Here is a 63,787-nt window from a genome sequence, read left to right as displayed (position 1 = left end):
GATAGAGAGAGACTGTGCCTGTGGGAGAGAGAGAGAGAGAGTCTGTGCCTGAGGGAGAGAGAGAGAGAGAGACTGTGCCTTTGGGAGAGAGAGAGAGAGAGACTGTGCCTGTGGGAGAGAGAGAGAGAGAGACTGTGCCTGTGGGAGAGAGAGAGAGAGAGACTGTGCCTGTGGGAGAGAGAGAGAGAGAGACTGTGCCTGTGGAGAGAGAGAGAGAGAGACTGTGCCTGTGGGAGAGAGAGAGAGAGAGACTGTGCCTGTGGGAGAGAGAGAGAGAGAGACTGTGCCTGTGGGAGAGAGAGAGAGAGAGACTGTGCCTGTGGGAGAGAGAGAGAGAGAGACTGTGCCTGTGGGAGAGAGAGAGAGAGAGACTGTGCCTGTGGGAGAGAGAGAGAGAGAGACTGTGCCTGTGGGAGAGAGAGAGAGAGAGACTGTGCCTGTGGGAGAGAGAGAGAGGCTGGGAGAGAGAGAGAGACTGTGCCTGTGGGAGAGAGAGAGAGGGAGAGAGAGAGACTGTGCCTGTGGGAGAGAGAGAGAGAGAGAGACTGTGCCTGTGGGAGAGAGAGAGAGAGAGAGACTATGCCTGTGGGAGAGAGAGAGAGAGAGACTGTGCCTGTGGGAGAGAGAGAGAGAGAGACTGTGCCTGTGGGAGAGAGAGAGAGAGAGACTGTGCCTGTGGTAGAGAGAGAGAGAGTCCGTGCCTGTGGAGAGAGAGAGAGAGAGACTGTGCCTGTGGGAGAGAGAGAGAGAGAGACTGTGCCTGTGGAAGAGAGAGGGAGAGAGACTGTGCCTGTCGGAGAGAGAGAGAGAGAGAGAGACTGTGCCTGTGGGAGAGAGAGAGGGAGAGACTGTGCCTGTGGACGAGAGAGAGAGAGAGAGAGAGGGACTGTGCCTGTGGGCGAGAGAGAGAGAGAGAGAGAGACTGTGCCTGTGGGAGAGAGAGAGAGAGAGACTGTGCCTGTGGGAGAGAGAGAGAGAGAGAGACTGTGCCTGTGGGAGAGAGAGAGAGAGAGAGAGACTGTGCCTGTGGGAGAGAGAGAGAGAGAGACCGTGCCTGTGGGAGAGGGAGAGAGCGACCGTGCCTGTGGGAGAGAGAGAGAGACCGTGCCTGTGGGTGAGAGAGAGAGAGAGAGAGACCGTGCCTGTGGGAGAGAGAGAGAGAGGACCGTGCCTGTGGGAGAGAGAGAGAGAGACTGTGCCTGTGGGAGAGAGAGAGAGAGAGAGACCGTGCCTGTGGGAGAAAGAGAGAAAGAGAGACCGTGCCTGTGGGAGAGAGAGAGAGAGAGACTGTGCCTGTGGGGGAGAGAGAGAGAGAGACTGTGTCTGTGGGAGAGAGAGAGAGAGAGAGAGACTGTGTCTGTGGGATAGAGAGAGAGAGAGAGAAAGAGACTGTGTCTGTGGGAGAGAGAGAGAGAGAGACTGTGTCTGTGGGAGAGAGAGAGAGAGAGAGAGACTGTCTGTGGAGAGAGAGAGAGACTGTGTCTGTGGGAGAGAGAGAGAGAGAGAGAGACTGTGTCTGTGGGAGAGAGAGAGAGACTGTGTCTGTGGGAGAGAGAGAGAGACTGTGTCTGTGGGAGAGAGAGAGAGACTGTGTCTGTGGGAGAGAGAGAGAGACTGTGTCTGTGGGAGAGAGAGAGAGACTGTGTCTGTGGGAGAGAGAGACTGTGAGACTGTGTCTGTGGGAGAGAGAGAGAGAGAGAGAGAGAGACTGTGTCTGTGGGAGAGAGAGAGAGAGAGAGAGAGAGACTGTGTCTGTGGGAGAGAGAGAGAGAGAGAGAGAGAGACTGTGTCTGTGGGAGAGAGAGAGAGATAGAGAGAGAGACTGTGTCTGTGGGAGAGAGATAGAGAGAGAGACTGTGTCTGTGGGGGAGAGAGAGACTGTGTCTGTGGGGGAGAGTGAGACTGTGCCTGTGGGGGAGAGAGAGACTGTGCCTGTGGGGGAGAGAGAGACTGTGCCTGTGGAGAGAGAGAGAGAGAGACTGTGCCTTTGGGAGAGAGAGAGAGACTATGCCTGTGGGAGAGAGAGAGAGAGAGACTGTGCCTGTGGGAGAGAGAGAGAGAGAGACTGTGCCTGTGGGAGAGAGAGAGAGAGAGACTGTGCCTGTGGGAGAGAGAGATAGAGAGACTGTGCCTGTGGGAGAGAGAGAGAAAGAGACTGTGCCTGGGGGAGAGAGAGAGAAAGAGACTTTGCCTGTGGGAGAGAGAGAGATAGAGAGAGAGACTGTGCCTGTGGGAGAGAGAGAGAGAGAGAGTCTGTGCCTGTGGGTGAGAGAGAGCGAGTGACTGTGCCTGTGGGAGAGAGAGCGAGAGACTGTGCCTGTGGGAGAGAGAGAGAGCGCGAGACTGTGCCTGTGGGAGAGAGAGAGAGAGAGACTGTGCCTGTGGGTGAGAGAGAGAGAGAGACTGTGCCTGTGGGGGAGAGAGAGACTGTGCCTGCGGGAGAGAGAGAGAGAGACTGTGTCTGTGCGGGAGAGAGACTGTGCCTGTGGGAGAGAGAGAGAGAGTCTGTGTCTGTGGGGGAGACAGAGAGAGATTGTGTCTGTGGGGGAGAGAGAGAGAGACTGTGTCTGTGGTGGAGAGAGAGAGACTGTGTTTGTGGGGGAGAGAGAGATAGACTGTGTCTGTGGGGGAGAGAGAGACTGTGTCTGTGGGAGAGAGAGAGATACTGTGTCTGTGGGGGAGAGAGCGACTGTGTCTGTGGGGGAGAGAGCGACTGTGCCTGTGGGGGAGAGAGAGACTGTGCCTGTGGGGGAGAGAGAGACTGTGCCTGTGGGGGAGAGAGAGACTGTGCCTGTGACGTAGAGAGAGACTGTCCTGTGGGGGAGAGAGAGACTGTGCCTGTGGGGGAGAGAGAGAGAGAGAGAGACTGTGTCTGTGGGAGAGAGAGATAGAGAGAGAGAGACTGTGCCTGTGGGAGAGAGAGAGACTGTGCCTGTGGGAGAGAGAGAGACTGTGCCTGTGGGAGAGAGAGAGACTGTGCCTGTGGGAGAGAGAGAGACTGTGCCTGTGGGAGAGAGAGAGACTGTGTCTGTGGGGGAGAGAGAGACTGTGTCTGTGGGGGAGAGAGAGACTTTGTCTGTGGGCGAGAGAGAGACTGACTGTGTCTGTGGGGGAGAGAGAGAGAGACTGTGTCTGTGGGGGAGAGAGAGAGAGACTGTGTCTGTGGGGGAGAGAGAGAGAGACTGTGTCTGTGGGGGAGAGAGAGAGAGACTGTGTCTGTGGGGGAGAGAGAGAGAGACTGTGTCTGTGGGGGAGAGAGAGAGAGACTGTGTCTGTGGGGGAGAGAGAGAGAGACTGTGTCTGTGGGGGAGAGGGAGAGAGACTGTTTCTGTGGGGGAGAGAGAGAGAGACTGTGTCTGTGGGGGAGAGAGAGGGAGACTGTGTCTGTGGGGGAGAGAGAGAGAGACTGTGTCTGTGGGGGAGAGAGAGAGAGACTGTGTCTGTGGGGGAGAGAGAGAGAGACTGTGTCTGTGGGGGAGAGAGAGAGAGACTGTGTCTGTGGGGAGAGAGGGAGAGACTGTGTCTGTGGGGGAGAGAGAGAGAGACTGTGTCTGTGGGGGAGAGAGAGAGGGAGAGAGAGAGAGACTGTGCCTGTGGGAGAGAGAGAGAGAGGGAGAGAGAGAGAGACTGTGCCTGTGGGAGAGAGATAGAGAGAGACTGTGCCTGTGGGAGAGAGAGAGAGAGAGTCTGTGCCTGAGGGAGAGAGAGAGAGAGAGACTGTGCCTTTGGGAGAGAGAGAGAGAGAGACTGTGCCTGTGGGAGAGAGAGAGAGAGAGACTGTGCCTGTGGGAGAGAGAGAGAGAGAGACTGTGCCTGTGGGAGAGAGAGAGAGAGAGACTGTGCCTGTGGGAGAGAGAGAGAGAGAGACTGTGCCTGTGGGAGAGAGAGAGAGAGAGACTGTGCCTGTGGGAGAGAGAGAGAGAGAGACTGTGCCTATGGGAGAGAGAGAGAGAGAGACTGTGCCTGTGGAGAGAGAGAGAGAGAGACTGTGCCTGTGGGAGAGAGAGAGAGAGAGACTGTGCCTGTGGGAGAGAGAGAGAGAGAGAGACTGTGCCTGTGGGAGAGAGAGAGAGAGAGACTGTGCCTGTGGGAGAGAGAGAGAGGGAGAGAGAGAGAGACTGTGCCTGTGGGAGAGAGAGAGAGGGAGAGAGAGAGACTGTGCCTGTGGGAGAGAGAGAGAGAGAGAGACTGTGCCTGTGGGAGAGAGAGAGAGAGAGACTATGCCTGTGGGAGAGAGAGAGAGAGAGACTGTGCCTGTGGGAGAGAGAGAGAGAGAGACTGTGCCTGTGGGAGAGAGAGAGAGAGAGACTGTGCCTGTGGTAGAGAGAGAGAGAGTCCGTGCCTGTGGGAGAGAGAGAGAGAGAGACTGTGCCTGTGGGAGAGAGAGAGAGAGAGACTGTGCCTGTGGAAGAGAGAGGGAGAGAGACTGTGCCTGTCGGAGAGAGAGAGAGAGAGAGAGACTGTGCCTGTGGGAGAGAGAGAGGGAGAGACTGTGCCTGTGGACGAGAGAGAGAGAGAGAGAGAGAGGGACTGTGCCTGTGGGCGAGAGAGAGAGAGAGAGAGAGACTGTGCCTGTGGGAGAGAGAGAGAGAGAGAGAGAGAGACTGTGCCTGTGGGAGAGAGAGAGAGAGAGACCGTGCCTGTGGGAGAGGGAGAGAGCGACCGTGCCTGTGGGAGAGAGAGAGAGACCGTGCCTGTGGGTGAGAGAGAGAGAGAGAGAGACCGTGCCTGTGGGAGAGAGAGAGAGAGACCGTGCCTGTGGGAGAGAGAGAGAGAGACTGTGCCTGTGGGAGAGAGAGAGAGAGAGAGACCGTGCCTGTGGGAGAAAGAGAGAAAGAGAGACCGTGCCTGTGGGAGAGAGAGAGAGAGAGACTGTGCCTGTGGGGGAGAGAGAGAGAGAGACTGTGTCTGTGGAGAGAGAGAGAGAGAGAGAGAGAGAGAGACTGTGTCTGTGGGATAGAGAGAGAGAGAGAGAAAGAGACTGTGTCTGTGGGAGAGAGAGAGAGAGAGACTGTGTCTGTGGGAGAGAGAGAGAGAGAGAGAGACTGTGTCTGTGGGAGAGAGAGAGAGACTGTGTCTGTGGGAGAGAGAGAGAGAGAGAGAGACTGTGTCTGTGGGAGAGAGAGAGAGACTGTGTCTGTGGGAGAGAGAGAGAGACTGTGTCTGTGGGAGAGAGAGAGAGACTGTGTCTGTGGGAGAGAGAGAGAGACTGTGTCTGTGGGAGAGAGAGAGAGACTGTGTCTGTGGGAGAGAGAGAGAGACTGTGTCTGTGGGAGAGAGAGAGAGACTGTGTCTGTGGGAGAGAGAGACTGTGAGACTGTGTCTGTGGGAGAGAGAGAGAGAGAGAGAGAGAGACTGTGTCTGTGGGGAGAGAGAGAGAGAGAGAGAGAGACTGTGTCTGTGGGAGAGAGAGAGAGATAGAGAGAGAGACTGTGTCTGTGGGAGAGAGATAGAGAGAGAGACTGTGTCTGTGGGGGAGAGAGAGACTGTGTCTGTGGGGGAGAGTGAGACTGTGCCTGTGGGGGAGAGAGAGACTGTGCCTGTGGGGGAGAGAGAGACTGTGCCTGTGGGAGAGAGAGAGAGAGAGACTGTGCCTTTGGGAGAGAGAGAGAGACTATGCCTGTGGGAGAGAGAGAGAGAGAGACTGTGCCTGTGGGAGAGAGAGAGAGAGAGACTGTGCCTGTGGGAGAGAGAGAGAGAGAGACTGTGCCTGTGGGAGAGAGAGATAGAGAGACTGTGCCTGTGGGAGAGAGAGAGAAAGAGACTGTGCCTGGGGGAGAGAGAGAGAAAGAGACTTTGCCTGTGGGAGAGAGAGAGATAGAGAGAGAGACTGTGCCTGTGGGAGAGAGAGAGAGAGAGAGTCTGTGCCTGTGGGTGAGAGAGAGCGAGTGACTGTGCCTGTGGGAGAGAGAGCGAGAGACTGTGCCTGTGGGAGAGAGAGAGAGCGCGAGACTGTGCCTGTGGGAGAGAGAGAGAGAGAGACTGTGCCTGTGGGTGAGAGAGAGAGAGAGACTGTGCCTGTGGGGGAGAGAGAGACTGTGCCTGCGGGAGAGAGAGAGAGAGACTGTGTCTGTGCGGGAGAGAGACTGTGCCTGTGGGAGAGAGAGAGAGAGTCTGTGTCTGTGGGGGAGACAGAGAGAGATTGTGTCTGTGGGGGAGAGAGAGAGAGACTGTGTCTGTGGTGGAGAGAGAGAGACTGTGTTTGTGGGGGAGAGAGAGATAGACTGTGTCTGTGGGGGAGAGAGAGACTGTGTCTGTGGGAGAGAGAGAGATACTGTGTCTGTGGGGGAGAGAGCGACTGTGTCTGTGGGGGAGAGAGCGACTGTGCCTGTGGGGGAGAGAGAGACTGTGCCTGTGGGGGAGAGAGAGACTGTGCCTGTGGGGGAGAGAGAGACTGTGCCTGTGACGTAGAGAGAGACTGTCCTGTGGGGGAGAGAGAGACTGTGCCTGTGGGGGAGAGAGAGAGAGAGAGAGACTGTGTCTGTGGGAGAGAGAGATAGAGAGAGAGAGACTGTGCCTGTGGGAGAGAGAGAGACTGTGCCTGTGGGAGAGAGAGAGACTGTGCCTGTGGGAGAGAGAGAGACTGTGCCTGTGGGAGAGAGAGAGACTGTGCCTGTGGGAGAGAGAGAGACTGTGTCTGTGGGGGAGAGAGAGACTGTGTCTGTGGGGGAGAGAGAGACTTTGTCTGTGGGCGAGAGAGAGACTGACTGTGTCTGTGGGGGAGAGAGAGAGAGACTGTGTCTGTGGGGGAGAGAGAGAGAGACTGTGTCTGTGGGGGAGAGAGAGAGAGACTGTGTCTGTGGGGGAGAGAGAGAGAGACTGTGTCTGTGGGGGAGAGAGAGAGAGACTGTGTCTGTGGGGGAGAGAGAGAGAGACTGTGTCTGTGGGGGAGAGAGAGAGAGACTGTGTCTGTGGGGGAGAGAGAGAGAGACTGTGTCTGTGGGGGAGAGAGAGGGAGACTGTGTCTGTGGGGGAGAGAGAGAGAGACTGTGTCTGTGGGGGAGAGAGAGAGAGACTGTGTCTGTGGGGGAGAGAGAGAGAGACTGTGTCTGTGGGGGAGAGAGAGAGAGACTGTGTCTGTGGGGGAGAGAGGGAGAGACTGTGTCTGTGGGGGAGAGAGAGAGAGACTGTGTCTGTGGGGGAGAGAGAGAGAGACTGTGTTTGTGGGGGACAGAGACTGTGCCTGTGGGAGAGAGAGTGAGAGAGAGACTGCGTCTGTGGGGGGAAAGAGACTGTGCCTGTGGGAGAGAGAGAGAGAGAGACTGTGTCTGTTGGGGGAGTGAGAGACTGTGCTTGTGGGAGAGAGAGAGAGAGGGAGACTGTGCCTGTGGGAGAGAGACACAGAGACTGTGTCTGCGGGAGAGTGACACAGAGACTGTGTCTGCGGGAGAGAGACACAGAGACTGTTTCTGCGGGAGAGAGACACAGAGACTGTTTCTGCGGGAGAGAGACACAGAGACTGTGTCTGCGGGAGAGAGACACAGAGACTGTTTCTGCGGGAGAGCGACACAGAGACTGTGTCTGCGGGAGAGAGACACAGAGACTGTGTCTGCGGGAGAGAGTCACAGAGACTGTGTCTGCGGGAGAGAGACACAGAGACTGTGTCTGCGGGAGAGAGACACAGAGACTGTGTCTGCGGGAGAGAGACACAGAGACTGTGTCTGCGGGAGAGAGACACAGAGACTGTCTGCTCGAGAGAGACACAGAGACTGTGTCTGCGGGAGAGAGAGACAGAGACTGTGTCTGCGGGAGAGAGGCACAGAGACTGTGTCTGCGGGAGAGAGACACAGAGACTGTGTCTGCGGGAGAGAGACACAGAGACTGTGTCTGCGGGAGAGAGACACAGAGACTGTGTCTGCGGGAGAGAGACACAGAGACTGTGTCTGCGGGAGAGAGAAACAGAGACTGTGTCTGCGGGAGAGAGAGACTGTGCCCGCGGGAGAGAGAGACTGTGCCCGCGAGAGAGAGAGACTGTGCCCGCGAGAGAGAGAGACTGTGCCCGCGAGAGAGAGAGACTGTGCCTGCTAGAGGGAGAGACTGTGTCTGTGGGAGAGAGAGTCTGTGTCTGCGGGAGAGTGATACAGAGACTGTGTCTGCGGGAGAGAAGGAGTGTGTCTGCGGGAGAGAGAGAGAAAGTGACTTTGTCCGCGGGAGATTGAGACACATTGTCTGCGGGAGAGAGAGACACAGAGACTGTATCTGCGGGAGAGAGAGAGAGACTGTGTCTGCGAGAGAGAGAGACTGTGTCTGCGAGAGAGAGAGACTGTGTCTGCGAGAGAGAGAGAGAGACTGTGTCTGCGAGAGAGAGAGACTGTGTCTGCGAGAGAGAGAGACTGTGTCTGCGAGAGAGAGAGACTGTGTCTGCGAGAGAGAGAGACTGTGTCTGCGAGAGAGAGAGACTGTGTCTGCGAGAGAGAGAGACTGTGTCTGCGAGAGAGAGAGACTGTGTCTGCGAGAGAGAGAGACTGTGTCTGCGAGAGAGAGAGACTGTGTCTGCGAGAGAGAGAGACTGTGTCTGCGAGAGAGAGAGACTGTGTCTGCGAGAGAGAGAGACTGTGTCTGCGAGAGAGAGAGACTGTGTCTGCGAGAGAGAGAGACTGTGTCTGCGAGAGAGAGAGACTGTGCCTGCGAGAGAGAGAGACTGTGCCTGCGAGAGAGAGAGACTGTGCCTGCGAGAGAGAGAGACTGTGCCTGCGAGAGAGAGAGACTGTGCCTGCGAGAGAGAGAGACTGTGCCTGCGAGAGAGAGAGACTGTGCCTGCGAGAGAGAGAGACTGTGCCTGCGAGAGAGAGAGACTGTGCCTGCGAGAGAGAGAGACTGTGCCTGCGAGAGAGAGAGACTGTGCCTGCGAGAGAGAGAGACTGTGCCTGCGAGAGAGAGAGACTGTGCCTGCGGGAGAGAGAGAGACTGTGCCTGCGGGAGAGAGAGAGACTGTGCGTGCGGGAGAGAGTGAGACTGTGCCTGCGGGAGAGAGTGAGACTGTGCCTGCGGGAGAGAGTGAGACTGTGCCTGCGGGAGAGAGTGAGACTGTGCCTGCGGGAGAGAGTGAGACTGTGCCTGCGGGAGAGAGAGAGACTGTGCCTGCGGGAGAGAGAGAGACTGTGTCTGCGAGAGAGAGACTGTGTCTGCGGGAGAGAGAGAGACTGTGTCTGCGGGAGAGAGAGAGATGGTTCTGCGGGAGAGAGAGACGCTGTCTGCGGGAGAGAGACACAGAGACCGTGTCTGCGGGAGAGAGAGAGCCTGTCTGCTGGAGAGAGAGAGCGTGTCTGCGGGAGAGTCAGAGATAGAGCGTGTCTGCGGGAGAGTCAGAGATAGAGCGTGTCTGCGGGAGAGTCAGAGATAGAGCGTGTCTGCTGGAGAGTCAGAGATAGAGCGTGTCTGCTGGAGAGTCAGAGATAGAGCGTGTCTGCTGGAGAGTCAGAGATAGAGCGTGTCTGCTGGAGAGTCAGAGATAGAGCGTGTCTGCTGGAGAGTCAGAGATAGAGCGTGTCTGCTGGAGAGTCAGAGATAGAGCGTGTCTGCTGGAGAGTCAGAGATAGAGCGTGTCTGCTGGAGAGTCAGAGATAGAGCGTGTCTGCTGGAGAGTCAGAGATAGAGCGTGTCTGCTGGAGAGTCAGAGATAGAGCGTGTCTGCTGGAGAGTCAGAGATAGAGCGTGTCTGCTGGAGAGTCAGAGATAGAGCGTGTCTGCTGGAGAGTCAGAGATAGAGCGTGTCTGCTGGAGAGTCAGAGATAGAGCGTGTCTGCTGGAGAGTCAGAGATAGAGCGTGTCTGCTGGAGAGTCAGAGATAGAGCGTGTCTGCTGGAGAGTCAGAGATAGAGCGTGTCTGCTGGAGAGTCAGAGATAGAGCGTGTCTGCTGGAGAGTCAGAGATAGAGCGTGTCTGCTGGAGAGTCAGAGATAGAGCGTGTCTGCTGGAGAGTCAGAGATAGAGCGTGTCTGCTGGAGAGTCAGAGATAGAGCGTGTCTGCTGGAGAGTCAGAGATAGAGCGTGTCTGCTGGAGAGTCAGAGACTGTATCTGCGGGAGAGAGAGAAAGTGACTGTGTCCGCGGGAGAGAGAGAGAAAGTGACTGTGTCCGCGGGAGAGAGAGAGAAAGTGACTGTCCGCGGGAGAGAGAGAGAGAAAGCGACTGTGTCCGCGGGAGAGAGAGAGAAAGCGACTGTGTCCGCGGGAGAGAGACACAGAGAGACTGTGTCCGCGGGGGAGAGACACAGAGAGACTGTGTCCGCGGGGGAGAGACACAGAGAGACTGTGTCCGCGGGGGAGAGACACAGAGAGACTGTGTCCGCGGGGGAGAGACACAGAGAGACTGTGTCCGCGGGGGAGAGGCACAGAGAGACTGTGTCCGCGGGGGAGAGGCACAGAGAGACTGTGTCCGCGGGGGAGAGGCACAGAGAGACTGTGTCCGCGGGGGAGAGGCACAGAGAGACTGTGTCCGCGGGGGAGAGGCACAGAGAGACTGTGTCCGCGGGGGAGAGGCACAGAGAGACTGTGTCCGCGGGGGAGAGGCACAGAGAGACTGTGTCCGCGGGGGAGAGGCACAGAGAGACTGTGTCCGCGGGGGAGAGGCACAGAGAGACTGTGTCCGCGGGGGAGAGGCACAGAGAGACTGTGTCCGCGGGGGAGAGGCACATTGTCTGCGGGAGGGAGGCAGAGAGTCTGCGTATTCAGGAGGCAGAGAGAGGGACTGCATCTGCGGGGAGAGTGAGGGAGTTAGAGAGTGGTACTGCGAGAGAGAGAGAGAGAGAGAGTGGTACTGCGAGAGAGAGAGAGAGAGAGAGAGAGTGGTACTGCGAGAGAGAGAGAGAGAGTGGTACTGCGAGAGAGAGAGAGAGAGTGGTACTGCGAGAGAGAGAGAGAGAGTGGTACTGCGAGAGAGAGAGAGAGAGTGGTACTGCGAGAGAGAGAGTGGTACTGCGAGAGAGAGAGAGAGAGAGAGTGGTACTGCGAGAGAGAGAGAGAGAGAGAGAGAGAGTGGTACTGCGAGAGAGAGAGAGAGAGAGAGAGAGAGTGGTACTGCGAGAGAGAAAGAGTGGTACTGCGAGAGAGAGAGAGAGAGAGAGTGTGTCTGCGAAAGAGAGAGAGAGATTGGGCCTGCGTGAGGGAGAGAGTGGGTCTGCGGGAGAGAGGGTGCGTCTGCGGGAAAGAGAGAGAGAAAAACTGCGTGTCTGCGGGAGGTGGGACTGCGTGCTTGCGGGCGGAGGGACTGTGGGAGGAGGGACTTTGTGCCTGCAGGGTTGGGGGTGGATAGGGACTGCGTGCCTGTGGGGGGGGGGGGTGGGGGGGGGTGGAGGGAATGCGTGCCTGCGGGGGTGGGGGGGAGAGGGACTATTTGCCTGCGGGAGGGTGTGGGACTGCGTCCCTACCGGGGGGAGAGGGACTGCGTGCCTGTGGGGAGAGAAACTGCTTGTCTGTGGGGGAGTAAGAGAGAGATGGAAACTGCTTGTTTGCGGGTGGGGTGAGAGACTATGTGTGGTGGGCGGGCTGTTGTGTCGGCTGGGGGACGGGTCTGCATGCCCAAGGGGTGTTAGGTGGAGGGGCTCCATACTGGGGTCGGTAACCGAGGGTGGGAGGGGTGTGTACCTGCGGGGTGTGGTGCTGGGGAGGGAGATGGTGTGTACCCATGGAGGGTGGGAGGGAGGCGCTGCAGGGGTGGGGAGGAGAGAGCGAGATGCTGTGCACATCTTTTGAAGGATATGAATAGATCAGGAATAGAAGCAGGATAAGTCCATTTGATCTTTCGAGTCTGCTCCACCATACAATACGGTTGTGGTTGATCTGACTGTAGCCTTAACTCCACTTTTCTGCCTGTTTCCCATTATCCTTGGCACATTTTTAAAACTAATGGGACTATGAGGAAAACTAATGGAACTTGCGCCTCAAATGTCTAAACCTGATGGCCTATATCCTATGGGGTTAGAAGAAATTACAGCAGAGATAGTGGATGCACTGATTGTAAACTTCCAAAATTCCCTACATTCTGGAAAGGATTGGGAAACTGCCCATATAACACCACTATTAAAAAAAGAAGGGAGACAGAAAGCAGGAAACTGCAGGCTGGTTAGCCTAACGTCCGTCATTGGGAAAATACCAGAACCCATTACAGTATTAAGGAGGTCGTAACAGGGCATTTAGAAAATCATTTTAAAATGAGACAATCAACATGATTTTGTGAAAGGGAAATCATGTTTGACGAATTGATTGCGTTCTTTTAGGATGCAACAGGCAGCATGGATAAAGGGGAACCAGTAGATGTATTGTGTTTAGATTTCCAAAGGACTTGCTATATAAAGGATTATTTAACAAGATAAGAGTTCATGGTGTTGCGTGTAACGTATTAGCATGGATAGAGGATTTGCTGATAGGAAACGGCCGGGATAAATTGATCATTTTCAGACTGGCAAACTGTAACTAGTAGAGTGCCACAGGCATCAACAAGGGGTCTCAGCTACATACAGTCTATATTAATGCCTATTAATGACTCGGATCAAGGGGCTGAGATACGAAGGTAGGAAAGCAAGTTGTGTGGAGGATTTAGAGAGCCTGCAAAGGTTTATAGAGAGGTTAAGTGAATGGGCTAAAATTTGGCAGATGGAGTATAATGTGGGGAAACATGAACTTTGGCAGGAAGATTAGAAAATCTGTTTAACATATCCTTGAATGTGTTCAGTGATCCAGCCTCCACTGCTGTCTGGGTTAGAGAATTCCAAAGATTAAGGACCTTCTCAGAGAAGAAATTCCTCCTCATTTCCACCTTAAAAGGGAGACGACTTATTTTTAAACTGTGCCCCCTAGTTCTAGAATCTCCCCCAAGAGGAAACCTCTCACTACCTACCCTATCAAGCTCCCTCAGAATCTCGTATGTTTCAATAAGATCACCCCTCATTCTTCTAAACTCCAATGAGTAAAGATCCAACCTACTCAACCTTTCCTCATAAAATAACTCCTTCATCCCAGGAATCAACCTAATGAACCTTCTCTGAACTGTATGTAAATGCAAGTATATCCCTCCTTGAACAAGAACAGCAAAACTGTATGCAGTACTCTAGGTGCACTCTTCCCAACGCCCTGTAGATTTGTAGCAACTTACTACAGTAAGGGTCCATGTGCAAGATTAATTCACTACCTTTAGGATTATAGCTAGATTAATTCACTACCTTTAGGATTATAGAATGGGATAGATTTCGAACAGATCTAGCAACTCAAGACTGGGCATCCATGAGGCACTGTGGACCATCAGCAGCAGCAGAACTGTACTCGAACACAATCTGTAACCTCATTGCCTGGTAAATCCCCTACACTACCATTACTGCCAAGCCAGGGGATCAACCCTGGTTCAATGAAGAGTGCAGGAGGGCATGCCAGGAGCAGCACCAGGCATACCTAAAAGTGAGGTGTCAACCTGGTGAAGCTGTAACACACAACTACTTGCGTGTCAAACGGCATAAGCAGCAAGTGATAGAGCTAAGCGATCCCACAACCAACGGATCAGATCTAATCTCTGCAGTCCTGCCACATCCAGTTGTGAATGATGGTGGACAATTAAACAACTCACTGGAGGAGGAGGCTTCACAAATATCCCCCATCCTCAATGATGGAGGAGCCCAGCACATCAGTGCAAAAGATAAAGCTGAAGCACTTGCTACAATCTTCAACCGAGTGGATGATCCATCTCGGCCTCCTCTGGAGGTTCCCAGCATCACAGATGTCAGTCTTCAGCCAACTCGATTCACACCACGTGATATCAAGAAACAGCTGAAGGCACTGGATAGTGCAAAGACTATGGGCCCTGACAATAGTACAGAAGACTTGTGCTCCAGAACTTGCTGCCTCCCTAGCCAAGCTGTTCTAGTACAGCTACAACACTGGCATCTACACGGCTATGTGGAAAATTGCCCAGGTATGTCCTGTACACAAAAAGCAGGACAAATCCAACCGGACCAATTACCGCCCCATCAGCCTACTCTCGGTCATCAGTAAAGTAATGGAAGGGGTCATCAACAGTGCTATCAAGCGGCACATGCTTAGCAACAACCTGCTCACTGACGCCCAGTTTGGGTTCCACTAGGGCCACTTAGCTCCTGACCTCATTACAGCCTTGGTTCAAACATGGACAAAAAAGCTGAACTCCAGAGGTGAGGTGAGAGTGACTGCCCTTGACAGCATTTGACCGAGTGTGGCATCGAGCCCTAGCAAAAATGCAGTCAATGGGAATCAGGGGGAAAACTCTCCGCTGGTTTGAGTCATACCTAGCACAAAAGAAGATGGCTGTGGTTGTTGGAGGTCAGTCCTCTCAGCTCCAGGACTTCACTGCAGGAGTTTCGCAGGGTAGTGTCCTCAGCTCAACCATCTTTAGCTGCGTTATCAATGACCTTCCTTCCATCATAAGGTCAGAAGTGGGGATGTTCGCTGATGATTACGCAATGTTCACCATTTGCAACTCCTCAGATTCTGAAGCTACTGAAGCAGTCCGTGTCCAAAAACAGCGAGACCTGGACAATATCCAGGCTTGGGCTTACAAGTGGCAAGTAACATTCACGCCACACAAGTGTCAGGCAATGATCATCTCCGACAAGAGAGAATCCAACTATTGCCCCTTGATGTTCAATGCCATTACCATCACTGAATTCCCCACTATCAACATCCTAGGGGGTTGCCATTGACCAGAAACTGAACTGGACTAGCCATATAAATACTGTGGCTACAAGAGCAGGTCAGAGGCTTGGAATCCTGCGACGAGTAACTCAACTTCCTGACTCCCCAGAGCCTGTGCACCATCTACAAGGCACAAGTCAGGAGTGTGATGGAATACTCCCCACTTGCCTGGATGATTGCAGCTCCCACAACACTCTTAAGTTTGACACCGTCCAGGACAAAGTAGCCCTCTTGATTGACACCCCATCCCGAAACATTCACTCCCCCCACCACCGACACACAATAGCAACAGCGTGTACCATCTACAAGATGCACTGCAGGAATTCACCAAGGCTCCTTCAACAGCACCTTCCAAATCCACAACCACTACCATCTAGAAGGACAAGGGCAGCAGATAGATGGGAACACCACCATCTGGAAGTTCCCCTCCAAGTCACTTACCATCCTGACTTGGAAATATATCACCATTCCTTCACTGTCACTGGGTCAAAATCCTGGATCTCCCTTCCTAACAGCACTGTGGGTGTATCTACACCACATGGACTGCAGCAGTTCAAGAAGGCAGCTCACCACCACCTTCTCAAGGGCAATTAGGCATGGGTAATAAATGCTGATCTAGCCAGCAAAGCCCACATCCTGTGAATGAATGAAAAGAAATAGTCAGAAAATAAGCTTAAGGTGTGGCAGGACAGCTCAGTAGTGTGGAATGTGCATCCTGTGGCAAGTGGGGCGTCGTGGGCACTTCACATGGCCTGAACAAGCTCTGGATTTTGGAACTCGAGTGATGGCTGTAGTCATGCTCCTAACCTGCAGTATGACTACCTCCTTAAACATGCTACCCATGTAGTTCTCAGCTTCGTGAATGCACCCCAGTGAGGTTATCCACTTTGGTAGGAGGAGCGGAGTTGTAGAGTATTTTTTCGATAGGGACCTCGGTGTTCTTGTTCATAAGTCATTGAAAGCTGCCAGCGCAATAAGCAATTAAGAAGGCAAATGGGAAGTGGATTTGAGTACAGGAGTAAAGATGTCTTGCTTCATTTGTATCGAATCTTGGTTAGACTACACATGGAGTATTGTGTGCAGTTTTAGAATAGAATTGTTAAAGCACAAACAGCCGTTCGACCCAGCATGTCCATGGAGGCGCTCCTAAGGAACAATTCACCTACTGCTGCTCCCCCACATTTCTGCACATTCTTCCCGCTTTTAGATTTTTAAAATGATATTTTATTGTATTATATTGTAGATAATTAAAATGTATATTATACAGTATGTTTATTATATATTCAGTTTTGGTCCCCTTAACTTAGGAAGGATATACTTGCCATATACGATGTATAGTGGAGGTTCAACAAACTCCTCCATCCTGGGATGGCGAGATTGTCCTATGAGGAGAGAATAAGGAGACTGGGCTGTATTCTCTAGAGTTTGGAAGAATGCGAGGTGATCTCATTAAAACTTACAAAATTCTTTAGAGGCTAGACAGTGTAGATTCAGAAAGGATGTTTCCACTAGCTGGGGTTCTAGAACCAGGGGACAAAGTCTCCGATAAGGGACAGGCCATTTAGGACTGAGATGAGGAGGAATTTCTTCTCTGAAGAATCTTTGAATTCTCTATCCCAGAGGGCTGTGGAGGCTCAAACATTGATCATGTTCAAGAGAGAAATCAATAGATTTCTAGGTACTAATGACATCGAGGAAAATGGGGATAGTGCAGGAAAATGGCATTGAGGCAGGCAATCAACCATGATCTAGTTGAGTGGCAGAGTAGGTTCGAGGGGCTGAATTCCCTACTCCTATTTTCTTGTAATGAAGAGTCCCAAGGCGCTTCAGAGTATTACAAAACGAAGCATGACACTGAGCAACATAAGGGGATATTAGGTCAGATGACCAAAAGCTTGGTCAAATGGAATGTCTTAAAGGAGGCAAAAAAAGTGGAGAGATGTAAGGAGGGAATTCTAAATCTTGGAGGCCCTGGAAACTGAAAGCACAGCCCCCAGCGAAAGAGCAATTATTATTGGGAATGCACAAAAGACCAGAATTAGAGGAGCACAGATATCTTGGAGGAGATTATAGAGATAGCGAGGGACAAGGCCGTGGAGGGATTTGAAAACAAGCAAGAGGATTTTAAAATCAATACATGGCTTGACCAGTAGCCAGTGTAAGTGTAGCTCAGTGAGCATGGGGGTGATAGGTGGGTAGAATGTGGGAGCAGCAGATGAGCTGAGATGGACAAAGTTGGGGGATGTTATCGAGGTGGAAAAAGGTGATCTTAGTGATGGCACGAATATGAGGTTGGAAGCTCATCTCAGGATCAACTGTGGCACCAAGGCTGGGAACAGACTGGCTTAATCCCAGGGAGAGGGATGGAGTCGACAGTTAAGGAGCAGAGTTTGGAGTGGGAACCGAAAACAATGGCTTCAATCTTCTAAATATTTACTTGGGAAGTCCTGGGTGTCGGATAAGCAGATTGATCATTTAGCAGCAGTGGAGGAGTTGAGAGAAGTGGTGGTAAGGTCTAACTGGGTGTTGTCAGCATACGTATGAAGACTCTCACCTTGCCTGTGGATGATGTGGCCAAGGGGCAACATGCAAAGGAGGAATAGGAGGGGGTTGGCAGTAGTGGAGGCGGGGGGCAAGGATTGATACTTTGGGAATGCCAGAGGTGTGGGAGCAGGAAGAGAAGCCATTGCAAATGATACTTTGGCTACAATTAGATAAGAATGGAACCAGTTGAGAGCAGTCCCACCCAACTGGACAACAGTGGAGAGGTGGTGGACGAGAATGGTGTGATCAACCATGTCAAAGGCTGTAAACAAGGACGAGGAGGCAGCGTTTACCTTTGCCACACTTACATGCCAATGTTATTTGTGACTTTGGAAAGAGCTGTTTCAGTACTGTCGCAAAGGCAAAAACCTGATTGGAGGGATTCAAAAATGGAGTTCTGGGAAAGATGGGAATGGATTTAGGAGGTAACACCACATTCCAGGACTTTGGAGAAGAAAGGGAGGTTGGGGATTGGATGGTAGTTTGCAAGGACAGAAGGGTGAAGGGTTGCTTTCATGAGGAGATGATAGATTTAAAGGAGAGAGAATGATTTACAATATCAGCTAACATGGGAACCAGGAGGGGAAGTTGGGTGATCAGTTTAGTAGAAATAGGATCGAGGGAAAAGAAGGTAGGTCAGAGAGGGCATGAGAGGAGATAGGAGAGAAACTAGAGAAATATGCAAGTTCAGGGGTAGGGGAAGGAGGAGCATTAAAGGAAGTTTGTCTTGGTGGGATGTGACAGCAGCTGGTCGGATTGTCTCTATCTTAGTCACAAGGAAGTCCATGAACTCCTTGCACTTGTTGTTGGAGGGTGAGGGTGGAGGAGACAGCGGAGAGTTTGCAGTAGAAAAAGAAGCCGGGGGTTATCTTTGTATTCCATGATTATCCTGGAATAGTAAGCTGTTTTAACAGATGCATGCAGGACCTAGTAGTGTTTTAAGGGAGGTAACACCTGAACGGAGAGAATGGTTCACAATATCTGCTAACATGGGAGCCCCTCTCAACCATGTAGAAGGACAGGAGCCACCAGATACATGGGAACACCACCTGCTCCAAGTTCCCCTCCAAGCCACTCACCATTCTGACTTGGGGCTATATCATTGTTCCTTCACTGTCGCTGGGTCAAAATCCTGTAACTTCCTCCTCAACAGCACTGTGGGTATATCTACACCACATGGACTGCAGCGGTTCGCAAAGATGGCTCACCGCCACCTCACAAGGGAAATTGGGGATGTGCAAAAAATGCTGGCCCAACCAGCAATGCTCATATCCCATGAATGAATAAATAAAAAGTAATCCAGCCAGATCTGGCGGTGGGGATGGCTAAGCCAGTTGTCCCTTGGACTGAAGGGAGTGGAGATAAGAGTGGTGCTGGGGGAATGGCCAGCGTGTGAAAGAGTAATAGTTTTATTGGGGGCTAGGACATCAAAGGTGAGGGTGCAGTGGTTGAGTATACGGTAGAAATGTTGTGATAAATAGAGGGCCAGAAGCTAGATAGTTGGGATTTTGAATGTGAATTGGGGGATAGATTTTTTTTCCAGGGACGAACACGTATAAGTTAGGGTTGGGGCATGGAATGGGGGATGTGAGTGGTGAAGGATACAAGGAAGTGATCAGAGATAGCCTTACCTATGATTGAAACTATGGGACTAGCGAGACTTTGTGAGGTAGCAGGGACAAGGAGGGATGGCTTTGATAATGGGTTGGGGAGTTTACATAGAGGGAGTGATTTAGGGAGGATAAGAAGGCTGTGAACTCAGAGGAGAGAGAACATGAGTTGTGAAAGAGGTTGAAATCACCGTCGTTCAGTGCAGAGGCTGAGGGATGAAAATAGTGAACAAACCTTGGTCATAAAAGTTTATTATATCTGGGAAGACGATACAGAATGACTGAAAGAGAGGTGAGAGGAGATGCTCAAAGGAGAGAAAATGCCAGAGGAGTAGGAAGTTAGGCCAAGGTGAGATCTTGTGATTCGTGCCACACCACCACCGCAATAGTCTTGATGGGGCAAATGGTGGAAGATGTTGTCTTCTCAGGCAGTCCTTTGGAATTGAGGATGACTCTTGTCCAGTGGGTTCTGAGATAGCTGATAAGTCCAATGTGCAATCTGCAGACTCTGCCACAAGTGGGGCAGGCGTTACTGAAGGGTTGGGTAGATGAGTTATTTAGAAGTTTGTGTGCCGTTTCTGACACCTTGACTTTGCCTCTGCATGCTCCTGACGAAGTCTTTCTGTGTTTGATGCTTTCCTGAATGAACATTCTCCATTTTGGTCAGTCACAAGCCAGGAACTCCTATGAGTCGACAGGGATGTTTGACCTCTTCAGGGATGCTTTGAGGACATCCCTAAAGTGTTTCTGTTGTGGGAGTCTCCAGTCATGACTGAGTTCCAAGTAGAGCCGTCTGGTGTCAGGCATTTGAATGATATGTCCTGCTCAGTGGAGCTGCTTTTGAGTGGTTACTGTCTTGATGCTAGGCATGTTGGTATGGGAGAGGACACTGTTGTTGGACTGCCTTTCGTGCCATTGGATTTGGATGATCTTGTGAAGGCACAGCTGGTGGAAGATGTAACCAGGCGGGAAGGTTTTCATTAAGTGGGGAGGTGCCATCACCAGGTTTTTGTCAAGACCATAATGTCTATGCAATTAACCACAATAAGTTCATAGGTGGCAAGGGCCTTGGTCACAAGTGAAGGGTCATTCTGGAGGGAGCTGGGGAGAAATGAACTGCTGGCAGAGTCAAAAGGATCAGCAGTGGGAGGGTGAGTTTGAACAGAGAGAATATTGACAAGGTTAGCCCCCAGCATGCATGATGGGCTAGAAAGTCAACAAGGAAGTGGAATGGGGCAATTGGCATTGCAGCTCGTTATGAGCCAGTGTCAAATGCCTTGATGAACCCTCGATGGATGTCACGAAAGACACAGAGGGAAGCTATAAGCTCATCTAACAGGAGTTTGAGCCTGGTGCAGTGGCAAGAATGCAGGAAGATCGTGGAGTACTGAAGGATTGGGGCAGGAAATTAGGAGGGGAGAGTAAGAGAGAAGTGAAAGGAGGCATGGTGAAAGGAGGCATGGCAATAGGAGAGAGTATATAAGAAGTGGGTAAAAAGTAGTTAAAATAAAAATCAAAGGTGACATAGATTGATGGACTTGGGTCTGGAGTGACAGCCAAAATGCGCGAGTGATTGGAGTCCAGGAGAACACAAGTTACCTAGGTCTGGTTACATAGAAATTAGGATACATAAAAACATGATCGTAAACAGGCAATAGGTGGTGACAATAGAGTTAGAGTCCAGAGTTCAAGTATGTCTCTGATTGATGTGATTCATCAAGTGTGTTAGTGTAGTGGGTGGTACAAAGTGCTTAGTCTGCTTGTCATCTCTTGCTTTCAGCTCTCACCTCTGGCTAGCAGTACAAGTATTACAAATAGAGAACAGTGTGCGTCCAGCCAGCAGCCTTTTCACCAGCAAGCCATTTGTAGTGCCTCCTTGTGATGATATATGTAAACTGGCTACCTCGTGGACCCAGGCTAAACAATAGGGAACTCAGAGGAGGTTTGGCCCCCAGACGTATGGCATACAGGGCTACCAGTGTGTAGTTACACCCTGGTGCCCGCGAGCCAAACCCTCAGCTATAGGTAAATAGCCCCACTGCCTTGTGGGTGTGTCGGAAGAGAAGGCGGTGAAGGAGTAAACCCTGACGTGAGTCCTGTATCAGGCAGCTTTCCGACAAACAGCTGAACTTGTTCTCTCATTGAACAATTTCTCCTTTAACTTGTCTCACGTCCTCCATATAAAAGGCACCAAACAATGGTGCTTAGTTTCATCCTTTGGACAGTACTAGCATTGCTGAGAGGGACGGGGGTCCTAATAGTTGGGCAACTCGGTCTCCCCAGGCTTATGGCCTGTGGTTTATGTTGGCACAACATGGGAAGCAACGGTTACTGGTTATACGTTCTCACTCGATTGATGGAGAGCACAAGTGCCAGGGGTCACTTCTGACGATGGGAGAGATCATCGTGTCTCTTGGATAGCTACCGCCCGCCCCTAGCAGGGCAACCCCCAGTCAGTTAGGTGCTGTCCTGCCATGGCCTGTTTGCTTTATTGGGTGCTTGAAGAATCATCCCTCGACAGGTGGATCATTAAATTATGCACCAGGCAAGAGAAACTCAACAGATAAGACACCAGTTTTTCGCATCACAAGCTGAAACGTAAGGACTATGCATCCTGGCCTTACTGACGACCTTCTGCAGGTTCATGACACACACGCACGTTTGTGATCGACAAACAACTTACAAGGCTCAACGTGGACATTGCTGCGCTGCAAGAAACTAAGCTCGCTCAAAGTGGATCCCTAAAGAGAAATACTGCACATTTCTCTGGCAGGGAAAACCCAAGAAGCAACACATGGGCATGGAGTGGGTTTTGGAGTAAAAGAACATTCTACTTGTGAGGATTGAATCCCCCCCCACAGAAGGCTCGGAGACTTCTTACTCTTTGCTTGTCAGCAAGCGCAGGCCCAGCTAACCTCATGTGCAGTTACGCCCTGAGACTCACCTCCATCCCAGATGTGAAGGTTCAATTCTATGAGGCACATGATACTTTTGCCATCAGCAGAATTCCCAGCACCAGCGGACTGTACCTTCTAGGGGACGTCAATGCAAGGGTGGGTACCGACCACACAGCTTGGCCAATGTGCAGAGGGCACCAGGGAATCGGCAAGATGAACGAAAATGGAGCTCTTTTGTTACCATGGATTCCCTGTGACGAACAGCTACTTTCTGATAAACATGATGTCCTGGAGACATCTGAGATCACATCACGCCACTGGCACCAGTTAGATCTCATCGTCACCAGACATACCACCCTCAAGAGTCCTGATCACTTGTAACTATCACAGCACAGACTGTGATACTGACCACTCCTTGGTGTGTTACAAGGTCATGCTTCAGCCAACGAAACTATACTCCAAGAAGCAGATTGCTCGGCACTGCGCCAATCAGTGCTGGTTGAAACTCTGCAACAGCATGCTACCTGCTGCTGGATCTGGTGATGCTGGAGGGACGTATGAAGAAATCAAGAAAGCAACAGGCCTAGCAGCAACAAAATCAGCTCCCTTAAGACAGACAGGGATGATCACTGAACCTAGCAAGCAGATGGAAATGTGGGTGGAGCATTACCTCGAACTCTATGCAAAGGAGAACATTGTCACTGAAGAAGCTCTCTGCGCCATTCCAGACTTTCTATTATTGAGCTGTTGTCCAAGCTTGGAGACAGGGGAAGTCCAGAAGCTGTTTGAGGATTGAGCACCAGAGGATTCACCAATGGAAGTATTTTCATAGGAATGAATATCCAGGTGTATAGGCTCAGTTGTGAAGTTGGAGGACACCATCAAATCCAAAAGCAGAAGTGGATTTCTCCTCTGAATATTATGTACAGATGCCTCTGTACCACAGCAGTTTGTAGTGTCTCTCCATTTAAATAATCTGCCCTTCTATTCTTCTATTAAAGTAGACACCCTCACATTTTCCGCCCTATACGCCACCTGCCAAATTTTTGCCCACTCACCTAACCTATCCATATCCATTTGCAGACTCTTTGTATCCTCCTCACAACTTGCTTTCCCACCGACCTTTGTATCGTCAGCAAATTTGGCTACAATACACTTTGCTCCTTCACCCAAGTCACTCGTCCCTTCACCCAAGTCATTCATATAGACCAATAGTTGAGGCCCAAGCTCTGATCTCCGTGGACAGCCACACTCCATTCTGACTTGGAACTATATCGCTGTTCCTTCACTGTCACTGTGTCAAAATCCTGGAACTCCCTAACAGTGCTGTGAGTGTACCTACACCAAATGGACTGCTGTTGTTTAAGAAGGTGGTTCACCACCATCCACCCGGGCAGTTAGGGATAGGCAACAAATGCAGAGTTTGCCAGCAATGCCAATATCCCGTGAAATGAATTTTTTAAGAAAAGTTGTGTAACTAGGCAGAAAGCTATAAAAGGACAGACAAGAGAGGGCAAAATTGTGGCAGATGGATTTGAGTGTAGGGGAGTGGAGCCATCCACTTGGGATCTAAGAAAGGCAAAGAGGAATATTTTCTGAATGATGAGAGACCAGGAATTGGGGAGGAGCAAAGAGATTTAGGGGCCCTGATTCATGAGTACACAGGCAAAAATTGCATTCCAAAAGGCTGATAAAGTATTGACCTTTACCTTGAGAGCTGGAGTATAAAAGTTGCAGAGCTTGGTGTTTTGATGATTAAAAACTGACTCCAGGCTTAAATGAATCATGAATTGTTACAATGCAGGAGGAGGCCATTTGGCCCATCATGTCTGCACTGGCTCTCCAAATGAGCAACTTGCATAGTACTATCCAACACCCCCCCCTCCACCCCACCGCCTTCTCCCCATAACTCCTGCATCATCTTCCTTTTCAGATGAGAGTCCAATTCCCTTTTGAGTGCCTCAGTTGAACCTGAACCCATGGATTGGAAATAGTCTGCTCAAAGCTCTGTCCTTCTTGCACTACCTCTATCTTATTGAGAAGTAGCATTTGTTGGACAGTATCATGAATGAGCCACCTTTCAATAAGATTCCCAGCTCCAAAAGCTTACAAAGAAAAGTAGAAACATTGAAGCTATAAGATAGAAATGGAAAATGTGCACCTGGATTGTCAGCTTGCACCTTGCAGAAGAAAAGGCAGCTCTGCCTTTTTGGAGAGACCCTTCAGTGTGACATTGCTCAGTAAGTGAAAAAGTGGGGCTAGCTATCACCATTTGTGTACAGCTCATATCCTTAATGGCATTCACAAAGGCATTTATACCTGGGTGTTCACCAACCAAAGCCATTCATCAAGCAACAAGATGTGGTATTGAACTCTGCTGTTCTCTTAACCCAGAGATGTGATTTTACATTATAACCATGCTATTTTATTTGTGCCTGACATAGATCCAATTTCAGACAACCCCATCCAGGAACTTGACTGGCTGAATATTTTGCTCTGAAACTCTGCTGACTCAGGTGCCCCATTGCACCCTGAAGTGAATAGTTAGTCTGAGGATTAACTCCTATAGTGCAGTGCTTTGTGTGAGGGGCTGGCTTGTCTGATCTCAAATCCCTGCATGTGTATTTAAAGGTCAGACTCAGCTAGGCCGGTTATACACAGGTTGCTTTGGTATCTAAAATGTCATGTTTAACTTTTTAAAAGACACTACATTATTGGAGGGAGTTAACCCAATTGAAGTCCATCACACTGTTAGCTGGCCAAAGTCCTCCTATAAATGCGCAATCCTGTCTAGAGATGCTGGCTGATTGTTTTAAACTACTTGTTCTCTGTTTATTGTAGGCCCGCGGCTAGGTCTGGCGAGACTTTTATCAGGTGAGTGTTTTACAGCTGTACTTGAATGTTAAAAATTGCACGTTGTTGGTATCACAGTATCTTTACAGTGCAGAAGGGGGCCATTTGGCCCATCGAGTCTGCACTGGCTCTCTGAAAGATCATTCTACCTAGTCCCACTCCCCTGCCTTATTTCCCGTAACCTTGCACATTCTCTCTTTACAGGTAGCAATCCAATTCCCTTCTGAATACCTTGATCGAGCCTGCCTCCACCACCCTCTCAGAAAGTTTGTTCCAGACTCCAACCACCCTCTGGGTGAAAATTTTTTTCCTCACACCACATTTACTCCTTTTGCCAATTATTTTGAATATGTGCCCTCTAGTTCTTGATGTTCTCTTGGGTGGGAACAGTTTCTCACTATTTATCCTGCCCATATCCCTCAGGATCTTGAATACCTCTATCAATTCTCCTCTCAGCCTTCTTTTCTCCAAGGAAAACAGTCCAAATCTCTCCAATCTATGCTCATAGCTATAGTTCTTCATCCTGGGAATCATTTTGTGAATCTCCTCTGTACTCTCTCCAATGCCTTCTGCCTAGAATTTCTTTAGCCTTACCTAACGACTGAAATTAAAGGAGTGAAAGGAAAAATCAAGCAGCAAGTCTGCCAGCATCTGAAAAAATTGGCAAAATGTTTTTTGGATGTAACCTCTTGCAGTACTGGCAGATATGGTTCTAACAAAGCACTGGTAGATCTGCTGTGTGATGCAGAGCATTTGACATAGGAAGACAGGTTAGTGCTTAATGAGTCTTGTGTTCCTTACAAGTGCTCAATGTTTTTCGGGTTTACCCAGGCTCATTTGAGAAGATCCTGATGCCTAATATTATAGGCAGGTCTCCTGTTTGCACTGACATCCTAATGGGGTTCCCTCTTTGTCCTGACCCCTCCTATTTTGTTTGCAGTGTAGTCACTTATTCTTTTCAGTTCCCACTGTTTGTAGGCTTTCTTTCTCTAACTGTGTGTAGAGGTAATTGGGGGGTCCTTCCCTACAGTTCTTCCCACCATTTAAATGCCTATTGTGAAGCAACACCTCTGACTGCACTTCACTTAAATACTGGGAGGAGTGCAGCAATAGGATTTGGATGACTGCTGCTTGATAAGAGTGTTGTCCTACATTCCACAGAGCTGCGCTGTACCCCTGGACAGTTTGCTTGTAATACTGGAACTATTCAGTGTATTCCTCTAACCTGGCACTGCGATGGCTGGCAGACCTGTGAAGATGGCAGCGATGAGCTGGATTGTCCAGGTGAACTATAAGCTGTGAGATTGTGTGTTGCATGTGATCAGATCTGAAAATATCTTTCACCTATGATTTTATAGTTTTCTTGTTGCATTGACTACAGACGCACAAATGCAAAATAAGTTGAAGCTTAAGAGCTGCTTTGACCAAAAGGCATTTGATACAGTGCCGCACAACAGACTTGAGTAAAGTTATAGCTCATGGAATAAAAGGGTTAGTAGCAACATAGAAATGAAATTGGCTGAATGACAGAAAATTAAATACTGATTAATGGATGTTTTTCAGGCTGGAGGGATGTTTGTAGTGGAGTTCCCCAGGGGTCAGAGTTGGGACATTTGCTTTTCCTGATATATATTAATGACATAGACCTTGGTATACAGGGCACAATTTTAAAGTTTATGGATGATGTGAAACTTAGAAGCATTATGAGCTCTGAGGAGGATAGTGTAGAGCTTCAAAAGGTCATAGACAAGTTAGTGCAATGGATGGAAGTGTGAAATGTCAAGAGATTCATTTTGCTAGGAAGGACATAGAGAGACAATATAAAGGGTGCAATTCTAAAAGGGGTGCTGGAGCAGCGAAGCCTCAGTGTATCTGTGCATAAATCATTGAAGGTGGCAGGACAGGTTGAGAGAGCAGTTAATAAAGCATACAGTGTCCTAGGCTTTATTAATAGGGGCATGGAGAATAGGAAGAAGGAGATTATGTTGAACTTGTATAAGGCACTAGTTTGGCCACTAGTTTGCGTCCAGTTCTGGGTGCTGCACTTTAGGAAGGGTGTGAAGGCATTGGAGAGAGTGCAGAAAAGTTTCGCAAGAATGGTTCCAGGGATGAGGAACTTCAGTTATGAAGATAGATTGGAGAATTTAGGACTGTTTTCCTTGGAGAAAAGAAGGCTGAGAGGAGATTTGAAAGAAGTATTCAAAATAATGAAGAGTCTGGACAGCGTAAATGGGGAGAAACTGTTCCCACTCGTGAAAGGATCGAGAGCAAGAGGGCACAGATTTAAAGTCATTGGCAAAAGCACCACGAGGAAAAGATTTTTCACTCAGCGAGTGGTTAGGACCTGGAATGCACTGTCTGAGAGTGTGGCGGAGGCAGGTTCAATCGAATCATTCAGAAGGGAATTAGACTGTTATTGGAAAGGAAGAATGTGCAGGGTTATGGGGAGAAGGCAGGGGATTGGAACTAGGTGAATTGATCATTCGGAGAGCCGGCACAGGCATGATGGGCCAAATGACCTCCTTATGCGCTGTAACAATTCTGATTCTGAAACGTCTGCATTCCTTATTTCTTTGCCTTGTACAATCAGAACTCCAAGACTTGGTGTTGATGGCTGCTGTTATGCCTGTAGCTGCCAGCCAGTATTCTTGTGCGTCATGGAAAACATGGAAAAGTCACGGAAATAAAAAATGGCCCAAAATCATTGCAAAGTCATGGAATTTTTTAAAGGCAGAGATGAGAATTTTCTGACTTCAGACGGAATTCCAGTCTTTTTCCAATGTTTTTCTGGCGCCCATCTGCCCCTTTCCATAATCATTTGCTGCACATGTTAGGAATCCAGTACAGGTTTTGTTCCCCTCCTGTTTGATCCCACTGATTGGCTGCTTTGGAGCGTGCCAGAACAACAATAGTCATTGTCTGAGTAGCCTGTCAATTGGGGACAGTCTACGTGCTGTATTGGCTTTGGACACTGCTGGGACAATGGAAGTAATTGACCAAGTAGTATGCGCCAAATTTCCCCCATCCCCACTTGCTTATTCAAAATGCATGGGGGGCACATTCATCCTCAATGCCGCCAGTAGCCTGTGGAAAAAGTAAAGAAGGGGGTGGCAGATTCAAGAAAGGTCACCCCTGTACAATAATTCCGTACGTATGACTCCTCTGGGCTGGGTTGAACAGTTGGAAACACAGGTGCAGAGAGTGAGAAAACAACATGCAGCTTGATTGGAGGAGTAGTGAGCGAGCATGGTGGACAGAACCTGGGAGGAGCTGCTCCTCCAATCACAGATTTTGTGCCTCCCCGACGTTTGCTGTTCCAGCTCCAGAGACAATATCTGTGATTGGGTGAGCAGTAAAGGTAGGGGGTAGGGAAACTGCTATTGGAGGAGCTGGAGCAATTATCCTAGACGACGATCTGTTCAGCTGAAACTTTCAACATCTTCCTAGGCGAGGCCCAGGAGAAAAAAATGGAAAAGGAAAATTATGGTAGCAGCCAGAAACAAGGCCAAGAACAGGCCCATGGTTGCCTCCTGTACTTGGGAATAAGGGCAATAGCCAGTGGAGTGCAGACGTTTTAAATTTCATGTGGTGGTTGGTGAGGACTAGGGAGGCAACGAGAAGAGAAAGATCAGCCATGCAGACTTGTTTGGCCTTTTCCTAACTTAGCTAAACTGTATATGCCTGTCTGATTTCTGTTTCATTACATCAAATAGTTAGAATTTGATATGAAATGGGAATTTGGAATTGTATTTAGGTGATGAACAAAGACTTTCCAGATTGCAGGGCAGGCAACCTTAGCTCATGGATGATGACATCTTGCCTCCATTTGTTGAAGCATGATGTACATACACCAGCAAAACGTGTGGCAAGCAACACACCACCTCATTCTCCAAAGCCTGAATGCCATCTACAAGGCCCAGGTCAGGAGTGTGATGGAATGTTCTCAACTTGCCTGGATGGGTGCAGCTCCACCAACATGTAAGCTTAACTCTATCCTGGACAAAGCAGCCCGCGTGATTGGTACCCCGTCCACCACCACTCCTTCCGCCACAGGCACACAGTGGCAGTTGTATGTACCATATACAAGCTATGCTGCAGCAACTTTCAAAGGCTCCATCAGCATCACCTTCCAAATCTGCGATCTCCACATCTCAAAGAACAAAGGTAATAGATGCATGGGAACGCCACCTGCAAGTTCCCCTCCAAGTCACTCACCATCCTGACTTAGAACTTAGGGTGTAAAATTGAGGCCGACTATTAATGCAGATATAGAATGTCTTGGCTGAAAAGGGAAATTGACTTTAAATTCATTTACGGATGTGCGCTTCACTGGCTGGGCCAGCATTTATTGCCCATCCCTAATTGCCCTTGAGAAGATGGTGGTGAGCTGCCTTCTTGAACCGTTGCAGCCCATGTGGTGTAGGTACACCTGCAGTGCTGTTAAGGAGGGAGTTCCAGGATTTTAACCCGGTGACAGTGAAGGAACAGCGATATATTTCCAAGTCAAGTTGGTGAGTGACTTGGAGGAGAACTTCCAGGTGATGGTGTTCCCATCTATCTGCTGCCCTTGTCCTTCTATATGGTAGCAGTCATGGGTTTGGAAGGTGCTGCTGAAGGAGCCTTGGTGTGCTCCTTCAGTGCATCTTGTAGATGGTACACACTGCTGCTACTGTGTGTCGGTGGTGGAGGGAGTGAATGTTTGTGGATGTGGTGCCAATCAAACGGGCTGTTTGTCCTTGATGGTGTCAAGTTTCTTGGGTGTTGTTGGAGCTGCACTCATCTCCTGACTTGTATCTTGTAGATGGTGAACAGGCTTTGAGGAGTCAGGAGGTGAGTTACTTGCCTCAGGATTCCTAGCCACTGACCTGCTCTTGTTGCCACAATATTGATATGGCTAGTCCAGTTCAGTTTCTGGTCAATGGTAACCCTGAGGATGTTGATTAGTGGGGGATTCAGAATGCCATCAAATGTCATGGGACCATGGTTAGATTCTCTCTTGTTGGAGATGGTCATTGCCTGGCACTTGTGTGGTGTGAGTGTTACTTGCCACTTGTTAGCCCAAGCCTGGATATTGTCCAGGTCCTGCTGCATTTGGACATGGACTGCTTCAGTATTTGAGGAGTTGTGAATAGTGCTCAACACTGTGCAATCATCAGTGAGCATCCCCACTTCTGACCTTATGATGGAAGGAAGATCATTGGTGAAGCAGCTGAAGATGGTTGGGCCTACGACACTACCCCGAGGAACTCCTGCAGTGATGTTCTGGAACTGAGATGATTGACCTTCCTTTGTGCTAGGTATGACTCCAACCAGTGGAGAGTTTTCCCCCTGATTCCCATTGATTCTAGTTTTGCTATGGTTCCTCAATGCCACATGCAGTCAAATGCTGCCGTGATGTCAAGGATAGTCACTCTCACCTCACCTCGTGAGTTCAGCTCTTTTATCCATGTTTGAACCAAGGCTGTAATGAGGTCAGAAGCTGAGTGACACTGGCGGAACCCAAACTGAGCATCTGTAGTAAACTGATGTGTGATATACCTTTAAGACAAGTGTTGTAATGGAAGATCAGATGATCTTGGTACCCAATAGCAGAGTAGCATGCTACCTGTGTAGTCAGTACTCTAGAGTAAAGACAGAGTTTTGAGTTGTAAGCACGCAAGTGTAGCTGCTGAGTTCCTTTTGTAAATAAACAGAACGTGTTTCTTCTAAGAATGGTCTACTGATCTTCTCTGCCTTGGTACCAGCTCAGTCACCCCGAAATAAGCATGCAACCCGGATCCTTCAGTCCCAACAAACCAGGATACAGGATGCAACAGCGTCAATGAGCAGGTTATTGATGAGCAAGTTCCGCTTGATAGCACTTTTGATGATCTCTTCCATTACTTTACTGATGATCGAGAGTAGACTGATGGGGCAGTAATTGGCTGGGTTAGGTTTGTCTTGCTTTTTGTGTACAGGACATCCCTGGGCAATTTTCCGCATAGCCGGGCAGATGCCAGCGTTGTAGCTGTACTGGAACAGCATGTTGTGGAGCACAAGTCTTCAGTACAATTGCCAGAATATTGTCAGTGCCCATAGCCTTTGCAATATCCAGTGCCTTCAGCCGTTTCTTGATATCATGTGGAGTGAATCGAATTGGCTGAAGACATCTGTGATGCTGGGGACCTCCGGAGGAGGCCGAGATGGATCATCCACTTGGCACTTCTGGCTGAAGATTGTTGTGAATGCTTCAGCCTTATCTTTTGCACTGCTGCGCTGGGCTCCCCCATCATTGAGGATGGGGATATTTGTGGAGCCGTCTCCTCCAGTGAGTTGTTTAATTTTCTACCATCATTCACGACCTGAGCTGTTGGTGTGGAATCACTTAGCTCTGTCTATCACTTGCTGCTTATGCTGTTTGGCTGTGTTGTAGCTTCACCTAGGTTGACACCTCATTTTTAGGCATGCTTGGTGCTGCCCCTGGCATGCTCTCCTGCACTCCTCATTGAACCAGGGTTGATCCCCTGGCTTGGTGGTAATGGTAGAGTTGGGGATATGCCGGGCCATGAGGTTACAGATAATGGGTGAGTACAATTCTGCTGCTGTTAATGGCCCACAGTGCCTCATGGACGCCCAGTCTTGAGTTGCTAGATCTGTTCAAGATCTATCCCATTTAGAATGGTGGTAATGCCACACAACACGATGGAGGGTATCCTCTGTGAAGGCGGGACTTCGTCTCCACATGACTGTGTGTTGGTCACTCCAACCGATACGGTCATGGATGGATGCATCTGCAGCAGGCAGGTAGCATTGTGGTTTTGTCGCTGGACTAGTAATCCAGAAACCCAGCATAATGCTCTGGGGACCTGGGTTCGAATCCTGCCAGAGTAGATGGTGGAATTTGAATTCAATAAAAATCTGGAATTAAAAGTCTAATGATGCACATGAAACCATTGTCGATTGTTGTAAAAACCCATCTGGTTCACTAATTCACTTAGGGAAGGAAATCTGTCGTCCTTATCTAGGCTGACCTACATGTGACTCCACGCCCACAGCAATGTGGTTGACTCTTAAATGCCTTTGAACAAGGGTAATTAGGGATGGGCAATAAATGCTGGCCTAGGCAGCAACGCCCACATCCCATGAATGAATTTTAATAAAAGGTTGGTGAGGATGAGGCCAAGTATGGTTTTCCCTCTTTGTTGGTTCCCTCACCACCTGCCACAGACCCCAGTTTAGCAGCTATGTCCTTTAGGACTTAGCCAGCTCTGTCTATGATGGTGCTACCGGAGCTACTCTTGGTGATGGGCATTGAAGCCCCCCATCCAGAGTACATTCTGCGCCCTTCCCACCCTCAGTGCTTCCTACAAGTGGTGTTCAACAGCTGAGGGAGGGCGGTACGTGGTAATCAGCAGGAGGTTTCTTTGCCCATGTTTGACCTGCTGTTGTGGACTCCCAGGGCAACCACTGTGCTGCCACCTCTGCTGGGCCTGTCCTGCCAATGGGACAGGACAATACCCAGGGATGGTGATGGTGGTGTCTGGGATATTATCTGTAAGGGTATGATTCCGAGAGGATGACTGTCATGCTGTTGCTTGACTAGCCTGTGAGACAGCTCTCCCAGTTTTGGCACAAAGCTCTGGATGTTACTATGGAGGAGTTTGCAGGGTCGACAGGGCTGAGCTTGCCATTGTCATTTCTGGTGCCTAGGTTGATGCTGGACGATGGTCCGGTTTCATTCCACCTTTTTGATTTTTCAGTGGTTTGATACCAGTGAGTGTCTTGTTAGGCCATTTCAGAGGGTATTACTGTGGATCTGGAGTCATGTGAGGATAGCGGATTTCCTTTCCTAAAGGACATTAGTGAACCAGATGGGTTTTTATGACAATCGACAGTGGTTTCATGGTACCTTTAATTTCAGATCTTTTATTAAATTCAAATTCCACCATCTGCCGTGGTCTCTAGATTACCAGCCCAATCACGATACCACTACGCCACTGCCTCTCCCTGAATATATGCAAAATATATGCTGAATAAATGCAAAAACATGGTATTTGGGGCCAGAAAAATGGGATCATCTTATACCATGGGTGACTTATGTTGCAATTTATGGTAGTCAGACTGTGTCTCATTGTTGATGATCATTGCCTGACATTTGTCTGGCACAAATTTTACTAGTCACTGAGTACCACAAACCTGGATGTTGTCCATATCCTCCTGCATTTTGACATGGAATGTTTCATTTTCTGAGGAATTGCGAATGGAACTGTGCACTGCAATCATCAGTGAGCATCTCCATTTCTGACCATATGATTAAGGGAAGGTGGTTGGACCTGAGACATTGCCCTGAGGAGCTCTTGCAGCAATGTCATGGGGTTGAGATGTGCTAGGTATCACTCCATCCAGTGGATTTTTCTCCCTTATTCTCATTGATTTCAGTTTTGTTAGGCTGCTTGATGCTGACTGTAAATGCAGGTGCAATCACTCTCACCTTCCCCCTGAAATTCAGCACTTCTCTGTGTTTGGAGCTAGGTGGTCCTGGTGGACCCCAAACTGAGCACCGGTGAGCAGGTTATTTGTGAATAGGAAGGAGCTGGTGACGATCCTTTCAGTTACTTTGCTGATGATTGAAAGTAAGCTGATGTCACAGTAATTGGTCAGATTGGATTTGCCTTTGTTGTGGATAGACAATTAAGCAATTTTTCACATTGCCATATAGATGCTATTATTGCCATTGTAATGGAATAGTTTGCTAGAGACACAGCTAGTCTTGGAGTGGTAATCTTCAGTAACTACTGCTGGGAGGTTGCAGTTTATGAAGGATGTCTAGGCTTTAGAGAAGCTGCAGAGGAGATTTACTGGACCAAAATGAGGCACTTAATATATGTGGAGAGACTGAAGAAGAAAGGGCTGTTCTTCATGCAGAGAACATTGAGAGGATTTGATAAGGGTGCTTCAACTCATGAACAGTTTTGAGTAAGTAAAGAGAAACTGTTTCCAGTGGCAGAAGAATCGGCGGCTGAAGGACGCACACTTAAGGTGATTGGCAAAATAAACAGACATGAAATGAGGAAAAATGTCTTTTATGGAGTTCAGATCTGAATGCATGGCCTGAAAATTTTGCAGGGCCCCAGAATAAGAGCAAGGGAGTGGGACCATTTAGATAGTCCTTTCAAAGAACTGGCAGCTTACTGACAGATTAATGGCCTTGTGCATTGTGATTCTAGCCACATTTTGCCAATTATTTGCTGCTGTGCATGCTAGTCAAATAAAGGATGTTAAAGCCATCCAGTCAAATTAAGGAGAAGCCATCTATCAAATTGCTTCTTAAATCTATCCAGTCTATTTTTTTCTCAAGTGAAAAAACTAAAGATTTCTTCAAGTTAAAGTTCCTGAATAACCAAAGCAAGTGTGTTATGATCCCCATGGGGACAAATAACTTTTAAAGAGATCTGAGTTCCAAGTGACCAACTCAAAGGATCACAAGGCAAGATTTCACATTGTAAGATATTAACGCTAAACTTCAGGAAAGACATTCTTATTAGAATTTTAACACACTCTAAAACCCCAGGCTGCTTTTTTGACATTAACAGCACACTCTCTGCAGAATTGCATTCTTTAGAGGAAGCAGTCCAAAGTTAGTCGTAGCTTCCGACAAGCTTGCATCTCCCTGTATTGCTGAGTTGTAACATCCAGTGTTCATCTAAACCACTCCCCTCTGTCGGCTGAGAATTCCAGAACTGATTAAAGCAGCAAGGCCCACTCCAGAAATTTGTTTCCCCAGCCATGTCAGGGTGAATCATTCAGTGTACTTAAATTTCCACGGGTTCTGTCTCTTTGACCAGAGAACAGTTGCACAGGCCCCTGTCGCACGTGGGCGCCCCCACGCACACACGCTACCCCCCCCCCTCCAAGGAATTCCTCCTCATCTGTCTTAAGTCTGGACCCCTTATTTTGAAATTGTGCCCCCTAGTTCTAGATTCCCCCAAATGAGTAAATATCCTCCCAGCATCTAACCTGTCAAACTCCCTCAGAATCTTAAACAAAAACAGAATTACCTGGAAAAACTCAGCAGGTCTGGCAGCATCGGCGACAAGAAAAGAGTTGACGTTTCGACTCCTCATTTTTTGTTTTTATCCCTCAGAATCTTATTTTTCAATAAGATTATCTCTCATTCTTCTAAACTCCAATGAGCATTGGCTCAACTTTTCCTCATAAGACAACTCCTTCATCCCAGAGATCACCTAATGCTTTGGTTACCTCTAGACCTGAGTATTCCAACACTTTCCTGCCCAACCTCCCATTTTCTACCCGACATAAACTAAAGGTTATCTGAAGTTCGTCTGCCTGTGTCCTTACTCGCAGCATATCCCATTACCTATGTCTCCTGTGTATCTCTGATCTATGTCGGCTCCCGGTTAGGCACCACCTAAAATTTTTATACTTTTCAAATCCCTCCATGGCATTGCCCCTCTCTTTCTGTGTAATCTCTTCCAGTTCCACAGCCCTCAAAGACATCTGTGCTCCTCCAATTCTGCCTCATGCACATTCCAATTTTAATTGCTCCACCATTGCATTCAGCAACTTAGACGTTAAACTCTGAAATCCCTGCCTAAACTTCTTTGCCACTTGACCAAACTTTCCATGTTTAATACTCTCCTTTCAGCCTAACTCTGTGATCTCATCTTGTTTTATGTTACTCCTGTTGAAGCACATAGGGATGCTTTGCTACATGAAAGGCATTAGATAAATGAAATGCTGTTTGGTAGTAGAGGTGGTGAGAGCAGTTGCTCTAATTTCACCTAGTGCCTATTTTTCCTGGTAGGTGTAATTGGCGATCACCAGGTACACCATGTGAAGGAAACAGTGGACTTGAAACATGGGCGTGGCAGAGGAGCTGAGGACACCCGCTTCTACCCTGTCAACGTGGGCCAGCCATTTCATTTCACCCGTAGGTTACTGTTCCATCACATATGCTTGTGACCTAGCCCTTCAAAATCCATGCATGTGGGGGGCTCTTACTATTTCGCTGGTAATAGGGAGGTGTCCACTCAGTACTAGTCTGGGCTTTGCGAGTCATTCAACTTCAATTCAATGTTGAAATGTTGTCATCTTCCTACCTATTATTTCTCAAGTCATAAGTGCTGTCTCTCACTAGGGGACAGTTCCTGAAGGTGCTCACTCTCACTGGGTTACAGTTCTGAAGATGCTGACTCTCAATGTGGTACAGTTCCTGAAGGCACTGACACTCACTGGGTTACAGTTCCTGAAGGTGCTGACTCTCACTGGGGGACGGTTTACCCGTGTTATACAGCAACAGGCCAGCACGCAACTGTGCTGTTCCTCAGTGTTATATGGTGACAGACCATGCAACAACACTATAACCCAGTGTTATACAGTGACCGACCTGTCCTTACCAGCACTGTATCCCAGTGTTATAGTGATAGGCCTGAACCCCCGTGACTCCTAGTTCTAGATTCTTCCACAAGAGGAAACATCCTTTCCACATCACCCTGTCAAGACCCTCATAATCTTATATGTTTCATTCAAGTTGCTTCTTACTCTTCTAAACTCCAGATACAAGCCTAGCCTGTCCAACCTTTCCTCGTAAGACAACCCTCTATTCCAGGTATTAATGTGGTGAACCTTCTCTGAACTGCTTCCAACACATTTACATCCATCCTTTAAATACGGAGACCAGTACTGTACACAGTACTCCAGATGTGATCTCACTAGTGCTCTGTATAACTGAAGCATAATCTCCCTTCTTTTGTATTCAATTTCACTTGCAATAAATAACATTCTATTAGCTTTCCTAATTACCTGCTGTACCTGCTGACTAACTTTTTGCAATTCATGCACTAGGACACCCAGATCCCTGCACATCTCTGAGCTTTGCAATCTCTCACCATTTATATAATAAGCTTCCTTTATATTTTTCCTGCCAAAATGGACAATTTCACATTTTCCTAAATTATACTCCATTTGCCAGAACTTTGGTCACACACTTAACATATCCAAGTCCCTTACATCCTCTTCACAACTTACTTCCCTACCCACCTTTGCATCATCAGCAAATTTAGCAACCATCCCTTCAGTCCCTTCATCCGAGTCATTTATATAAATTGTAAAAAGTTGAGGCCCCCGTGGCACACCACTCATTACATCTTGCCACCCAGAAAAAGACCCATTTATTCTAACTGTTTCCTGTTAGCTAGCCAATCTTCTATCCGTGCCAATATGTTAACCCCTACATCATAAGCTTTCATTTTCCACAATAACCTTTTGATGTGGCACCTTATCAAATGCTCTCTGGAAATCTAAGTACAGTACGTCCCCCGTTTCCCCCTTTATCCACAGCACAAGTTACTTCTTCAAAGAACTCCAATAAATTGGTTAAACATGATTTCCCTCCCACAACACCAAGTTGGCTGTGCCTGATTGCCTTGAATTTATCTAAGTACTCTGTTATAACATCTTTAATAATAGATTCTAACATTTTCCCTTTAATGGATGTTAAGCTAACTGGCTTGTAGTTTCCTGTTTTCTGTCTCCCTCCCTTGCTATTTTCCAATCTAATGGAACCTTCTCCAAATCGAGGGAACTTTAGAAAATTTAAACCAATGCACCAACTAGCTCACTAGCCACTTATTTTCAAGACTCTAGGATAAAGTCCTAGGGACTTGGGGACTTGTCAGCCCGCAGCCCCAACAATTTGCTCAGTACCACTCCTCTGGTGATTGTAATTTTCCTGAGTTTCTCCCTTCATTCCATTTTCTGATTTATAGCTATTTCTGGGATGTTGCTTGTATCCTTTATTGTGAAGACCGATGCAAAATAGCTGTTCAACTCATCTGCCACCTCTTTATGTTCCATTATTAATTCCCCAGACTCACTTTCTTTAGGGCAACGTTCACTTGAACTACTCTTCTTTAAATATCTATAGAAATTCTTACTATCTGATTTATACTTCTAGTACTGTACCCCTGTGTTAGACACCGGCAGATGGGCCTGTGGCCCAGCGCTAAGCGGCGGCAGGTGGGCCTGTGGCCCGACGCTAGGCGGCGGCGGGCGGGCCTGTGGCCCGGCGCTAGGCGGCGGGCGGGCCGGGCCAGTCTGTACAATAATGCAATTGTGGACTAGTACTCCTTAGAGCAGAAAAGGATAAGAGATGATTTGATAGTTATTTAAAACATGAATGTTTAGATAGATTAAATGAAGGGAAATGGATTTCAATGGTTAAGGGTTGGTAACATGCTTTTACACAGTGAGTGATTAGGATTTGAAATGCACTGCGTGATGCGGTGATGGATAGAGATTCCATGTTAGCCTTCAGAAGGGAATTGGATAAATAATTGAAGGAGAAAAAATTCAGGGAATAGGGGATTGAGTGGGGTAGTGGGACTAACTTCATTGCTGTTTCAAAAAGCTGATAGAGACTCACTGGGCTAAATGGCATCCTGAGCTGAAATGCTGCAGTGTGTTTCTCATGTGAATAGCTGCACCCTTGCGGAATTATGTGTACTGCATGCCTCTCCATTTTGGTGTCACACAACAGCCAGACAAACTGAGCCTCTCTTTGTTGATAGGGAAATGCCCTACAGGCTGGCATCACTATGAAGGGACAGCGAGCTGTTACCGAGTGTATCTGAACAGCGAGAATTATTGGGATGCTGTCCAGACATGTCAGCAAGTGAATGGATCACTGGCCACCTTCACGACTGATCAGGAGCTGCGATTCATACTGGCAGAAGAATGGGATCTGGAGGAACAGCCAGTGAGCCGCAAGGACCAGCGCAGGTAAGACTGGATGACAGAAAGTGTAGGGCAAAGGAGAGGTTATGGGGGGAAGGGGGTAGAATGAGGGACAAGAAATGCGAGTGTGAGGGGAAGGTGGAGGAGAGAGGTGGGGGTAAAGTTGAATGGGTCAGGGCAGTGAAAGAAGGGCAAGAAAAAGGCGGGAGCAGTTGAGGGCCAAGGTCAGAGTGGGTAAGCGGTGGGATAGACAGGGTGAACGTGGCGGGGGAAGAGGCGGCGGTGGGGTGGATGGGTGGATATAGGGAGGAGAGAGGATGAATGGGGGGTATGTGGAGGAAGGGGCGGCCAAGTGTGGGAGTGGACTGGGATGGGGCTTTAAACTGCGGTGTGAGTTGGGGTCTTCGGTGGAGGGGTTAAGGGGCAGTGGTGTGAAGCTGGTTTCTAGCCAGTGCTTTTTTTATTCATCCATGGAATGTGGGCTTCACTGGCTGGGCCAGCATTTATTGCCATGAGAAAGTGGAGGTGAGCTGCCTTCTTGAACCGCTGCAGTCCATGTGGTGTGGATACACCCACAATGCTGTTCGGAAGAGAGTTCCAGCGACAGTGAAGGAACGGCGGTATATTTTCAAGTCAGGATGGTGAGTGACTTGGAGGGGAATTTCCAGGTGGTGGTTTTCCCATCTACCTGCTGCCCTTGTCCTTCTTGATGACCATGGTCGTGAGTTTGGAAGGTGCTGTCTAAAGAGCCTTGGTGAATTACTGCAGTGCATCTTGTAGATGATACACACTGCTGCCACATTGCATTGGTGGTGGAGGGAGTGAATGTTTGTGGATGGGGTGCCAATCAAGCGAGCTGCTTTGCCCTAGATGGTGTCAAGTTTCTCGAGTGTTGTGGGAGCTGTACTCATTGTGCCTTTTAGGTGGTGAACAGGCTTTGGGGAGTCAGGAAGTGAGTTACTCGCTGCAGAATTCCTAGCTTCTGACCTGCTCATGTAGCCACGGTATTTTTATGGCTCATCCAGTTCAGTTTCTGGTCAATGGTAACCCCCGGGATGTTGATAGTGGGGGATTCAGTAATGGTAATGCCATTAAATGTCAAGGGGCGATGGTTAGATTCTCTCTTGTTGGAGATGATTATTGCCTGGCACTTGTGTGGTGCAAATGTTACTTGCCACTTGTCAGCCCAAGCCTGGATATTGTCCAGATCTTGTTGTATTTGGCCATAGACTGCTTTGGTGCTGCTATGAGCTGTTATACAATCCTGGTCATTACAACACGGAGGAAGGCCATTTGATGCATTGACTTTGTGCAGGCTCTCTGGAGAGCAATAGTCAGCCCCATTCCACCCCTTATCCAAGCTCACACTGACCTCCTACTCCATCAACCTCAAGCTTGTGAACCAGCCTTTCATTACCAGATAGGAGGTAATGCATTCCTTCTCCATCTGCAACATTCTTTGTTTTCCAGATTCTGGGTTGGTTATCAATACATGGTGACCAACCGAAGTCACACCTCACTCCAGGGGCAGTGGGAAGTAGCCTACAAGAGTAGTAAGTATGCTGGAGGAGCAATTGCTTTCTGCTGTCCCCCTGCACCCCCCAGCGTCGTCGTGGCCCCCTCCCAGCCCCCAGTTGCCGTGTCCACCACCCTTGGTCGTCATCCCCTCCGCCCCACGAGTCGTCATGGCCCAATCCCCATGCCCAAGGCATCACAATGCAGATTGCATTTTGCAGGCTTAAGTACTGTTTTGATTTTGCTCTTTAGGTTCCACAGAAGTGTTCCTTCCCCCAGAGAAGGTAACGTTTTTTGGGATGACCATCTCTGAGCAGGAAAACGTATTATGTGCTCAGCTGCAATGCTCCCACTTCCCCAGCCTGCGGCACCATGGCTTACACAGCTGGTATGCAGAGAACTGCAATGAAAAGTCAGCATTTCTTTGCAAGAGAAGTGAGTACACTCTTCGGGGCAATCCGTTTATCTACCTGCCAGGTGCTCTCAAAATCCTAACATTTCTTCATACACAGTCTTGGGATTATAACTACAGTATTATCTTATGGGAGGGCACTGGACCTCGGCTGCAAATAAACCTCTCCTCCTCCTCCTCGTGCTGAAATTTTGTTTCCAAGTATGAGTTCAATTTGTCCAGTCTCTCAAGCAGGAAGGGTCACTTGATAATCCACAACTACTTTATTTTTATTTTCTCCTTAGCTGAAAGGCTCAAGTAGCTCCCTACGTATACCACAGCTAAGATCAGTGAACACTTAAGGTCATGGTGGCTCAGTCCCTGGGACCCTAGGAGGGGGTGGTTTATTCTGAGTCAGTGTTGCACAGTCCATCACCAGTTGGTATTTATCCCAGGTCCGTGGTACAGTTCCTCATCGGGTCATGTGTTCCTGGTCAACCTCCCATGTACAGGTGCAGGCACTCTGAAAAGGGGGCTGTGGGGCTGGTCGTCAGGGCTGTGGCAGGGCAATTGGGGCCATCTGTATGTTCTCCGGCCCCTGTCGAGGTTCACTCTTGCAATGGGGAAATCCAGCAGCTTGTCAAGGAAGCAGGAAAAAGAGAAAGAAAACAAGTTGTGGAATTGGGATTTCATTATTGAGTTTACAATTAGAATTCTTTGTAAATCAGACCCAGGGAATCTATTGGTGTGCTGTCTTCTGAGAAGACAAGTGAAGGATCTGATGTCCTGGATCGACAATGTAAGAGGGAGCTTGTATGTGAACTGTTAGTAACAAGTGTGATATTCAACATGCAGATTTCAACTTAACCAATAAGAACCAGTGAGTGAGACAGGGAAAAGATTTCTAGAGTTAATGTAAATGAGCAAATGAGGGAAGGTAAACATTCTGGATTGGACTGAATCGTAGGGATGATCAAATCTCCAAAAAGGTGAGGCTTTGAGTACCAGTAATCAGAATGTGATTGCAGTTGACATTACAAGGATTAGAGAGGTTACCAAAGTTGAAACAAAAAACTTGAAGCACTTGAACTGTCTGGGCAAGCGGATGTGAATTTGGAGAGTGGAGAACTTCCTTCAATAATATGATTCTGAATGCAACGACCACTGTGTGAACCCATATATAGCAAACAATGGATATCGCACTAAAATAAATAGTATGTAATGTGTTTTATTTGGCTTGTCATTTTGAGTTAGCAGTTTTTAAGCTGTACCTTAAGACTTTTTAACATTTTCTTGATGCTTCAAGCCTTCCCAACATGTGCGTGCGCACGCACATACACACACACACACCCGCCCCACCTGCTCCTGCGTGATCCTATAACTAACTGATGGGGGCTAGTGTTCTTGGTGGTTGCAACTGAACTGGGAGCTCAATGTCTGTTCAGCTAAAACTGTAGAATTGTATCTGAGCACAGTGCCTTTTCCATCAAACCTCTTACATGGCTCATGTAATTTTCATGTGGGAGGGGAACTTGGGACAATGTTGAACAGTGCTGTTTGCCTGACAGAGTTACAGCCTCTTCATGAGAATCTGCATCTAACTATATGTTTGCGTTCTAGGTCAAACCTGTGTGGATATAAAAGATAACGTAGTGGACGAAGGCAAATACTTCACTCCAAAGGGCAATGACCCATGTTTGAGCTGCACCTGCCACAACGGTGAGCCTGAAATGTGTGTGGCAGCCCTTTGTGAGCGGCCCCAGGGCTGTCAGCACTACGAGAAGGACCCGAAAGAATGCTGCAAATTCACCTGCCTCGACCCAGGTAAAGCAGGCCAGGAGCGACGCTGACATGTCCCGTGCTCCATTGTTCAAACATGTAGGCATGATTGTTGAGTGAATACAGGTTCTCGAATGAAGCAGGGGAGCACTGACTAGGGTTAAAAGCCTGAAGATTGTTGGTGGAAAGGAAGGAGCGAGCGAGGTGAGAAGCTCCACATTCTTTGGGTGGGTCACAATGAGATGCAAATTCCCAGGCGGGATTTGTCATGTGCCACAATCTATTTATAAACCAGACAGAGCAGATGTGTTCAAGGGGGATCCATGCAAAGCTGACTTTAAATACGTTGCATCTTAGCTCAGTGGGTAGCACGCTTGCCTCTGAGTCTGAAGCTTGTGGATTCAAGCTCCATTCAAGAAACTTCACTTAACCAAGTGTAGCACTTCCAGTGCAGTGCTGAGGGAGTGCTGCGTTGTCTGAGGTGCTTTATTACAGATAAGACATTAAACAGATGCCCCATCAATCCCCTCAGGTTGGTGTAAAAGAAACCATGAAATAATTCAAAGAAATGCTTTGGTATCCTGGCCAATAGTTATCCTTCAACCAGTATCATTAAAACAGATTATCTGGTCATTATCACATTGCTGTTAATAGGAGTTTGCTGTTCAACATCACAATAGTGATCACAGTTTGAAAGTATTTAATTGGCTGTAAGATGTTCATAAAAGGTGCTATATAAATGCAAGTTCTTTTTATTTCTACTACGCTCACACACTCAGGTGAACCCTCTATGTGCTAAGGTAATCCCTCTTCCACCCCACCCACATCTCAGGTGACACTTCAGTTCATGCTCTCCTGTTCTGCCTGTAGAATACAACAGCAGTGTAACCAAATAGATTCTATCCTCAACCACCCTAGGACACCCTCTTTCTCCAGCACTGTAATATCACCCTTCTTTTCCTTCCCTACCTTTCTTTAACAACTTATTTCTAGAAATATTTAGTACCCTGTCTTTGTTACCACCACAGTATCCTATTTCCATGTGGCTATCTGCACTTAGATATACACAGTAAATCTAATTTGTGCCTGAGTAGATTCCCTCTTATTCTGACCCGACCTAATAGCCTGCTATTTCTTATTTTCGTGCCATCTGTCTTCCCAATTCCCTGTGCATCTTGGTTTTCTCTCCTGCTATTACCTCCAGCCATGTATTCATCTGCTCTATCCTCCTCTTCCTCTGCTCACTAGCACATGGCATTGGGAGCAATCCAGAGATTACTCCTTTGAGGTCATGCTCTATAATTTTTCCTTAGCACCCTAAACCCTGCCTGCAGGACTACATCCCTTCTTTCTGTCCATGTCATGGTACCAATATGGACCATAACTGCTGGCTGTTCACCCCTTCTGCCCCAATCCCCTACCCCTCTGAGTGCTTTGCAACTCTGGCACCAGGGAGTCAGCATACCATCCTGAACTCACATCTGTAGCTGTAGAAGTGCCTTCTATTCCCTTAATTGTTGAATGCCCTATCATTATTGCTTTTCCAATCTTTATCCTGACCACCTATACAGCTGAGCCAGCTGTGGTGCTGTAAACTTGTCTCAGGCTTCATTGCCCAGAGGGACCATCGCTCTCACCAGTGTTCAGAGCTGAAAAATTAGTGTGATTCACTTGGGTCTCCTGCACTATGTGCCTGTTCATTCTTGACTTCCTGGCAGTGGCCCTTTCCCTCACGAAACTGTCATTCTTACTGTTATGCCACAGTGACGCCAGCTGCTGCTCAAGCTCCGAACACCTGCTGACCACATGTCCTGAATGTGTGGTTGTTCAGGATGCTAAACGCAACCAGGAGTTCCCACATGGAACAGGATATACACTCCAAATAACTGAGCTGTCCTGCCATGCCTCTATTTTTTAGACCATTACATTTAATGCTTCTTTGCTCTGCCCTGCCCCGGCACCCCCCCCCCCCACCTCCCCGCACCCCCTCTTCCCCCAGGGCCCCGGGCTGGTGGTGCCCCGTCCTGCCCCGACTCTAGTGGACAACTCTCTCTACAAATGGCCGTTTCGTGGAGCGGATCAGTGCTTTCTTTTGGCAGAATAGCTGAGAATGTGTGACAATCTCTGAATCATCTGTTGAGAGTAACTGACTTGTAAATCTTGTACCCACAGATGGCAGCAGTATTTTTGACTCCATGGCGAGTGGAATGCGTTTGATTGTAAGCTGTATCTCCTCCTTCCTTATCCTCTCGCTGCTACTTTTCATGGTTCACCGGTTGCGACAGAGACGCAGAGAGAGAATAGAGTCTCTCATTGGGGGCAACTGTAAGTATTGTATTGTAAATATTGTTTCATATTATATTGTCTGCATCATGTTAGTGTTGTCAAATGCTCTTTGATAATGATGACATCCACCATCACCTTCCTCTACTCCACCATTGTGTCTGTTGCTTATCTAACATCAGTACTATTGTCTTCAGTTCCATTACAAACACATTCCTTAGCTGATGACTCCTACTCAGCCTGACGCTGAGCCCGACTGTTCATAATCGTGAGTTGCACTTCTGACCCCATATTCTGTCCATCACTAAGAAGGCCTATTTCCTCCCCCATAACTTTGCCTCACTCTGGCCCTAACTGAGTAGGGTGGTGGCATAGCGGTATTGTTACTGGACTGGTATCCAGAGACGCTGGGTAATGGGGACCTAGGTTCAAATCCCACCATGGCAGATTCTGGAATTTGAATTCAATAAAAATCTGGAATTAAAAGCCTGATGTTGACCATTGCCGATTGTTGTAAAAACCCATCTGCTTCACTAACGTCCTATAGGGAAGGAAATCTGCCGTCCTTATCTGGTCTGGCCTACATGTGACTCCAGACCCTCTAAATAAGGGATAGGCTACAAATGCTGGCCTAGGCAGCGACGCTAACATCCCATGAACGAATATAAAAAAAATCTGCTGCTGAAGCCATCATCAACCCCCCACCCCCCTGCACAGATAGTTCTACCCTCATCCCAAACTCTGCTACCATTATCTTAACTCACACCAAATCTCATTCCCTTCTCGCCCTGTGCTGGGTGATGTACTTTGGCTCCAGCTTCAGCAATACCGCTATTTTAAAATTCTCATCCTTGTTTTCAAAGCTGAATCCTTCCATGACCTTCCTTGCTCCTTCTTATTTCTGTAATCTCCTCCAGCCCTACAACGCTCTGTGCTTTTGCAATTCCACCCTCCTCATCCTTGAGTTTAATCACTTCACCGTCAGTGGCTTTACTTATGGCTATTTAGGCCTTAAGCTCTGCAGTTTCCTTTCTAAACACCTTTCCCTCTGTACCTCTGTCTCCCCTTTTAAGATGATCCTTAAAATCTGCTCCTTGGCAAAGCTTTTGGTCACATGCCCCAATATCTACTTATGTGGCTCGGTGTCTGTTTCTGTTTGATAACCCACTGTGAAGTACCATGGGTCATTATTATTATGCTAACGGAGCTATATAAAAGCAAGTTGTTGCGTTTCACCAGTATCCTGACATACTGTGCCTATCAATTCCATGTAGGCCATTTATATTGAATTTATAAATGCAATAGATTTGCTTCTATAATATAACTTGCATCTTTGTCAGCTGTGGCTAACGAGGTAGCACTCTTTCTTCTGAATCAAGTTGTGGTTCAGACTCCATTCCTGAGCAGATTGTAGAGGCACTCGTTGCATTGAGTTTGATTAAGCTGAAGACAGCGATAAAGTCAGCAAGGTTAAGGAATGTTTTGTGGGCACAGTCCACAATGTATTCAAACTTCCCAGTTTTTAACTAGAAGGAATTGTGACTCATGGGGACTCAATGTTGTACAAGCAGTTTGAAACCAGAGGCACTGGAGAGGTTGAGCTGGGTGTTGTCAATGTGAATATGTAAGCTGACCTGATGTGCCCAAGGATTAGCTTGCGGATGAGAATAAGATGGAAGCGTAGAACAAATCATTGCAGGGATAGGATGAGAAGCCTCTACTGGAAATATGCTAGTCATGGTCAAATAGATAAGAGTGGAAGCAATGGCCATCGTGCTGAGCTGGGCAGTGAAGAAGGGTTCTTTTAGGAGGCTGAGTGGTGAGGACCAGCGGAAAGTGGTCGAAAATGGAAATGGCCTGGCTAGTGATTGAGAGGCCAGTAGACTTGGCAAGGCTGAGGGGATAGCCATGAATATGAGAGGGTTTATAGAGCAACAAAGAGGTTAAGGTTAACAGAAGGCAATGACTAGAAGAGGGAACTAAAATGAAGATTGAGATCAGGTTATGTGGTGCAGGGACTAAGGAAGCAAAACAGGGAGGCTATCTTGAGAAACTTAGGCGGGCTTGCGAGGATTGGTACCGTTTTTAAAGAAGGGTGAGGAGGTATAACTGAATGAGGCAGTCAGGAAGAGAAAGTGCCTTTGAAGTTGAGGAAGATACAAAGGTGTATCTTGGTGATGAAGTCCACACCTCCACTGGGCGGGGAAGCATAATCAAGGCAGGGAGGCATCGGTGGAGGATAAGGTGTCACCCTCTGTTTAACCAAGTTCCAGGCAAATGCAGGATGTCAATGCAATCATCCACAGTAAGTTCATGGAGAAGCTGTGATTGGTGATCTTTGAGGAGTGAGCAAGGTGGGTGATGGATGAAATGAGTGGGACAGGAAGGAAGCTGGTGAAGTTGGCCCATAGCAGACACACAGAGCAGGGAGGTTGGTGCTGGAATAAGATTGGGATGTTGCTGTAGGGAGACAATGACAAACATGGCAACAGGAGAGCAGTGGGGTAAAGATTTTAAAGGCAAAGTATCTTGATAGAAGAATGAAGTGCAGCATGATAGGTGATAAAATGATCAAGAGCAAAAGACCCAAGAGGGAATGAGTAAAAAGGAGATCAAAGTAATGGAATTTTCCTGCCCGCATGTAGTTTTACTTCCACTTTTAGCTGAATACTTGGCAATGTGAAATCTTGGTGCCTTACTTGTTTGAGTGAAGTCTCAAAGCCCACACCCTATCCATCACCAAGTTTGCTTACTTTCATTTCTGTCTGATAGTCTGTCACTGCCCATACTTTATCCCACTGCTGCAAGAATCCTCATTCATGCTTTGTCACTTCAAAACTTCATTGTTCCAAATTCCAAAACTCCCTCATTGGCCAACACTCATCAGTCCAGAAATTCCAACTTGTTCAGTTGGTTATATCCTGTCCAACCCACCCTGGTCATGCCTTCATGTTCTCAGTACATTGAATTTAAAATGCCCATCCTCAAACCACACAGTCTTACCCATTCAGACCTCTCCAGCACTGTGTCTGCGCCTGTACCCTTTAGCACTCTGATTATCCCTCCACTGCACCATTTGTGGAGCCTTGTAACATATCAGCCTCATTCTTTTGAGATTCCCTCCCCAAAATTGTTTGCTCCCAACATTTTAAAAACTCTCCAAAAAAGCCAAACTCCATGACCTTTCCCACCATGCTCCTTCCTGTATTTCCTCTGTGAAGCATCTTGAGATTGGCTCTCTGTTAGAAACCCAGATGTAGATGTATTTCAGATGCATGCAAACACTGCAACAATCGTAGAAACATCAACTCCCTCTTTTGGCTACCAACCATATTAGATGTGTCTCAGATTGCCCCACTAGGATTCTTTCAGGCAGCTGTTTAAGTGGAGGGAGTAAGTAGAAATGTGTGGTAGTAGGGGACAATATAGTTAGAGGGATGGACACAATTTTCTGTCACCAAGAGTGAGAGTTCAGAAGGCTAAGTTAGCTGCCCAGTGCCAGGATTCAGACATCTGCTCGGGTCTGGAGAGGAACTTTCAGCCTCAGGAGGAGGATCCAGTGGTCGTGGTCCATGTGGGTGCCAATGACATGGGTTTAGAAAGAGGTTTGGCTTGGGGATTATGTGTACCTAGGGGCAAAGTGAAAAAGCAGAACCACTAAAGAAGGATTGGTGTTGCGGAAATGTTTCTGTTCATGGGGCACTGGCACCAGTACTGGGGAAAGAGGAAGCTGTACTGTTGGGACGGTCTTCATCTGAACTGTGCTGGGACCATGTTCTGGCAAGTCGTATAACTAGGGCGTCAGGGCTTTAAACTAAATTGTATGGATGAGGGATCACCTGAGGGAAGATGTGCTAAAATTGAGAAAGGACAAGGTGGTAGAGCAGAGTAGCGACATGGGTAATGATAACCAGGGTGTGGCAGAAAGGGACAGAGTATATACTTAATGGGTGCACCAGCAGATAAGGCCAGAGTTTGCAAGAATGGGAAAAAGCCAGAGTTAAAGGCACTGTACTGCATGCAGCATTTGTGACAAAATGGATTAATTATTAGCACAAATAGAAATTAATATGTATGACCTGATAGCCATTTCAGAGACGTGGTTGCAAGGTGACCAGGGCTAGGACTTGAATATTCAAGGCTAATGATGTTTCATATGGGCAAGAAGCTAGGGAAAGGTCGAGTAGCTCTGTTAAGGGTGACAGTACTCTGAGAGATGACCTTAGTTCAGAAGATCAAGATATAGAATTTGGGTAGAGATAAATAGCAAAGATAAGAAGTCAGTTGTGGGAGTATTTTACAGGACCCCTAACAGTAGCTACACTCTGGGCAGAGAGTACAAGAAGAAATAATGAGGCTCGTAAGAAGGATACTGCAATAATAATGGGTGATTTTAGTCTTCATTTAGATTGGGCGAATCGGATTAGCAAAGTTAGCCTGGAAGACAAGTACATAGTGTATCAGGACAGTACGTTTTAGAACAGTACTTTTGAGTGCCAACCAGGGAGCAGACTCTTTTAGACCTGGTAATATGCAATGAGAGGGGATTAATTAATAACCTTGTAGAAAAGGAGCCTCTAGGCACCAGTGATCATAACATGATAGAATTTCACTTCAGTTTGAGGGTGAGAAATGTGGGTCTAAGACAAGTGTCTTAAATTTAAATAAAGGCAATTACCAGGCTGTGAGAACAGAGTTGGAAAAATAGGTTAAAAGGTAGAACAGTAGATAAACAATGGAAACATTTCAGGAGACATTCCATAAAACTCAGCAAAGGTATGTTCCATTGAGAAAGCATGATGCAAGTCAGCTTATCTTGTAGTCGAGAGCGGAGGCTGGGAGCTTCAGCTCCCGACGGACCTCTAAACATTTGCACATGCACAGACCAAGCAAGGATGAATGAAGTTAACATTCCAAACTCTGTGCGTGAAATATCTCTGATCCATACAAGTTACTCTTATAAGGATAGGCAGAACTGTCTCCTAAAATGTATCTGAATCTAAGATGAAAGAAAAAAGCATTGATCAGAATGAAGTGGAAAATTTTCTGAACTGTTTCCCTTTCCACAGATGCTGCGTGATTTGCTGAGTGTTTCTATCAGTTTCCGTTTCTATTAAAGGTTTGAGTTCTGTTGGATGTTCATGTTATCAGCTCTCCAACTCAACTCCTATGTTCGCAATCACTGACTAGGCCTTTTCTACCTGTGGGTTGTCGCCAGCTTGCTTGACATTTAACTTTCCGGTTTTATTTTCACAGTGCATCATTTTAACCTTGCACGGAGTGGAATGCCAGGCTTCGATTATGGCCCAGATAGCCTTGGATCAGGTTTAACTCCTTTACATCTTTCTGATGACGGTGAGGGAGGAGCATTCCACTTCCATGACCCTCCACCTCCATACACAGCTTATAAATACCCAGATATACAACATCCTGATGACCCACCACCTCCATATGAAGCGTCCATCAATCCAGACAGCATGATTTGTGTTAGCCAAGGTAAGTCCAACCTCTCAATCCGTTGCTATTCCGCCTCTTGAGGGTTTGTAATTGATATCCCATTATTATAGCCCCATGATCTGTAAAGGATGACAAAAGAGGCTAATGATAGGGATGGGATGATAAAGTGTATAAGGATTGAGCAGGACAGTGTGATTAGACTGAGTAGGATATTAAAGGCCATGAGGAATAAGCAAGAGAGTGGGAATAGACTGCCGCCCCTGGGACATTAAAGGCTGTGAGGAGGAGTGTGGGATTAGGCTGGATAGGATATTAAAGGTACAGGGAGTGAAGTGGATAGAGGAATTAGACTAGGTGAGCCTATAGGGTAAGCAGAATAAGTGTGAGTGTGATTAGACTGGGGATGGGGGAGCAGGAGAGGAAGACTGGATCAGATATTAAAGGATATGGGGAGTAGTAGGAGAGTGGGTTTAGACTTGAGTGGTGGGTGGGGTGGCGGGATGTTATTAATGGGCACAGGGAGTGGGACTAGACTGGATTGGATATTAAAGGATATGGGGAGTGAGATTAGAACTGGGGCATTCTATGGGGACCAACAATTGCTACATGCTGTATTTGATAATCTGTTTCTATTTCTGAACATTGAATAATGGAGTGAAATGCCACCATTACTGGATATCTGAAATAATCTGAGAATTATAGAGCACCCTGAGGAGAAGGACTAAAGTTCATGTTTCAGGTCGGATCTGATGATGGGTCTTCAGCTGAATCGTTGACCTGTTTCCTCTGTCCTTGTGTGCTGCCTCCAGGATGTGTTCCCACTGTTTGTTGGTGTCAAGCAGATCTGCCAAAGACCCTAATTTGATAGCTGTAACAGGATGAGAGAACTACATGCACAAGGAATCCTCAGCAGCTGGAAGTCTATTTCTAGCAGTTGCATTTTTTTGGTGCAATGCAGAAAATAAAGTGAAACTTTTTTTTACTTTTAGATGGTGATCGTGGGCAGGTGGTAGAGCCGAGCAGCCAGCTACCCATAGCAGAGGGGGCTGTTGGAGAACAGGCAGATGCCGCAAACTTTACCCTACCGACTGTCATAGAGGAGCTGGAAGATTCAGCTGACAGCTGTACCTTGCTAGTGCCACATGACACCTGCTCAGAGAGTGGAGCATTAAGCAGTCACTCCTCAATAAATACTGTTGTATAAATGGATGGGTTTATCCTTGTTTTTTGGAATAAGAGCGGATGTTTGCACAGTGCTGTACAGACAAACAGTAGTCAGATGACTAAAAAAGGCTTTAGTTCTGGTTTCCAGCAGTCAGATTTCCTGTTTCAATGAGCGAGTTGATCCTTTTTGTATATATTGATGGTGGAATGCAGCACATTTTCCTGGAGACAGGTACAATAGGACTTTAAGAAGCTAATGGGCGGCTGTTTTTTGTGTTTTTTTTAAATATAGACGTCTGAATGCAGGACTTGGAATTGAGAAGCTGGAAGAGACTTGAGGAGGTAGTAGTTCTGCATGCTGAATAAATACTGGCATCACAAAGTTCTCTCATAACCAGAGCTTTCAGACTAGGAACTGATGGGGCCCATTGTTGGAAACAGCTGAAAGATATTTGTAGACAAACAGAAGTGCGCTCGCCATTCTGTGCTGTCACTGGGGCACAAGAATGGTGGAGGTGAGCTGTGCACTAGGGTGGAGGGTATTTGGGGTATGCATATGTTGCACAGGCTGCTTAAGGGTCTCATTGTGGGGGTGGTGGGGGACAGGTGGTCACAGACTGGGGATATTACTGGCCCTCTGGGTGGGCTGGGGCAGCGGTAATGTGGGGAGACCAGAGGCTCTTGGGGGTGGAGGTTGCAGGCCCTCTCGAGCTGTGGGCACAGCTTCAAGCTCTCTCGGGGGAGGGAGTTTGCAGGCTGTCTCGGGGTCTTGCAGGGCATGGGAGATTACTGGCTCTCTCGGTGAGGGGGGAAGAGTACTTAGGATCTCAGTAGGACAGGGGTTGAGCATCCGAATTAGGGATATTATACAATAGTGGAAGGTTTTTGTTCGGTTTGGTTTCTTTTTGCCAGTACAGTATCAATAGCAATATGTTCAGCAAGCTGGATGTAGGTTGTACTCCGATCCCAGGCTATTGATTGGGGCACAGTGGGAGAGGACCCTGTGTACTTTAGTTGTGGTCCCAGCCCAGGTTTCTGAATGGTGAATCGAATGGTGGAGGGTATCGGTCCTCCATAATTTAGGGTTACAGAGTCCGAGAGCACATTCCTGTACTCCCTTACCCCACTCACTCTTCCTTGCTGGAGATTTTCAATATCATGTTCATTTCAGTTCAATAATACTGATCAATGTATTGATCAGTAGTGTTGATATTGATCGATAAGTTGATCATTGTTACTGATGTGATCGTTGGTATTGTTAATATTGATATGACCAATGATTTTAATGTGGGGGTCGATATTGATCATCAAATTGACAAGGTTGGTCGATATCAATCAATATATTAATCTTTGGCATTGATGCAGTTAATACTGATTGATGTGGTTGGTTGATATTGTTAATGTGTTAGTTGGGGAACATTTAGAGTACAGTGATCATTAGTTTAGGTTGGCTATGGAAAGGGGCAAGGAACAATCCAGAGTAAGAATAATTAACTGGAGAAAACCAACTTCAATGGGGTAAGAATGGATCCGACCAGATAAATTGGAATCAAAAGATTGGCAGGCAAAATGGTAACTGAACAATGAGCTGCCTTTTAAAGAAGAGAGACTTTGGGCGCAGTCAGGGTATACTCCCACAAAGGGAAAAAAGCAGGGCAAACAAATCCAGAACTCCCTGGATGATGAAAAAGACAGAAATTTAGATGAAGAAGTGTGCTTATGACAGGTGTCAGGTGGATAATACAATGGAGAACCAGCCTGAATATAAATGGTTCAGAAGGGATTGAAAAAGCAAAGTAAAGTGAGGGTGTGAGAAGAGATTGGCAACTAACACAAAAGGAAATCCCAAAGTCTTCTATAGGCATATAAATAGTGAAAGGGTAGTAAAAGGAGGAGTGGGGCTGATAAGGGACCAAAAAGAGGATTTATGCAAAGAGGCAGGGAGCTTAACTGAGGTATTAAACAAATACTTTGCATCTGTCTTTACCAAGTAAGAAGATGCTGTGCAAGTCATGGTAAAAGAGGAGGTAGTTGAGTCATTCAAAGTGTTTAAAAGTAATGAGAAGGTATTGGATAGGCTATTTGTACTTGAAGTTGATCAGACACCAGGATCGAATAAGAAGCATCCAAGGATACTGAGGGAAGTGAGAGTGGAAACTGGCCATAATTTCCCAGTCTGTCCTAGACTTGGGTGGTGCCACAGGACTGTAGAATTGCAAACATTATACCCATGTTCAAAAAAGGGTGTAAGGATAAGCCCAGCAACTGCAGACCAGTCAGTTTAACCTTGGCAGTGGGAAAGCTTTTAGAAACCATAATTCAGGACAAAATTAATAGTCATTTGAGCGAGTGTGGGTTAATTAAGGAAAGCCAGCATGGATCTGTTAAGGGCAAATCATGTTTAACTTGCTGGAGTTTTTTTGAAGAAATAACAGAGGGTTGATGATAATGTTGTTGATGAAGTGTACATGGATTTCCAGAAGAATTTGATACAGTGTCGCACAACAGACTTGTGAGCAAAGTTATAGGTCATGGAATGAAAAGGACAGCAGTGGCATAGATACAAAATTGGTTGAGTGACAGGAAACAGTGGTTAATGGATGTTTGTTGGACTAGAGAAAGGTTTGTAGTGGACTTTCCCAGGGGTCATTTGCTTTCCCTGATATATACTAACGACCTAGACCATGGTGTACGGGGCACCAGGAAGTTTGCGGATGATACAAAACTTGGAAGCATTGTGAATTGTGTGAAGGACAGTGTAGAACTTCAAAAGGACATCCACAGGTTCATGGAATGGGCAGGCAAGTGACATGAAAGCTAATGCAGAGAAGTGTGAAGTGATTCATTTTGGTAGAAGGAACGTGGTGAGACAATATAGAATAAAGGGTACAATTCCAAAGGGGATACAAGAGCAAGCGGAGCTGAGTGTATATGTGCAGAAGTTACTGAAGGTGGCAAGACAGGTTGAGAGCATGGTTAATAAAGCATACGGTATCCTAGACTTCATTTGATAGGGGTATAGAGTACAAAAGCATGGAGGTTATGTTAAACCTGTATAAAACACTGGTTCAGCCTCTGCTGGAGTATTGTGTCCAATTTTAGGCACCGCACTGTAGGAACGATCTGAAGGCATCAGAGAGGGTGCAGAAAAGATTCACGTGAATGGTTCCAGGAACTTCAGTTACGTAGATAGATTACAGAAGTTGGGACTCCTTGGAGAAGAGAAGGTTGAGAGCAGATTTGATCGAGGTGTTCAAAATCATGACGAGTCTGGACAGAGTAGATGGGGAAAAGCTTCCTATTGGTGGAAGAGTCACGAGCAAGAGGGCACAGATTAAAGATAATTGGCAAAAGAAGCAATGGAGACATGAGGAAAACTTTTTCACGCAGAGTGTGGTTAGGATCTGGAATGCGTTGCCTGAGAGTGGTGAAGGCAGGTTCAGTCAACACATTGAAAAGGAAATTGGATTATTATCTGAAAAGGAAGAATGTGCAGGGCCATGGGGAGAAGGCTGGGGAGTGGCACTAAGTAAACCTTTCCTTCAGAGAGCCAGCACAAGCAAGTCTGGCTGAATGGCCTCTTTCTGTGCTGTAACCATTCTGTGAAATTGACATTGGTTTGTCAATATTGATCAATGATATGTGGATGCTGGACTTTGTGTTGACCTGGTTGCAGCTATTTTATTGGAAAAATCTTATTCAGATGGAGAGTTTAGGAATTATGCACCACCTTCCTATTGTCTAGCCACAATCTTTCCCTTCGGCACTCAATTCACACAACCAGATACACGTGCGCACAGTCTATTCAAATACTGCATTTACCAGATGTTTGTACTTAGTTTGTCTGTAATTGATCTTACTGTGGCAGTGGAAAGATTTTGATAATCGGCAAAATATTATGTAGAAATTAAATTTGATACTGTTAATAGGTCCATGTATGTGTTCAGGAGTTTCCATTTTTCACTATTGGCAGCACGTTCAAGTTTTCATGTTGCTGTTAATAATATTCATTGAAATGCCAAATAAATTCTGAAATGGAGATAACTTTCTTGCTGTTATGGCTTTTCATTGTTACTTCTCTCTATATTCAGCCCACATTCACCAAATAATCAGTTGTCAGGAGTGGAGTTCAGCATGTCTCCCTGGACTGAGCCCAGTGCGATCGATTCACAGGTCAGAATCCAATACGCAGATGTGAGCTGCAGACTGGAATTTAATCAAGGGGTGCCAGGGCTTTATATATGGAATAATATATACACACGGAGAGATTTACAGGCTTGCTGTATCTCCTCCTAACTTTATGCTGGTTCTATGAGGACATCCAAATCTCCCTAGACATCATTTAAAATTTGCTCACCATTTAAAAAATATTTTGATTTTCTATTCTTTCTACCAAAGTGAATAACCTCATTTCTTCACATTCTCTGCCCTGCCACCTTATTGCTCATTCACTTAACCTTTATCCCTTTGCAGCTTCTTTGTATCCTCTTCGCATCGTACCGTCTTTCTTACTAACGGGGGATTCAGTGACGGTAGAAATTATGGAAAGTTTACAGCACGGAGGCCACTTGGCTCACTGTATCAACCCCGGCCAATAGACAAACCACTCAGCCTAATTCCACTTTCCAGCATTTGGTCCATAGCCCTGCAGGTTACGGCACTTCAGGTGCACACCCAGACACCTTTTAAATGATTCGAGGGTTTCTGCCTCTGCTACCCTTTCAGGCAGAGAGTTCCAGAGCCCCACAACCCTCTGGGTGAAAAGAATTTTCCTCATCTCCCCTCTAACCCTCTACCAATTGCTTTAAATCTATGCTCCTAGTCACCTCTCTTGCTAAAGTAAATAGGCCTTTCCCATCCACTCTATCCAGGCCCCTCATAATTTTCTACATCTCAATCAAATCTCCCCTCAGATTCCTCTGTTCCAAGGAGAAAAACCCCAGCCTATCCAATCTTTCCTCATAGCTGCAATTTTCCAGTCCTGGCAACGTCCTCGTAAATCTTCTCTGTACCCTCTCTAATACAATCACATCCTTCCTGTAATGAGGTGACCAGAACTGCACACAGTACTCAAGTTGTGCTACCTTTGCAACAAAGGTACTATCTTTCAATGTCGAGGAGGTGGCACTTAAGGCAAATAAACTTGCAGGGATATGGGGATAGAGATGAGGAAGGGGACTAATTGGATTGCTCTACAGAAAGCCAGCATGAACTTGATGGGCTGAATGGCTTCCTTCTGTGCCACCCACTGCATAAAAAAGTATCTTCCTCACACCCCCTGCATCTTTTGCCCAAAATCTCAAATCTGTGTCCCATAGTCTTTGTACCATCAGCTAATGGGAGTGGTTTTTCTTTGTCTGTCTTATCTAAACCTAGGTACATGGATCATTAAAACGTGATGAACAGGTACAGAAAATAATCAAAAAGGCTACTGGAACGCTGGCCTTTTATACCTCGAGGACTAGAATATAAGCTGTAGAAGTCATGCTTCAGCTATACAAAGCCTTAGTTAGATCACGATACCTGTGCTATTGTGAGTAGTTCTGTGCGCCACACCTTAGAAGGGAGTGCAGTGTTTAGAAGTTGAGCAGTTTTACATATGGAATGATGGGTACCTGGGAGTGTTACAGGCTTGAATCCAATCGACAGGTATAGGCAGTTTATAATTTGAATGAGAGGTAATCAGGGATAAGTTAACCTCTGAGTGGTTCAGGGGTTTTATATATAGAATTACCATCAACCTGGGGTCAGTTACAACAGGAATCAAAGCAAGGAGTTTTGGTGGTGTTTAGATACCCACGAGTGAATTGCATGCTGAAATCTAGGCAAGGGATTTGAGTCGCTTATATCCAGAATAATGGGTAGCCAGAAGTGAGTTACTGTCTGGAATTTAATCAAGGGCTCTGGAGCAATGACCCCTCAGTTTTTATTATTGTTTTGGTCTGTTTATTTCAATCCTGTAGAATCTTTAATTGTTTTTTGCTTGGCATTATTTTAAACTCTACTCAATTTGCAGGGAACATTGCACTGGAGGATGTAATAAGTATAATAGAGATTCAGGAGAAGTTACAGACTGGATTTCAATCCAGAGTTTCAAATGGTTCATACGAGCATACAAACTAGGAGCAGGAGTTGGCCACTCGGCCCCTCGAACCTGCTCCGCCATTGCTGATCTGATTGTTGACTCGACTTCACTTCCTGCCTACCCCCGATAACCTTTCATCCCCTTGCTTATCAAGAATCTATATACATTTGCCTTAAAAATATTTAAAGACCCTCTTCCTCAAAAGGTAGGGAAGCAGAATTCCAAGGACTCTCAACCCCCTGAGAGAAAAAATTTCTCCCCATCTCGGTCTTAAATGGGCGACCCCTTATTTTTAAATAGTGACCCCTAGTTCTAGATTCTCCCACAAGGCATTTACATCCTTCCTTAAATATGGAGATCAATACTGTACACAATACTCCAGATGTGGTCTCAACAATGCCCCCTATAACTGAAGCATAACCTCCCTATTTTTGTATTCAATTCCCCCTACAATAAATGCTAACATCCTATTAGCTTTCCTAGTTGCTGTGCTTGCATACTGGCCTTTTACAATTCATGCACGAGGACACCCAGATCTCTTTGCAGCTCAGAACTCTGCAATCTCTCACCATTTAGATAATATGCTTCTTTTCTATTCCTCCTGCCAAAATGGACAATTTCATATTTTCCCACATTATACACCATTTGCCAGATCTTTGCCCACTCATTTACCTATCTATTTCCCTTTGTAGGCTCCTTATGTCCTCTTCACAATTTACTTTCTTACCTATCTTTGCATCATCAGCAAATTTAGCCACCATCCCTTTTGTCCTTTCATCCAAGTCATTTATATGAAATAACAGTTTACTGGGAGAGAGTTAGAGGTTGAAATATAATCTTAGGGTTTGAAGGGTTCATATATAACTGATACCCAGCAGAGATTTACAAGCTGGAATCTAATCCAAAGATATGGGGGGCATTTTATATAGAATATGATAACTGAGAATGAGGTTACAGGCTGGAATGTAATTGAACATATTTAGAATTATATGTTGAGATGGTTCATGTATGTAATATCATACCTGGGAGTGAATTATAGGCCAGAAATGAATCAAGGTCTTCCAGTGGTTTATATACAGAACATTTATCTGGGAATGAGTTACATGCTGAAATCTAGTACGGGCAGGCATCTAATTGTGGAGTTTGCATGCATTATATATAGACTAATGGAAGGGGTTCAAGGTTCTTTTATAGAATAAATGGATTGCAGATAGTTACTGAATGGAGCCTAATCGAGGGGTATGAATGGTTTATATAGAGAGTAACATACCTGGGAATTACCCATACCCTTAATCGAGGGCTGTTTCTATATCAAATAACAGATAGTTGCAGACTGGAATCTAATTGGGTTTTATGTAGAATAATAGGTGCCTGGGTATGCGTTATGGAGGGGGATCTCTGGGTTCAGAAGTGTTTATAGCGATAACAAATATCCAGGAATTAGAGGCTGGAGACTAGTTGAGGTTTTGTCATAATGAATAGCGGATAACTGGAAGTGAGGTTGATTCCTGGGATGAAAGGATTGCCATATGAGGGAAGGATGAGCAGGTTGGACCTATACTCATTGAAGTTTAGAAGAATGAGCAGTGATCTTTTTGAAACATAAGATTCTGAGGGAGCTTGACTGGGTAGATACCAAAAGAATATTTCCCCTCGTGTAGGAATCTAGAAATAGGGAGTGCAGTTTTAAAATAAGGGGTTTCCCATTTAAAATGGAGATGAAGAATTTTTTCTCTGAGGGTCATTAGCCTTTGGAATTCTCTTCTCCAGCAAGCAGTGGAGGCTGGATCATTGAATGTATTCAAAGAACATAGATACATGGGATAAAAGCAAAAAAACTGCAGATCCTGGAAATCCAAAACAAAAATAGAAACAGAAATACCTGGAAAAACTCAGCAGGTCTGGCAGCATCGGCGGAGGAGAGCACGGTTGACGTTTCGAAATGTCAACTGTGCTCTCCTCCGCCGATGCTGCCAGACCTGCTGAGTTTTTCCAGGTATTTCTGTTTCTGTTTTTGTTATAAAAACATGGGACTTAGGAGCAGGCATCGGCTATTCAGCCCATCAAGCCTGCTCCACCATTCAATATGATTATGGCTGATCTGGTTGTGGTCTCAGCTCCACTTTCCTGTCTGTTCCTTGACTTCCTTGCAGACGGTGGTAATGTCACTGGACTAATAATCTAGAGACCCAGTTATTGTTCTGGGGACATGGGTTCAAATCCCACCTTGACAGATGGTGGAATTTGAATTCAGTAAATAAATCTGGAATATAAAGCTAGTATCGGTAATGGTGACCATGATAGTTATCATCCATCGTCGTAAAAACCCACCTGGCTCACTAATGTCCTTTAGGGAAGGAAATTTGCCGTCCTTACCTGGTCTGGCCTATATGTGACTCCAGACCCACAGCAGTGTAGCCCCCTCTTAACTGCCCTTTGAAATGGCCTAGCAAGCCGCTCAGTTCAAGGGCAACAAATGCTGACTTTGTCTGCGGCGCCCACATCCATGAAAGAATGAAGGTAAGTGCTGTTGCTTACAGTAGAAGCAACTGGCGCAACATTGCATCCAATGCTTGGCAGGAGGAAGGACATGGGAGTGAGTTACAGCTCGGAATCTGATCAAGGAGTTCAGATGTTTTATGTTGAGAAGAATGGATAGCCAGGAGTGAGATACAGACCGGAATCTATTCATGGGATTCCCAATCTTATGTACGACCGTCATGATAAAAATGTATTATGAGCTAATTTAAAATCCAATTCAGTCCACCCTGGACACTTAAAATTTGATTGTATATTGAATAACAGACTTCTGGGAGCTGGAACCTAACTGAGATATTCATGGGTTCATATACAGAATAACTGATGCTGGGGGGAGTGTTACAAAAAGGAGTTTGGGTGATTACCTATTGGATAACAGGCATTCGGGAGTGAGTTACAGGCTAAAATCTAATCGAGAGCTTTGAGTGGTTTATATATAGAACACTGGACACCCAGGAGTGAGTTATAGAGATTGATGTTGTTTATATACAGATAACTCATACTCAGGGAGAGAGTTGCAGGCTGGATATTAATAGTGGGGTTTGGGGTCTTTATATAAAGAATGGTGAATATCTAGGCTGGAATCTAATCAAGGGATTTAGGTGGATTATATATAGAATAGCAGAAGTCCAGGAATGAGTTACAGTATGAAATCTAATCCAGGGGTTTGGATAGATCAAAAATAGAATAACAGATACCTGGGAATGAGTTATAGGCTGGAATCTAATCTAGGTGTTCCAAATGTTTATATATAGAATAATCTCTAGATGCCAATCTGTAACTCATTTCTGTTTAATGAAGGAATTTGGGTGTTTTGTATATGAATAGTAGATACTCTGCAGTGTGTTACAGGCTGGAAGTTAACCTAGGGATTTTTTGGTTGTTGGGGGAATTGTTATAAATCGAACAGCTAGACGGTAAAAGATGGAACATTGGAAGCTAGACTTTATACACTTACAAATTTTCCTGGATAAAGAAACACATTCCATATTGTGCACCTCCACACTTTCGGCCTGTTCCTGGATATATGGGCAGACTCAAAAGAGCATAATGGGGAAATGGAATGCAAAAGAGTATATATGAGCAGAGATAAAAACAAAAAACTACTGCGGATGCTGGAAATCCAAAACAAAAACAGAATTACCTGGAAAAACTCAGTAGGTCTGGCAGCATCGGCGGAGAAGAAAAGAGTTGACGTTTCGAGTCCTCATGACCCTTCAGCAGAACTGAGTGAAGTTAGGAGAGGGGTGAAATATAAGCTGGTTTAAGGTCGGGGGCGGGTGGGGGGGGAGAGATGTTGGGGGTGGGGGGGGGTGGTTGTAGGGACAAGCAAGCAGTGATAGGAGCATCAAAAGATGTTACAGACATTTAACACCTCCCTGTTCCTTTGCCTGTAACATCTTTTGATTATCTGCTCCTATCACTACTTGCTTGTCCCTACAACCCCCCACCTCCCCCCCCCCCCCTTCTCTCCCCCCCGACCTTAAACCAGCTTATATTTCACCCCTCTCCTAACTTCACTCAGTTCTGCTGAAGGGTCATGAGGACTCGAAATGTCAACTCTTTTCTTCTCCGCCGATGCTGCCAGACCTGCTGAGTTTTTCCAGGTAATTCTGTTTTTATATATGAGCAGAGGTCAGTCTCCAATTAATGCCCACCTGACTACAATTAAAACCCAATTAATATACAATTAACAGATTCCCTTCTCTCTTTTAAAATAAAAGTAGAAATTAGACTTTGTGTGCAACCAAACTTTGAATGAATGAATAAGTAACAGAATTTCATGATCTGTAAAGAAAATAACATTACCTTGACAGATAGCCCTCCTCTAGGACCCCTAACAATTTATTTGTACATGCGTTTTATCTCCTAAAACAATCCAACAGCTGATGGTTTGAATCTACCCATTTAATTTTAGATTTCCTTTCTGGGATTTATTTCAAACCAGCAAGATCAGCCTGTAATCTTTTCTCACTTACGTTTTTGTAGTACTCTCATTTATCCCATAATGAAAACTCTTCTACATAACATTCAATCAATATGCTACCTTCAGTCCCTCCATTTGGATCACCAAAGGATGGCTGCCCTGTTTCCTACATTAAAACAATGATTACACTTTAGGACATCCTGTGGTCATGAAAGGAGCTATACAAATGCAAGTTTTTCTTTTAGGTAGGTCTGTAAGGGAAGAAGCCCTTGCAGATGGGACTTATAAGGATAAAGTGAGGTTAGTATCGAAGGGTTTTGAAGGTGTTACAGATGTTAGAGTGGATTCTTCTCCCACACTGGAAACAATCTTGAAAATCTTTTTTGCTTCTTTGGTTACATATTCTTGGGAGTGTGGGTCAATGACTTAAAAGTTGCATTTCGGCAGGGTTATGCTTCTTAGAGAGAAGTATTATGAAACCACCCAAAGAGGCAGCAGATGTAGAAGGAAAACTAAATAAATGCATCCATGGCCTAAATGATGCTTCCAGGGTGTGTTATTTTCAGTGTGATCTGTTTTGCTGAAAATAGGTTGTGTTCAACAAAAATCAGATCCTGCAATGTTTTATTGGTGTCATAAAGGAAAACCTTTAGGCATCTTCATGATGCATGTTGGTGATTTCTTGAGGTGGTTCTACAGAATTTGAGAAACTTGCTATTAATTAAATTATAATAAAATTTAAATTGAGAGTCAGGCATGTGGGGCTTTCAAGTACATTGGTTTAAATATCAAGCAGAGTGGGTCTGGAATAACTTTCAATCAACAGTCCTGTTTAGACAGTGTTAGCCCAAACCCAGTTAATCTTACTAGGTCGTCACAGAAAGATGATGATTTATCTAAAGAAGAGACAGCAATTCGCGAAACTTGATTGGTCAGTTGTACTGGTTGTGCAGTCAGACTAGATCAGACTCTAGTTTTGATGTATCGGAGTTAATTACCACGATTGAAGCACCCCAAAGTAGAGATTGTTTAAGGATACCAGGAGAATACTGAATTCAAGAGTTTTGTGCTGAGGGATTTTAAAGTTGGTTGGACTGCAAAATGGCTTGGCAATTGATAAGACTTTTTGCAGTATCACAGCACCTTTACAGTGCAGAAGGAGGCCATTCGGCCCATCGAGTCTGCACTGGCTCTCTGAAAGAGCATTCCACCTAGCCCCACTCCCCTGCCTTATCCTTGTAACTTTGCACATTCTCTTTTTTCAGGTAGTTTGTTTTTCTTTTCTCGGAGTGGAAGATGTGACGATGGAGTATTTGAAACCTTTGACTAAGAGTCAGTGAGAGAGTTAGCAGATGAAGTGCAGGTGAAACAAAAGCAGAATTTTGTAAGGCTGATATGTTTAGAGTACTTGCCCAGCATTTAAAGCTGGAAGAAATACCTGAAACTAGTGTGTCACAACTGGAGGTAGTAAGACCTCAGTTGCAAATGAAAGCAGCTTGATATAGAAAGACTGGAGGAAAGAGAGAAAGAAAGAAGGATGAAAATCATTGAACTGGTAGAGAAAGGAGAAAGAGAATGAAAAACACTCGAGTTAGAAAGAAAGGAGAAAGAAAAATAAAGGGATAGCTTGAAATAAATAGAAATGGAAAAGCTTCAATGGAAAAAAAAGGAGCAAGAAAAAGAAAAACAAAGAGTGCAAGAAATGGAGCTAGAGTATCAGAGAGAGACGGAGCTTAGACAGCATTTCCTGGCTAGGGAAACACTTACAATAAAGGAAGAAAGGAGAGATAGTGATTCAGACAGTGACTTTGATTTCTTTGAGGCATTTGATTTAACTAAAAATCTTCAGTTAGTGCCTAAATTTGCAGAGGATGGAGTTGAAAGATATTTCACCTCATTTGGAATTGAATTAGCCAAGAGCTTGGACTATAATTTTAAAGTGTTTTGTCAGGTGCAGCCAAGAATCTGTATGCTAGCTGAACAGAGGAGCAATCTGCAGGCTGCAAGGTAGTAAAAAGGGTGATACTAAATGCTTATGAGCTTGTCCCTGAAGCTTATCAATTGAAGTTTAGGACTATAAGAAAGAGACCTAATCAGACATGTGTAGCTTTTGCAAGAGAAAAAGAAACTCTCTGGGATCAATGGTTTACGGCATTAAAGTTAGACAAGGCTTTTGAAAATGTAGGAGAGATTATGATTATGAAAGAACTTAGAAATAGTATTCCAGTAACTATCACGACATATTTAGATGAGAGACAAAGTAAAAAGATCAGGGAAGTTGCTGTTTTAGCCGATACTTATGATATTTCACACAGACTGCTGAGTGTAGGAAAAGGATCATACGGGCTCAGTAA

The 63,787-nt window shown here is 46.6% G+C and overlaps 1 protein-coding gene across 4 annotated transcripts; it reads left to right on the top strand.

Annotated features, from left to right (window-relative positions):
• The first annotated feature begins 15,961 nt into the window (after positions 1-15,961).
• dgcr2 (DiGeorge syndrome critical region gene 2) lies at positions 15,962-54,927 on the top strand. Of its 4 annotated transcripts, none has more exons than XM_078553752.1 (11): positions 15,962-16,096; positions 24,549-24,581; positions 25,722-25,844; positions 35,365-35,490; positions 38,129-38,339; positions 39,765-39,847; positions 40,062-40,244; positions 41,821-42,024; positions 44,152-44,304; positions 49,519-49,758; positions 51,176-54,927. In XM_078553752.1, exons 1-11 carry the CDS (start codon positions 16,090-16,092, stop codon positions 51,181-51,183), a joined length of 1,371 nt encoding a protein of 456 aa, XP_078409878.1. In that variant the 5' UTR covers positions 15,962-16,089; the 3' UTR covers positions 51,184-54,927. The 4 variants fall into 4 exon arrangements, with proteins under 4 accessions (XP_078409878.1, XP_078409874.1, XP_078409875.1 ...); XM_078553748.1 differs by having other exon boundaries at positions 50,709-54,927; XM_078553749.1 differs by lacking the exon at positions 25,722-25,844 and having other exon boundaries at positions 50,709-54,927.
• The last annotated feature ends 8,860 nt before the right edge of the window (positions 54,928-63,787 follow it).

This window comes from Cetorhinus maximus, chromosome 12 (genome assembly GCF_964194155.1).
Source record: "Cetorhinus maximus chromosome 12, sCetMax3.hap1.1, whole genome shotgun sequence".
Classification (NCBI taxonomy): Eukaryota; Metazoa; Chordata; class Chondrichthyes; order Lamniformes; family Cetorhinidae; genus Cetorhinus; species Cetorhinus maximus.
The sequence above is the reverse complement of the archived record's forward strand: the minus strand, read 5'-3'. Positions and strand labels throughout refer to the sequence as shown.

What these genes read in the sequence shown, in the direction of transcription:
- dgcr2 (XM_078553748.1), top strand. An exon ending in AGCATTTCTTTGCAAGAGAA is followed by an intron (nt 40,245 to 41,820) that starts GTGAGTACACTC and finishes TTTGCGTTCTAG; the next exon opens with GTCAAACCTGTGTGGATATA. An exon ending in ATTCACCTGCCTCGACCCAG is followed by an intron (nt 42,025 to 44,151) that starts GTAAAGCAGGCC and finishes TTGTACCCACAG; the next exon opens with ATGGCAGCAGTATTTTTGAC.